General features: G+C 35.5%; 2 protein-coding genes across 3 annotated transcripts in view; one reads left to right on the top strand and one right to left on the bottom strand.

The window, feature by feature from the left end:
• Positions 1-8,394, bottom strand: part of LOC137020051 (splicing factor 3B subunit 5) — a 27,666-nt gene extending 19,272 nt beyond the window's left edge. The window contains exon 1 of the mRNA XM_067385246.1: positions 8,039-8,394. Within this exon, the coding sequence (XP_067241347.1) occupies positions 8,039-8,295 (257 nt within the window). The 5' untranslated portion in view covers positions 8,296-8,394. The remainder of the gene's footprint in view (positions 1-8,038) is intronic.
• A 39,906-nt stretch (positions 8,395-48,300) lies between these two features.
• On the top strand, positions 48,301-71,860 carry rgs17 (regulator of G protein signaling 17). Of its 2 annotated transcripts, XM_067386203.1 has the most exons (7): positions 48,301-48,449; positions 50,492-50,720; positions 55,873-56,003; positions 62,576-62,650; positions 62,988-63,219; positions 65,340-65,376; positions 65,558-71,860. In XM_067386203.1, exons 2-7 carry the CDS (start codon positions 50,718-50,720, stop codon positions 65,626-65,628), a joined length of 549 nt encoding a protein of 182 aa, XP_067242304.1. In that variant the 5' UTR covers positions 48,301-48,449; positions 50,492-50,717; the 3' UTR covers positions 65,629-71,860. The 2 variants fall into 2 exon arrangements, with proteins under 2 accessions (XP_067242304.1, XP_067242303.1); XM_067386202.1 differs by lacking the exon at positions 65,340-65,376.
• The last annotated feature ends 229 nt before the right edge of the window (positions 71,861-72,089 follow it).

Below are 72,089 nucleotides of genomic sequence, written 5' to 3'. Positions count from 1 at the left end.
ACCAAACTAATCTGGGTGAGTCATGCATGAATTGCCTATGCTGATTCAAAACTAATCAAAGGTGACGTTTACATTTAGAATGTCAGACACAGTCTACCTAAGGCACGGTTGCAAGGCTGGCATCCAGTCCTAGCAGCTGGAATCTCAACAACAACCAGTCAACTTGTCCTTATGTTTCCCTGCCAATCAGGTGGATGTCAAGTGCAGTCTTGTTATCTGTCAGGTTCATGAAAGTCTGTGCTGACAAATAGCACTTTTCAAGTCAGTCTGTGTCTCTGAGAGGCTGAAGTGTCTCAAGGAATCTGTTTAGGCTTTGAACAAGATTTATTTTCATTTACTATATTCTCTGTTGCTACGGTCCACCTGCACTTGCTCTTTAGATGGCAAAACCAGTAATGTGAGCATTAAAAAGACAAAACAAAAACCCTGATAAATCATGACAAAAATGTCATCAAATTAGAAGTCGAAATAATAAAACAATATTTCGCTAACCATGCCATTATTATTCATTTCACCATATCAGCCAAAGCAAGCACTGCAGTTTTATCTGACACTGAATAATGTTTTTTCAATAATTCTGCAGAGCAGCTTGGCCTATCTCTTGCATCCCTACAAAGAATTCTCATTTAGTTCATTCACACAACACAACTGTTTCATTCCAACGTCACACATGACTGGTCAACAGAGCTCTATATCCTCCTGTGAACATCCGTTCCACAGCTCTAAGTCTCTGTCTTTTGCGCACCCTGCACTTTGTAGATTATTCCACAGTGACACTAATAGAAACAACTAATAGCCAAACATAAAACATAGGGCCAGTTTTACTAACAGCTTGCGCCAATGCAAATCCTCTGTTGGCTTACAAAGCTAATGTCAGTATTTACTAAAAGACATGCAGTGAAAAATTAGCAATGAAAACGCATAGACAGTTATTTTTTGTGGCTGACTTTATGGCATATGCATTTGTTGGAGTTCCTCTTTCAGGCACAATATACTGGAGGAGAGTATCATACAATGTGATTTACTAGAATCATACATATAAAAGAATCATACAATGTGATTTACTGAGGTTTGCGATAGCCAATTTACTGGCGTTTGCAACATTATTTAACACTCAAAAAAGCATCTTAACCTATTTTTGTGCCTGTGTTGTTAGTAGATCACACACACAACCTGATTATCAGAGGTTTTTTTGTGACCCTACATGAATTTGCGCTGCACTTGGTAGATTGTGTTGGTTGTTATGGAAATTAGCTGCTGCATCTGTGTTCTTTAATTTGCAAACTTTCTACTCCAATCAGCCATTTTTAGGGTCTCACACTAATTTGCTCTGTTTAGTAAATCTGGCCCATAATGTTCAATAAAGGATACCATTTTTCTTCAGATTAATTTTATATCTTACAAACTGTAAACATATATATATTCATCTTTTCAATGTCTTCTGCCACTTTTAGAGGCACATATACAAACAAGCCCAGAGAGGTAAAAAAGAAAAATACTAATATGTGACCCTGGACCACAAAGTTACATGGGTATATTTGGAGCAATAGCTAACAATACATTATATGGGTCAAAATTATAAAAAAAATGTATGCCAAAAATCATTAGGGTATTAATTTAAGATCATGTTCCATGAAGATATTTTGTAAATTTCCTACTATAAATATATCAAAAATGTATTTTTGTGAGTGGCTATGCATTGCTAAGGACTTCATTTGGACAACTTTAAAGGCGAATTTAAACAGCCTATCCTAACAAACCATACATCATTGGAAAGCTTATTTATTCAGCTTTCAGGGGCTGGTTGCATAAACTGCTAAGACTTTTCTTTAAGCCTTTATAACTAAGTTTTTTATTTTTTAGATTGGCCTAATTTGATACCAAAAAGTAAGATTCACTGCCCTTTGACTAACTGCTAGTGAGTCATACTAGATCTTAAGACACTGTCTAAACATAATAGCTATGTTTATGCAACTGGCCCCAGATGATGTATACATCTCAATTAAAAAAAATGTTACCCTTATGACTGGTTTTGTGGTCCAGGGTTACATATATAGTTTTTGTTTTTTATTGCTTTTCTTCTTTGTACATATTTACATACATACAGGGGTGCACATTAGAGGTAAGTTACGCATGCGCGGTAAAAATAAACTATGCGTACCAGAAAACATGGAGGGAAGCGCTTTTAAATAACGTTACCAACATTTTTGAGGACCGGTTCAGAGGGACACGTTTACTTACTGGAGTAGGATTTTTCCTCCATCTCTGGTAAGATAGCAATCATGATGATATGTGTCTTCTTTAATTATTAGGTGGGCAACGGATCGCAGTTAATCAGTGATCCATATGGATAAGGTCCAACGGTTCGGCACGCATGTGATTCGCGATTTACTGCTAAATTTAACCCTCATAGAGTGAAAGTTTGTCATTTGGACGTGTTTTGTCTCAACAATTAACACATTCAAACGATTTTAAAAGCGGAAGAAGAGGCGAAAATCGGGACTCGCGAGCTGTTATCTGTGCGCACAGCCTCACACTCCCGAAACGCACGCATGAAGAGAGTCAGACAGCGCTCGAACACCGAATTAATTCCTCTTTCGCGTTTACTTGCGCTTGAACGGAAACATACACACAAAATTGTGTCAAAATACCTGTCTCGGCAATTATTCTCTCGGTTATGTCATAAGTGAAGTGTTGAGAAAGAAACCGGATGTGTGTCAGTTATTCGGTCCGTGCTTTCCTTCTTAAAGTGACAGCAGCTTTTACTGTCATTACTGTTAGTAAAATAAAAAAATAAATAAAAATAATCATTATCATCATCTACCATGTTCGAAAAAAAAGAAGATAGTGAGGAGAGCAGTCAGGAGGAAAGTGATAAGGACAGCTTTTAGGATGTGTCGTGTAAAGCAAGCAACATCTCCAGTTACTCCCTTGAGAACCAGACCAAAAAAGTTATGTGCACCCCTGTATATATATATATATATGGGGGAAATACAACCTCTCAAACAACATCCTTCCGGACAAGAGCCCTATTTACACAAATTTTATAATGGATCATAAGAACCATTAGGCTTGCACAAGGATCAATAAACATTTGTCGATACCGTACCTTTTGTTAGCTCTGTATACATCATTTAGCCTACCTGCGCATTTGGAAGCTGAGTACAAAATGCTATAAAGTGACAAGGGTGCAAAAAGCCAGCGCTGGATTGAGCTGTCTGAAACCTGAAGACATTAATCAGTCAGTTATCTAGAGCTCAGTATAAACTGAATAAGCCCTCTTTTGGTTGTCTCTGTAGTGCCGAATGTGATATGATTTTTACTTTTATCTTAATAATTGAATGTTCGAGGTTCATTTGGCACAAATCAAGAGGAAAATATGCAGAGATAAGAGAGGGATATCAGCAAGCTTTTGATAAATAAAACAAATGAGAGAAACTGTGGGCAGTATTGATTTTATTTTTATTTATTTTTTTGCCTCATCTCTTGTGTACTTTTCTGTGGAACAGTAGTAAAAACAAGAACAGCTTTTAACCTTTCCGCATGATGTATATGAGAAACCAATCCAAAATTAATTGATATGTACAAATGTTTGCTCTAATTCAAGTATCCTTGTTTTCCATTTATTTCTCATTTGCTTCTAGCTGCAGGACACATGTAAAAATTTAGTTATTGCCAGAGCTGAAATGTTATAAACAATCGCATGAGCTTCTCCATCACAACAAGAAGCATATGTTTTTTGAACTCACAGCATTTACCCTCTCTTAGCACTTAAAACTAATTTTCTGCACAGCTGTGACTGTTTCTCACTTGAAAGAATGCCTGAACAACGGACACTCAACGGGTTCAAACAACGGGAATCCAAATGCAATGCATTAAAAAAGGATACTGGCCATTTACTTCTACGGTCCAATTTCCACATTGTCAAGAAATGGAGATGTGAGTTAAAATGTTAAGCATTTTACAACCGTGGTTTTTATTTCTATCATTTTGACACCAAAAGAAAAACAAACAATGGCTTTGTATCAAGGCAATTCTGTATGAAACTATAAATTATAAATAAGGAAAAAAAATGTTTTCTCAAATGAGTGTTTTAGTATAAGGTGGTTGGTTTTGGTACAAGTGTGACACTACATTTTCAGAGGCAAGACTTGCAGGAAGTGCCTTTGATCTTGACTTTTGATCTTTTTGTATGTAGTACATTCTGGTGTGCTTTAGACAGTGATCTGAAATAGAGATGTTTGAATTCTGCAATAACCACAGACTTATAAACAAAATAGAGTGCACATATTCACTATTTATTTATTTATTATAGTGAATAGGTACACTAAGTATAAAAAAGTTAGATTCTATTTACATTGATGTTTGCACCAAGTATAAATAGCAAGAAGTAGCATCTTAACACTAAGTGAATATAGAAGTAACATGCACTTTTTACTAAAGGTAAAACATCTGAGTACTGGTGGTTGGAGTGGGATATTTATATTGCCCAGTATTTTTTGTATTTCATTTTGTCTAGAAGCACCACTTTTCATTCCAATTTTTTTTTCCAATGACATACCTCACAATAGGGAAGAAAAGACTATTATAACTTCAGTTTCATGCCGACTTTAAAGTCACCATGAAATCAAAATTGACAGTTTTTGTTCTTTTATGGAATATTGCAATATTTATTATACATGAGTAAGGCCTATCTGTGCACATCAATATTTTTAAAAATTCATATGCCCTTGTAATCTGTAATCTAAATATCTTCCCCTCCCTCTTGCAACAAAATCTTCTCTCTTCTCTTCTCTTCTCTTCTCTTCTCTTCTCTTCTCTTCTCTTCTCTTCTCTTCTCTTCTCTGATGATATATTTACAAGCGCGAGGGCAAGACAACCTGTCACTCACATGAGATCACAGCAATACCAAACCACAATGATTCAACGATCCAATCAATTCTAAATGGACAAAATCAAGTCCGCCCTACATTTTTTCTTGTACAAGAAGCCATTTCACTAAGATAATAACATATTCTCACTTTCAGCATGTCACATATTGATGCTTGGCATCACTTTTTAACTCACAGGGTACCTCTTTAGCATCATTTTTTCAATTGTTTTCAATAAGAAACCTTTGCCATCATACACAGTAAAAAACTTTTTTTTTTTTTTTTAACCCAACCGTTTGGTTACACATATTGGGTCACTCTGTTGAGTTATATTCCAAAAAATGTTGGGTCATTTTTAACATCATTGGGTTATTTTTAACCCAATTATATATATTGGGGTATAATTTTGCCGTTATAACATTTATGTTGGGGTGTGATTTTCAATTTAATCAGTCAGCATAATTTTATTTACATTTATTTTACTTTTTTATGTTCACTATTTAGTCATGTTTGAGTACATAACCCAATCCTTACCCCTAAACCTACCCATTTGTGTATTATATAATATAAAACAGGATAAAATAGGCAGATACGACTAAGTCACAATTTGAATCAAAATGTACAAATATTCCAAGTGTTCCAAATGATTGATTTGAGAGAGAAACGGACTCAAAAATGATCACCATCTCCATCCGCCTTCAAGCTTAGATCCTGTGCACACACATTTAAAAATTGCCGTCAGAAAAAGCGTTACGTCAGCTTTGATTGTGAAATGCCATTGGATCTTATGTGTCTCGTGACCGATTGCGTCATGCTAATATTTGAGTGTATTTTCTGAATGAGATATGAGTGTGTGCATTTATTAGTGCTGCCTGTACTATTGGAAATTTCCTACTTCCCACTTCTGACATTGTAATTACGAGCTCGTCGCATTCAAGTGCTTTGGTGTCGAAAATGGAGGACATCGAATTTTAAAGTTAATGGCCTGCCCAACTCAGGAACTTGGGTATCAGAATTATCCTGAGCTTCCCAGTTGTAAATACGACTTGAGAGTGCATTCAAACTCATATACGATAATTCCAATAAGGTCTACTCTGTTCTTCATATAAAGATACTGTATGGCTTTAGAAGACTTGGAATTCAATATGGGTTGTTTGTAATACTTTTATACTGTTTTTTTTTTTTTTGGTCAGATTTTTAAATAAATACCTGTGATTACTTGTATTTGCCTTTTACATGTTTTAGGTTTAGGGTAGGAGTGGAGATACGTGTTCTAAAAATATGAAAATATAAATATTTATAAAATCATTTCCTGTTTTACAAACGCAAAGAATTAAATGCGTCTTGATCTGATGCATAAGGCAAACAACTGAAAGCAATGGAGTACCCTGCATTGAAAATTATGCTAGAGGTGAACCCTGTGCATTAAAAAGTGACGCCAAAGGGTCCTGACCAAGCATCAATATATGACGAGTTTGGAATGACTTCTGTTTCATGCGACTTAATGGGATAGTTCAGCCCAAAACAAAAAAATTCTGTCATCCAAGCCTGTATGACTTACAGGTATATAAATGAATTATATATTACTTTTTTTCTTCCAAGGCAATGAAAGTTAGTTGGATCCAGTGTTGTTTTGGACGTGGGCAAATACAGTTCTTCAAAATATCAAAAGAGATTTAGAACAACATGAAAATGAGTAAATTTCTTCATTTTTTGGTGAACTACCCCATTAAAGCAAAGTGAATTCCCTGCTAGATCTGTTCCTAAGCTCTTTAGATAACTGCGTGAGAGGAAACCTTGTTATGCACCTTTAAATCGACTTATGTCATTACTCCATATTTTTTATTTCTCCCAAGGCTGATTTTATTACCACATGATGGGGCTCGATAAACCAATCCCAGACTGCAATCGGCTCATTAATCACAGAAGTAGATTGCACCTACTGGGCTATAGCTTTCTTTTGCTTCCCACTGTAGGAAGCTGCCTCTAAAACTCTGACTGGTTGCTCATAAACTCCTGGAAAGCACTGAGGCTTCACAAAGCAAAGAAAATCAGGTGACCTTACACAGGGGTCAATACTTTAGCAATTAAAAACAAATTGATCGATTCCTGTATGTCTTTACACTCCATAAGCCTCATATATCTGTTGACTAAATATTATGCTGTTTAAGAAGGATATAAAAGTTGTATCCACTGTATTAAACAAAGCATCTCTGAAAAGGGTAATGTGTACATGATCTGAAATATAGTGCCACCTATTTAATCACAATTCTCTAAGACGAACAAGCCCTCACCCCTTCATTGAAATTCATTCACTATCTGTTTAATTACTTTATTGATTGCATCCTTTCCTTATGCCCTTTACTGTGATCCTAGGTTTATAGGATCAGGTAAGGTGTGTCACAGAAACCGGTTCTGAATCATCTTAGCAGTTGACAGGTGTGAATTGTAGGTGCATATAGGGGAAAACAGCATGGGCATGTGTACAAACACTCCATTGGTGAAGCCAAGTCTGTCTGTCTATCTTTTTTCACATCCATCTCTTATGCCATTCACTTTCTGCTGCATTTCGCTATGGTTTATTCATGAAGCATCCGCCCAGTTTTGTTCAATTTGCTTGCTCTTCAACATTAAAAAAAGATCGTCAAAATGTTTCTTAATACACGTGATAGAAAAGTATGCATACTTCACCATATTGAGTGCCAAATCAATGTGAATGACACGTAATGTGTTGTTCTCCAGTACGCTGACAGGAACGTAACGCGTATGCACTCATGATCTGTTTCATCAGTGGATATGAAATACATAGGCTAGCGCTGAGCTGAGAAGCATTTATATTTTACAAATGAGAACCACGCATATTTTATATAAAACATATAGGCTTATGAACTAGGCTGCAATAGATTCTTTAATCATTTTAAGGCCGTTTTGTGACCGAATGATTGATCATAACATATCAGGGAGTTTCTGCACTGAACGTGCTGTTTACAACTCTAATGGCCGGAAAACACTATCAGCATCTCTTTCAACAGGTCCCCCTTTGAAACTAATAAGTAGCCTAGTTTTAAAAGAAACCATTTTTCCCTTAAATGTGCTATTCAGATGAAGCCAGATGTTTTTATGCATCGGCAACAGGTAAAGCAATTTACCTACATGTCATCACTTACCTTATAATAACATACATGACGAGGACGTTGCCCACGAGTCCCAACACACACACTATAGAATATAAGGCAGTGATGATGATCGCCACTATCACGGGAGTTGAGCTTTTGTCCAGCTCAGCCGTCCTGTCACATCTGGAGCTGTTCATGTTCACGAGACTGGAGCTGTTGCTGAAGTTTCGGCAGAATACGCTGCTGTTCGACATCGCTGGGTTAGAAAGCGCATAGAGAAAGTCCGAAATGTTGCCAGTGGTTTCCATGGCAAATGCTGTACGGGTGGGATTCGCCCAAGTTCTTTAAGCGCGTTTGGTTTAACAGTCACGTTCTTTGATATCGATACCTGTCCGACTTCAAAACGCTCGGAGTCCCAACCGTTCTTCGGAGACAGTGTGCTGCTGCTGCTGCAAGTAGCCTATATCCAGGCTACAAGTCTCTTTTAATTATGACTCTATGATAAATCTATCCCCGCTGTTCTTACATTACCCTCGTGAAATTGTATCGAGCGTCGCTCATACCGCGTATTCGCATTTTATTCAACAAAATGACGTCACATATATATGCACATGACTAGAGGCTTTTCAGCAGTCGCTGACGGCTTTCCAATGATTCCAGCTCCCCACTTTCTCAATTTGCACTCTTCTGCATCTCCAGCTGAGTTTATGGCTTAATGCAATATTTACAGCATGCTAATTTTAGTTTGAATTAGGATTTAACTCTACAAAAGGAAGTGAAAACAAAAGGCTGGGGTCTTAAGAGTAGGCTATATATTGTTTTTTTTTTTTTTTTTGTTGTTGTTTTTTTTTTTTTTTTTTGGGTTACTCAAATGTTAAACGGCGGTTTAACATTTGAGTAACCTCAAAAGTATAAAATAAAAGTTAATCAAACTGCATATTTTCGCCAGAAGATAAACACAAAAACTGAGGTAACCATGGCAACAGTAGAAATTTTGTGTTTTGTTTGTTATCTTCAGCATGGAACATTGACAATACGTAAATATACCTGTATTGTCATTATTTATAACTTCATTATAGATTTATCACTAATATATATATAACAACACTTGACTCTTCACATTAGTGTAGCACATAGATAAACCCGAATTAGCTACTGATTTGGCTTTGTCGTTTTTCAGGGGCAAAAATTAGGCAAATGTTTATTAGCTTTTTTGATGCCAAGATTTGAGGCATTTACTTTCACACGTAAACTGACCATGATAAATATGAATTTACTCTCAGTCAAATATGGATTGTAATACCAACATTTGTAATACATTTCTTTTTTCAGTTAAGGATAAAATGAGTAGCCTAATTAAGGCCGTTTATTATGTTATATTATATAGTCATAATTTAATATTTCATGGATATCAGTAAATAATCAGCTTTCTGATCATTTACAATTGCTTAACAATTACAGAAACTGATACATTTTAAACATTGTAATAAATGTCACATTAGCTGTGCCTCTTTTGGTGTAAAATAAGTTGACTGATGTGTTTCTGTCTCTGTAATGAGTGCTGTCAGTAAGCTCGGTCTGTGATTGCTTGTGTCTTTCATCATTTCTTCTCATGTTCAGATGAGCGGAAGGAGAACAGTTCCTGTCCTATACACATCTAACAGTCATTTTTTCATTTCAAGGGTTCTGCTAAATAAATAATAATCGATAGTAAAAATAATAATTAATAATAATATTTTAATAAGATATAAAAAATTAATAGAATCGATATTTCAAGATCAATCCACCCATCCATCCTTACCAAAATATTATAATGTAGGGCCCTTGGATTTTATATAAAACAATGGTCTGTAGAACTGCCACTTGACTCTGCTTTGAACTTAACATTATAGCCGACTGATGTATTGAGCCTGAGAGACATACCAATTTTACTGATGGTCTCTAATGATTGTAATGATTTGCCACAGGCCACTGAATCTTTTGAATCCAATGAATGGTACAAATGACAAATATAAATTAGTTTCCTTCCATCCAAAGAGAAGAAGGACTTCGAGTACTCCTTCATTTTAATGTTTTATGTTATCATGTAATTCTGTTATTAGTATCGGATGTCAGGTGTTAGCTGCAAAGTCACAACTAATCCAATAGTAATTGATTTTAATTATGCTAATGTAAATGTCTGTGACATCGCTTTCCTTTGAAAATGTTAAATGCAAGAAATTATATTCTGAGGACATGTTCGGTGAGCATTACACAGCATTACTTTAACATCATTTCAAGTATGATCCATCATGCAGAAACTAGTGTGCATAGAGGTGCAAAAGAGATGTGACATAATTTAAAGGAATCCAATTATCTTCTGGCTCCCGGGTTGCTGAAACAGCATATGCACAAATTATGTTTAACAGTAGTGCACACTGTTCACATCAAATCATTTTTGCATGCCTTTGAGGTGTGCCTGTCATTTGGTTTTACTGCCAACAGATCTTTTCATTCATCTCATCCCTAAAAGTTCAAAAAGCCCTATATACTTCAGACTTTTGCATATTGCATTTTGCAAATTGCTAAGTCTAAGGAGATTATACAGAACACTATGTTCTTAGAAATTACTCTTAGCTTTTTCAGTAGATCTATTGTCTGTGACCCATTTGACCCAAGCCCACAATGAATGGTCCTATATCTGTAATTAGAGTTGAACACTTTAAAGTAGCTACTGTAGTTTATAGGAGCTGACCCTGATCCTAACGCAAATGCTCATTTCTCACAGCAGGACTGTCTTTTTTACAGAACACAGGATTTAGTGGCACAACAGCTGCAGTGTTTTTTTTTTTTTTTTTCATCTACTCTTTCTTGGACGAAAAAAACTCTCAGAAATGAAGATGTTGGCTTGATCTGTCTCTGCAAGAAAGCTCTACCAAATAAAATATACTGTAAATGATGATGTTAATGAGTCAAATAATTTACTGTCAATAATTTTCAAGGGTGATGCACTGGCGAAGGTTTATTATTACTTCACTAGAATACGTCTTTTTAAATAATATATTGAACTTGATGATTCCTGATCTTTTAGCCAATAATTCACAAGAAGTGGTGCTCTAAGACATTAAATATGCTCAACTCATTTGAGATCTTTCATGTAGGTTGGATCTGCCAGAGCAATTTGAACCTATTTAAAACTGGCCTAGAAGCTTTGTATTGTTACACTCTAAAAAATGCTGTGTTAAAAACAACCCAAGTTGGGTTGAAAATGGACAAACCCAGTGGTTGGGATAAATGTTTGCCCAACCTGCCGGGTAGTTTAATTTAAACCAACTATTATTTAAAAATTGCTAGCTTAAAATGAACCCAAAATAGTTGGGAAATTAAAAACCAGATTAAAATTAGAGACAACAATAATAGACAAAAGTTGAATGTTTACTAATAAGCTATAATATTGTATTAATATAAATGTAATAGTTTATTAATACACTCTAAAAAATGCTGGGTTAAAAACAACCCAAGTTGGGTTGAAAATGGACAAACCCAGCAATTGGGTTGTTTTAACCCAGCGGTAGGGTTAAATGTTTGCTCAACCTGCTGGGTAGTTTTATTTAACTCAACTATTGTTTAAAAATTACTGTATTGCTTAATTAAAATTAACCCAAAGTATGTTGGAAATGAACATTTATTAATGTTCAATGAATAATTATTAAACAATAAACATTTATTAAATTGCTTATTAATAAATGTATATCAATAAACTATTAAACTATTAAATTTATATTAATAAAATATTAAAGCTTATTAATAAACATTCACCTTTTGTCTATTGTTGCCTCTAATTGCATCTGGGTTTTAATTTCCCAACTGGGTTCATTTTAAGCTAGCCATATAGCAATTTTTAAACAATAGTTGGTTTAAATAAAACTACCCAGCAGGTTGGGCAAACATTTAACCCAACCACTGGGTTTGTCCATTTTCAACCCAACTTGGGTTGTTTTTAACCCAGCAATTTTTAGAGTGTATAAATTTATTAATAAGCAATTTAATAAATGTTCATTTCCAACATACTTTGGGTTAGTTTTAATTAAGCAATACAGTAATTTTTAAACAATAGTTGAGTTAAATAAAACTACCCAGCAGGTTGGGCAAACATTTAACCCTACCGTTGGGTTAAAACAACCCAATTGCTGAGTTTGTCCATTTTCAACCCAACATGGGTTGTTTTTAACCCAGCATTTTTTAGAGTGTACAAATGTTACAGATAGTTACGTGTGTGTGTGTGTGTGTGTGTGTGTGTATATATGCAGTTTTTGCTTTGGCGGAAGTGATGAAAAGAGTAATTTATTGTACCTTGAAGATAAATGTTAAAGTGTGCCCCCTAATAGCACAAGTGGCCCCTTCCTGGCATCCATATATATATATATATATATATATATATATATATATATATATATATATATATATATATATATATATATATATATATATATATATATATATATATATATAATATATAAGAATGTATATATACATATATACATAGAATTCAGTTCACATTTATTTGTATATCACTTTCCACAATACAGATCATTTCAAATCAGATACAGAAAATTCCATGTTTCTACATTTCAATCGAAAGTAATCTGTTCATGTCAGAAATGTATACAATTGTAAGATAATACAAATCATGCAGTTGGCTGACATTATGTATTATTTTACAAGTTGTGATCATAATGATTACAATATTTAGAAAATCCGGCAGTTGTGTATGTTGATTCAGAGTTGGCTTCATCTCTTCACAGGTGTTGGGTCATCTGAAATTGGAAGAAAATGATCAATGGGGTTCTATAGAGACCCCTAGGGTTCTTGACTCAATTTTAAAGAACACTTCATGCTAAAAATGTTCTATACAAGGAGGAATGTCTTAAATTATTGCATAATACTTTCATATTTAAAGAGTTATTTCAGGCTTTTTTCTAGTGATAAAGTAGCTGTTTAATTCATAACATTTAATTGAAATTAAAAATGAATGAAAATCCATAAAATTAAATTATAACACTGGCCGGGAGCTTAAATCCATAAAATAAACGTGTATGAATGCATGAATATCTGTTCCCGCTGATACTTTTCCAACCATTTCAATTTCATTGCTAAATAGACAAATGCTTGATCAGATCTAACAAATCACATGTAACTGGCACCATTTTGCAGATGTGGTGTGCAATGAAGAGTTGCTCTGAACATGAGCAGAAATGTTGTGCTGTCATGAGTGGCAGAGGAGTATCTCTGTTGCCATGGAGATGAGAACATCCAAGGTGCACCCAAGCAAAGCTTAAAATCCTGTCAATTAGAGATAATTTGTTAAAATGTCCATAAAACAAGGAAAAATACATTGCCCAGGCAAGCTTTCAAAGCCATTTCTCTGGCAATGATTTTTTAACTTTGATTATGAAAGACCTTATGAACAACATCATGAGGACCCCCTAAAATGTGTCATTTTTAGCCTTGTGTTAAATTCAACCATGCCAAAAAAACAACAAATCACACATTTTCTTTTAAAAGGCACAAATCTCATTTTATAAATAAATGTCAGCTTATTCAAAAGAAAAAAATTACAGGTCATTTGTTTCATTATTCTGTTGTTTTCTTGTTATGTTTACCATAATGTGATCAGCTTTATTAGTAACTAAATAATGTTCATCCTGTAATCGTATTCATTCAGCTCTCAGAATGAAGGATTAGGGTAAAGGAAATGACTCTTGTATACTTCCTAAATTCAAAGAAATTCCGTGATTGGGCTGATTAAACCCAGAGGTTGGGTTAAATGTTTGCCCAACGTGCTGGGTTTTATTAGCCCCTACCCAACAATTGTTTAAAAATTACTATATGGCTGGCTTAAAATGAACCCAAAATAGGTTTGAAATTAAAAATCAGACACATAATTACTAGAGGCAACAATAATAATCATAAGATTAATAAGCAATGTAATATTTATTGTTGAATTATTATTCATTAAACATTAATAAATGTTCGTTAGTTAAACATATTAATAAATGTTAATTTCCAACATACTTTGGGTTCATTTTTAGCAAGCAATACAGTAATTTTTAAACAATAGTTGAGTTAAATAAAACTACCCAGTGGGTTGGGCAAACATTTAACACACCCGCTGGGTTAAAACAACCCAGTTGCTGGGTTTGTTCATTTTCAACCCAACTTGGGTTGTTTTTAACCCAGCATTTTTTAGAGTGTACCATGCAGAAAGTTGTTGATCAAATAAAGCCATGCTAATTCTACATAGGCTGTGTAAGACAAACTAATTCTACATACCGAACATGCCCACATTAACTCTTTCCTTGCCATTGATGAAATTTTTCCATCATTTATGACAAATTGTCCTTTATGACAAAAAGCATCACAAGTGAACGACTCTAAATACAGGTGTAAACGGGGTCTAAAACGTTACAAAAGATATGCGTAAACTCCAGACTTAAAGGTGCAATATGTAATATTTTTGCAGTAAAATATCCAAAAACCACTAGGCCAGTGTTATATATTTTGTTCACTTGAGTACTTACGATATCCCAAATGTTTCCAACTATTTGTAAATTGTGAGAAAATTGAAATTTTAACCAAGGCTCCGAGACGTGTGAGGAGTCACCTGTCAATTGCGTCATACCCACATTACCCTCAGTTTCCAGTTTTATTTTGTAGAAACCATGGAAACACCAAAGACGCTTTAACATATTATACATTTTAATAGACAAGGGAACAACTGTTTTGATATATTTATAGACAGAAAATGAATTGTTGTTATATAGCTAACATGTTTAGTCTTTTATTTGATTTACCATGCTTTACCATGCCTCAGAGAAAAACACTATTTTGTCAAATAACATATCATAATCAGATGCAGCTTTATTTTTATTAACAGTAAAATTAATTTTCTCCATCATACAATACGTTTTAAAATTAATTGCATGCCATTTATCAACACAAGACATCCAAGACATTTTGTTTTATACATTTTTGCAATATTACTTGAAACTGAAGTCTTTACTAACTGATAAAAGACTATTTATTAGGTGCACTGAAAGGAATAATATTAATATACATCATCTGTGCACGAGGTAGGGCCTTAAAAACATCAGCCAATCGTTTACGCGATCATCGCGTAAACGATTGGCCCTCTGGCTTGTCAATCACTGCCATGATGTTGCAATGCGCGCTCCAGTAACTTTCCACACTCCACAGGCGCCGCATGCGATGTTTTTGTCCAGAGACAGGAGTAACAACTGCAGATTATGAGTTACCTACGGTGAGTCCGACATAATGAATCCACTAACACGACACAGCGAATGCCGGTGGTAAACACTCGTGTTCCAATACTCGTGCACGAGTTTTGGGAGGCGTTCCCTCGAAAGGAGGGGGGGTTGTTCTTACGCATGCACTCATTTCAAAAACTCAGTAACAGTCTTTGGTTTCTCAGTCGACGAAAAGATCATCTTTATCAACTTTAATATATTCTAAAATCGATCTATCTTACTGCAGTGTGTCTCAAACAAGTGCCTCACAGCAGCCACCGAGCGAAGGCACAGAGTAACGTTATAATATTTTCAACACACTCAAATGTATCTAATATAATAAACAGAGCTGTGTTACCTCATACTCATAAACGGAAAAGCGGAAGCGGTGCTGGCGACTGTGTCATAATAAAAGTTCTGCCGCTCGTGAGGCATGTGTTGGCAATCGCTCCAGCGGCCTCATTCAGCTCCCACAGCACTCGGTCCTGCTCTGCTTCATACTATAGTAACGTTAATAATCTCATCCATGAACATGAGTTCTTCCCGACTCCAATCCCTATTTTTTTGCACCGTCCGTTGAGATGGAAACCACATGTCCCAAGATTCCGCTCTAAAACTTGGCATCATCAAGCTACGCCTTTGTTTTGAATAGGCTTCTAGCGACCTCTAGCAGACAAAATTATTACATATTGTACCTTTAATGTGTAAACATTAGGTGAAGTGCCAACGCTATCTCACGACCATTTCGTACGTATTTTACTAGGTGGCTAATGGTACGAATTGGTCGTAAGATATTATGGGAAGTGCCAACTCTGTTTACACAGTAAGTCCGGATTTATCTAAACCACACTGATCGGTAGGTTTAGGGGCGGGGTTAGGGGTAGGTCATTTTTACAAATTCATATGAATTTGGTAACTATATAATACTGTAAGTATGATTTAGCAAAAAAACGTACGAATGAGGTTGTACGAATTTGTACGAATTAGCCACCTCATAAAATACGTACGAATTGCCATGAGATCGGGTTGTAAGTGCACTAGATGGAATTTAAACTTTGTTGGCTGAAGACCCAAGTTTAGTTTGAAGATGAAAAATGCACCAAGCACAATTTCCTTTTACCATTTCTGATTTCTAACACGCACTCACAGAGTTCGACATTGTCTTGAGACACTCAGAGCAGAAACAAAAACTGATGCTCTTGTAACGTGTTCAAACCGCCCACTCTAAGCGGAACTCGAACCGGGGTCTGCTAGCATGGGAGTCGGGCACTCTAACAATGAGGCTAAATACCACAGTCCCTAGCGTCAGTTGCTAGATAGCCTCTTGAGGTCAGGAGAGTGAGATTTTACACACACAGCTCTTACCGACCTACTTCCGTTACACTCACCCCCCCTAAACCTCGCTCCCATCCGGGTCACGGCACCAATGTAACCCCTTCGGTCCTACTCGCCCCACTCTGAGCCAGATTCGAACCGTAGTCTCTGGCATGGGAGTTGGGCACGCTAACAAGGACACTAAATACTGTAGCCCCGAGCATCAGTCGCTAGAGCACCTCTTAAAATCAGAGGAGAGAGGTTTTACATGCACAGCTCTTACCAGCCTACGTCCATATACACTCTGTTTTTTCTGCCATCTCCATGCGCGTTCATATGTAGATGTAAAACACATCTTAATACCAGATGTAAACAGGGGCTGCTGTATGCTTTGATCACCATTCTAAATCCGATCCGGACATAGTCTTTTGTGAAAATCTTTGTCAGATTTTTGTTCAAAAAGTTGCTTATTGAGCTTTAATTTTTTTTTTTTTTTTTGAGGCTCTGTTCCTACTTTTGATATGTTGCATGTTGAGATATTCATACAACAAAATATTCTGGGGGCCATGAAAAAATTATCAAAAATGCTGGCGCTGACTGGCAACATAAAAAAAAAAAAAAAAAAAAAAACGTTGACTGGGAAAAGGTTAATGTGAAACATAAAACTGGACTGTAATTAGTCCCTTTTCCATTATAAGGTAAATTGAGTCTGTTAGTCAATGTAGATTAAAATGAAGTAGGCTATAACACTTTACCTGCATAAATTAATGCCTGTAGCATATTTGCCTCTGGCTCAGAGGGAAACTTTATAACACTGGCCGGGAGCTAATTTGTCTTCTGTGTTATTAGACATTTGGGAATAAATTAAATATTAATGGAATGGATTTTTTTGATGAGAAAAACTATTTTCCTCATATTTCAACAGTGAGACAATTTGAATGACTCTTAAAAGCAGCACTGATGTGCTTTAATCATTATCCCAGGGGTTGTTTCCATGGAGGCCTTTCTTATCAACTCTTCCAGCAAACAAGCTGTTGAACAGGAAGAGGACTGTTGAAGAAGACACTGTAATCATCCACAATAAATCAAAACAATATACAGGCTTTCAGATATGTGGTTTTATAACAATTAAGCTGGGGAAAGATGCCCCCTGGGGCAAGACCATACATGGCACAAAATCTCATCTCAACACATATGAGATTTAGTCAGTCGAAACCGTTTTGATGTTAATTAATCTAATTTTGCGTCTCTGGAAAACAGTGATCTTTGACTGTGACATATTATGTTGAATATCAAAGACTTCTGTGTAAGACTGAATAATCATTTAGAATATTTTTACATTTTGTGCTAGACTCAATTACAACTCAATTAACAAATATTTTAATAAATAGAAATATTTTTAATAACACTTGACGCATTATCATGCAAAACTTGTATCTAAAAATGTTTAAAAGTAAATGCTCATTGGTGGGCATCTTTTCCCTTTGAGCAAATTTGCAATCTTCTGATCCATGATATGTGAAATGAGAGAGAAAACTTATCAAACAGGCATGTTAAATAGACCACAAAGTTTTCAACATGGCCAATTTGAATAAGCGTAGAATAAGCCTTGAAGCATTTACACTGACAATATAATTTAAGCCTCCCAAAGATCATATAGCGTGAATTTAGCTTGTGATTGAAAACTTAATAATCATCCCCTGCAACGTAATTTTTTATGCTCATCTCCTCTATAGGAGCATCTCCTCCTATTTAATACCTTCAAATGGTTCCTAGGAAATTAGAGGGCAAGGGTATTGCATTACCTCCTGAATAATTGAACACGTGCTTACAGAGCATGGTTTTATCCCCCAACCCTAAACATTCATTTTGGATGCATCCATCTGACTTTTTCACCTTCTCATTCTCAGTCTGTTTGAGAAAAGACAGACTTGCATGCCCGAGTTGCATGTTGACTGTGTGTTTACATGTGAGTCACTGCTCATGCTCGTCTTTTTGACATTTTTCTACACAAAAAAATTGTCCAGAATAAATATATTATGAAAGCACTCAAGCATGGAATTTGAATATTTTTTATAACTAAAGTGCAGGTGTAAATTTAGGATTATTAATGATATGCAGCATGTGCACCATGATGCTTTTAGTTTAGTTTAAAAATCCCCAAACAACACAATCACTAAATACAACAATTACAACTGTGACAAGAGATATAGCCATACTCGGGTGCCTGTGGTATCTTAACCTTGTTTCACTATTGTGCCCTCTTCTCAGAGAAAGATTTGAGATTATGCAACAGTGACCAGGCTTGTAAAGGCAAAACAATTAAAGCTGCAAGCAATGATGAAAGGGCCCTCGCACTCGGGCTCACCGCCACCCGATGGCCTTAGGAAAACAGTGAATAGTGGGCGACATGCATGTAAGCGAGTAAATACAGGAGAATTATGGCCAAGTAATTTCAAAGTGCCACACTTCCTGCTGCCAACAGGTGGTGCTTTGACCGTAACCGAATATTGCGATATAGATATGTTCAGGCCAGAAATATTATCAAACATATGAAGTTTGGGGTAGATCACACATTGTAAGCCTGAATTACAACAACTTCCTGTTTCATGGCGTTAATCGCATACATTAGCACTTAGCCAAGTGTTGCATGATTTAACGTGTTTGTAGTACGTTTGGTACTTTGTGGGATATTGAAATGTGTTTCTGGTAGTGAATTACAGTGTAAAGCACGTCATTTCCTGTTACCCACAGGTGGTGCTATGACTATAACTGAATATTGCCATGTAGATGTCTTCAGGACTCTAATAAAACATATGAAGTTTGGGGCAGATCGGACATTGTATGCCTGAGTTACAACAACTTTCATGGCGAAACATTGAACTTTGTCAGGCCGCCACAAAGACACACTTCGCCGAGAAGTCAAGATCTTTGCATTTTAACGTCGCAAAGGTTTTTAGATATTAGACTGACCAAATATGACATTGATATGATTAAAGCTCTAGGAGGAGTTCGTTAAAAAGTACAACTTCTGGAAATGGCAAAAAAAATGGCAAGTTAATTCAAAGTATCTGACTTCCTGTTCGGTTTCAGATTTTGCTCCAAGAGACTTTTTTGTAGGTATTGGGCTGTTAAACGTGTATACCGAATTTCAAAATCTGTGAAATGTAGCTTGAGGGGCACTTCGTTTGGTGACGCTATCGAACCATTTTGCCACGCCTAATTCTGCAACCCTCCAAAAAGCGATTCACTTTGGAGAAGAAGAAGAATGATAAACGGAGCAATTCCAATAGGGTGTATCCTCACACCATCAGTGCTCGGGCCCTAATAATCTAGACATTTCTATCACAACTTTGAGACCCCTGTGGAGACTCAATCTGAATTCCTTCAAGATTCACATAAACAAGAGGCTAACAGGCTTTCACTGTAAGTGTGATTTATCAAAGTCTGTGAAGAGCCACCACTTTGTCAAAGCCAATATCAGATCTCCTGGGATAGGCTGACATTATAGTAGAGAATGTCAAGGAAAAGTAGGAAGTCTGATGTTTTATTTACACTGCAGGATACTGTCTGCTGCTGCATTTATAAATGACTTTTATGGAGATTGTGAGCAAAGGTATTTGTGCTTGTAATTATACATGTCAGTGAAACCTTTTGTGCACATGTTTGAATTAGCAAATGTGACCGTAAAAGGCCCTCCATGGCTCTTATCTTCTTCTTAAATGTCCATCAAATGGCACCCATCAGGTGAAAAGGTTCCACTTGATAGTCACAAGTTGGTCCGTGTCAGGATTTAATTGTTGCCAAAGACATTGATTACCATTGCTGTCGGTACTGCTCAGCGTCCTGAGGACAACTAATTACAAGAGACCATTCATTTCTTTTTGTGCAAAAATAGGTTTGATTAAAATGTTTATATGAAGAAAAAAAAAAAATAAAAAAAAAAACAAGATTCTTAATCTTTGCATTGGTGGTTTGACTTCTTCTGTAGGTTTTATTGTTACAACATCATTATTAGTGAGTCATTCGATTTTGAACCGATTTGCTCAATAACACTGATCTGTTCAGGAACAAAACAAGTGTTTTATCTTTACAAGTGAGTCGTTGAATCATTCACTCAACTGATTTGTTAAAAAAACACATTCATTCAGGAACAAAACGAATGTCTTCTTATATAAATCTCATTTGTTTAAAAGACCTCCGAAAAACAGGCGAATCTCAACATAACACCCACTGCTACGTAACAGTCGGGTTGTACGCCCCCAATATTTGCATATGCCAGCCCATGTTCCCAACATTATGAAAGGCATTAGACAAGGGAAGCCAGTATTAACGTCTGGATCTGTGCAGAGCTGAATCCTCAGACTAGGTAAGCAAGGACAATAGCAAAAAATGGCAGATGGAGCAATAATAACTGACATGATCCATGATAACATGATATTTTTAGTGATATTTGTAAATTGTCTTTCTAAATGTTTCGTTAGCATGTTGCAAATGTACTGTTAAATGTGGTTAAAGTTACCATCGTTTATTACTGTATTCACGGAAACAAGAGCCATCGCTATTTTCATTATTAAACACTTGCAGTCTGTATAATGCATAAACACAACTTCATTCTCTATAAATCTCTCAAATAGTGTAGCATTAGCCGTTAGCCACGGAGCATAGCCTCAAACTCATTCAGAATCAATGTAAACTTCCAAATAAACACTGTACTTACGCGATTAGACATGCTGCATGACGAACACTTTGTAAAGATACATTTTGAGGGTTATATTAGCTGTTTGAACTTTTTTTTTTTAATGTTTTTTAAGGCAAGCGCGAGCTCTTGGGGTGTGGAGCACCAGATTTAAAGGGCCACACACCCTGAATCGGCTCATTTATAATGATGCCCCAAAATAGGCAGTTAAAAAAAAAATGAATTAAAAAAAAGCTATAGGGTATTTTGAGCTGAAACTTCACAGACACATTCAGGGGACACCTTAGACTTATATTACATCTTTTAAAAAAAGTTCTAGGGCACCTTTAATACTTCAAAATATTAACACTAATGTACCTGTTAGTGTTTGTTGATAATAACACTGAATAAAAAATCTCACCTTATGATTTTAAGACATTTTATTTCAAATTAAGTAAATAAAAAAAAAAAAACAGCAACATTACAAAAACAAATATTGAAAAACATGAAATTTACAGCAATATCACGCTACATCAAATATTTCATCTATATTTCAAAAATTATTATTATTGTTTCATATATATATTTCATATGTATTTATTTCATATCTATTCATCTATATTTCATCTATATTCCCCCTCGCCGTTGGAAAAACTCAAAGAATCATGAACGTATATGAAAGTATATGTTTTTTTCCTATTCAAACTAAGCAGTAGTTATCTGCACATTGTAAGCTTGCTGAAATAGTGTCAACTGTGCCTTTCAACAGTACCTTGACATTACATTCAGTCATTCAATGAATACTCTTTTCATTTGGTGAATAAGAAAACCTCAGTGACTCTTGGATGGATTCTTGGTAGTTGATTATTTTATGTGTGCGCTCTTCACATTCTATCTGCTTTATAAAACCATGAATATCTATCAGCAGCACACGGCTCTGGAAGTCATCATGTCATCATGATGTTGTGGATAGTATTGTTCAAGGCAATGCCAAAGCTTTATCCTTTATCCTGTTTGGATAAATACTCTGTGATTGCAGGCCTGTGTTGTGGATGATAATGGCATATAAAGTGATTTATTGATAATGTGGTTATTAGAGTATCTCCTGCAAAAACATATTTTGTTGGGTGTGCTGATCAAACAGTTCTGTTGTCCATTTTATTTTTCTGAGATTATGTATTATTGCAAAACAATAAAACCAAACAAGTTAGGTTACAGACGAGTACCAAAAAAAAAAAAAAAAAAAAAAAAAATATATATATATATATATATTTTCTTTCTTTCTTTTTCCAAGCTTGCAATTAAGCTATACAATATTGCAATTTATTTGAGTTTATTGTTATGTAAGTCTGCAAAGTGCATCCAGCGCTGCTCGCATGACACATTAGTACAACCACAAATTTTATTGAAATTGTTGCTCTTAGGGAGATGTCAAGAGGCCCGGAAAGGGAAAGGATGATGATGATTGGGAGGGGTGGTGATGACAGCTGTTTGGAGTGGAGTGCAGGCTTCCTGATTTCTTACAGCATAAATGCTTCTTCATTTTCCATTGGCTCTATCCCAGATGGATTTGTCTGGACTGAAACTTTGCTGCTTTTTCTCACCCTTCTTTCAAATGTTGTGAGTGAGCTCGGCTGTGTTGGAGAATGGAGAGCCAGTGATTTGTTGCAGCAAAGGTTGTTCTCCGCAGTACACCAATCACACGCATCTCAGACAGCTCCGTTTGTTAGTGCCTTGGCTGAGAGGGAATCGGATGATATACTATGTTCAGTGGTCAAGCACGAATTCAGTTTATGGTTGTTGCGTTCCCAGCTGCGGCTGTTCAGTCTCATGGGGTCTTTGAGTTTAATCTAATTATAGGAACAGTAGTACCTGTTCATGTCTATTTGCTTTGAAGGTGAAACTTCTGTTGTAGCAGTGAGTTCAGAAGTGTGAGATCTAGGATTCAGAATCTGATAGAAATAAACCTAGAATGTTTTGTGATGTAAAGCAAAAGAAAGCCATACTAAATAAATGCATGTTTATTCAATTTTTTCACTCAATTATACCCTAGTGAAAGTTGTCATAATTGGGTAAACATCTATAGTGGTATACAGGAGACTACAGCAAATATACTTTTGTGTTCACATTTTCTCCAGTAGAAAACAAATTCATGATAGCCTTTCCATGACTTTCCAAAATTGTAAAAATATAAACAAATTCATTATAACAGTCAAAAGAGAGAAAGAAGTTACATTTACCATCACTCTCTCAGCCATTGTATTAGAAACACCCGTGCACCAGTTTTGTGTTAACAATCTCTGCAATATTTGATTCTGATTGGTCAATTGCAACATTCTGTGGTCAGATATTTTTGTATAATGATGACTGCTAAAGTCCAGAGTTGAGTCGGAGTTTCAGACTAAGTAACCAATCGGATAAATGATCAAAATGAATTCATGATTAATATGTAAATGTAAAGGCCTGTAAGTTACACACCGGGACGAATATCGCACGCGTTTATCGCCAGCGTTTTTCGAGACGTTTTTTGTGTTCACATCCAAGCGGTTTTCACTGGCGATGCGGAGAGCGAACGTGCGAATTCACTCCCTGACAGTATGTGGCGCTTGAGCTTAACGGTAGTGCAAATAAACATATTTATGATAGAGTGCCCCAGGGATGACGCGTTTTTGTAGGCAAAACCCGGTCTGTGGTTAACAAAGCCTCTAAATACTTTCACGTTTTGATCTATGACATAAAACACACCAGTTATAACCCACTTGTGATTTTTAAACTTTTACTGTGTCTTCAAATCGGCGGTTGCTAACGAATTGCTAAAAGGGACTACTTCCTTTGGCGGGGACTTTAGACGTCATCATGACAAACGGGACATTTGGACAGCATTTCTCATGAAAAAGTGGATAAGTATTCATACACAGCGCAGATCATAATCAGCGAGCATGTTTAATAAAGTTGTTTTCTAAATAAAGTTTGAGGAAGCTTGGTGATGGTGACGACGTTGATCCGCGACCATGGTGTGCTGTAGTCCGTTTATAGCCTACTGTTAGCCTTTTATATCTGACCACTTTATTTAGGCTTCAATCTATAAATGTTGTGTTAACTTGTAAACATTATCTTGATAGACAAAACGTGTAAGTTTCATAACCCTTTGTTAAACACAGAGCTTATTTTCTGCGATTTTCCAAAAGTCTATGGGAAAAATGAATAGGCTTTCAATCGAGGGAACCCGTGCGCCGCTAACTTCCGGGTTAGCCTACAAAAACGCGTCATCCCTGGGGCACTATAAAGTTAAAGAAGATAAAAATGCAGATATTAAATGGCATATATGAGAGATGGTAGTCAGAAACAGTAGTGCAAATAAATTTATGAAATAGATATTCTCAACTATATTTCTTGAATGTAAAAGAAAAAAACAGCAAAAATACAGAAATAATACACATCTATTGGTATGGCTAAGAACTGGCAGAGCACCCATAGCGTGCGTCTCAATCAGCTCCCTAGTTCACTAGTCAGGGCACTGATCAGGGAGCCGGCCACATTCATTTAAATGGTATACTGATGCACGACCTAGGAAGTTAGGGAGCTGTTTGAGACGCAGGGATAGTTGGGTCTTCCTCGTCTACTTACTTTCTCTTCGTCGTCTTGTGTGCTCGGCAAGACTGTTTTGTGCTTGAGCGCCACCAAGTCATGTTTTACTGTAACTTCAGCAGCTCCAGGCACGTGAACAAAAGCACCAATCTCATTGGTCGGCCATTTTTTAACGCAGCGCGTCAAACAAACAAAAAAACGAACCCGAGGCGTTTTTTAAAAAATGACGCTTTTACGGCTCGCGTTTTTCACGTCGGTGTGCACACTCACATTGGTGCCCGTTGTTTAGTCACGAGGCGTTAAACGTCGGCGAAAATCGTGCGCGGTATTCTTCCCGGTGTGAACAGGTCTTAAGAATGTAAATGTGCGTTCTTATAAACTTAATATCCACTGTATATAACGTAATTGTGGCGAGTAGGGCGGGCGAGAGCCGTGAGGGAACGGCGCAAGGCCGGTGACGCAAGTAATAACGAGCATCACCTGCGAGGCGCACCGGCCTTGAGTCTCTCATGGAGGAGCTTCGGGAGCATAAAAGGAGGAGCGACGATAGTGAATGACGAGAGAGGACCAGGCCTGTGCGCCTCACAGGTGATGCTCGTTATCACTTGCGTCACCGGCCTAGCACCGTTCCCTCAAGGCTCTCGCCCGCCATGCTTGTCATGTCACAGTAATTCTGTAAAATTAGTTTGGTATTGGACTGAATTTCCCATCATCCTCTCTGGTACCTAACCACACACACCTGGAACTCTTCTTTCTAGCCTTCATCACCAGCATTATATAATTATATAGAGCACACAAACTCCCTCAATCATGGTCTGACCTTGTTTGACATCCTGAGTACCTTTCTAGCTACTGCTATTACCTCATCCAAGTCAATCTCCAGTCATCATGTCATTCAAATCATCCCTCGTCTCAACGCTGTTCATTCTTGTGTTTTCCAACGATTCTGTAAGATGAAGATACTGCAAATAAACCTACCTGTTTGAGTTTTACCTCAGTTCTGATCATTGTGTCCAAGCCTGAGTGTGACATTTGCTGCACTGATAAAAAAGTTGTGAGCACCTCAAATGCCTGTCTTTTTTTAAATTTTCCTAAAAGTGCTGTCAAAGTACATTTCTGTAACTAATAATATAATATCACACACTCACACCTGTTTCCCATCAGTGACACTTTATAAGCTTCACTCAAACACACGCATGGCCGAGTATTGGTTAGCGTTTATCACGGTTTAGCTGATAGCTACTTTATGGAGCCGTCCATAGTCAATCTAGTCTTGCTGTTGCACGTTTGCGCTATGTTTTGATCTTTGCCTGGTTTCCTGTGTTCTGCCTGCCCTGGACTCTTGTTCGCCTTGGATTACCTCTCTTGTCTTTCCCTGTTTGGATACTGTTTGCTCCATGCCTGGACTTTAGCCTGGATATTTGGATTACCCTCTAGCCTTGCCCATTGAATTACCTTTTCCATTTGTTGACCTTTGCCTGTCCCTGAAATGCTCTTTGTCTTGCCATATCACACTGGTGCCTTTTTGTTTATAAATAAAAGACTTTGCAGATGGATCCACATGCCTCTTATCTCAGTCCCTCCGTAACACTTATACATGATAAAATCTCATTGATTATCAAAATTTAGTTATTCCATTTGTTGCACTTTTTTTTTTTTTTTTTTTTTTTTTGTAAAGAGATCAAACAGTTCTTGTGCATTTTTGCAATATTTTGTTTTCTGATATCCTTGAGCGTTGAAGTAGTTGCTAAGGTTGCTGAAAGGATCTTCACAGTCAACATATTTGCTGAGAAAATCAATTATAGTTGCTTCAATTTAAAGAAAAGAAGATTATTGGTTATCAAACAAACCATTCACTTTCCAAAATAACAGCAGTGCCCATGGCAGAGACTGTTATTAATTTGACCTCAGGAAATGTAACAGACCAAGCTCTAAAAAGTAAGGAAACAGCCATGCATATTGAACACTCTGCTAAAAAGTCATGTACTCAACTAAGGAACTAATTAGTAATTGCAATGTATTATTTGTTTCGTTCACATTTCAACTAGTAGTTTTATAGTCATCATGCATCCCCTTGTAAGAAACCAGACTCAAAGACTGATATAAACAGTCCAAACAGTTGTTTATTGAACAGATGGATGAATGACACAGTTCAGGTAAGTAAATGGCACATAAGCATTAACTGACTGAATGTTGGTGAATAACTTGCATTTCTTTTCATTGCAGGTAGTGAGTGGTGATGATGGTAGAGGAACTAATGGACACTCTTGATAAACACGGTGAGTATACAGGTAATCTTTACAGGTTTCAGGCTCAAAGATGAAGGAGATCATTGGAGAGATGAAGGAAACACAAGATATATGCATATATAGGTCTTATATGTATATAAGGCTTGAGTTTAATTAAGTGAAAGTATTTAGATGCGTTGATTGGACAGAAACTAACTGGAAAGGCAAGTGGCTTAAAGAGGCAGGATTAAACTAAAAGGCTTGTCGCCTTAATTCTAACTGCCTCCAGCGTAATTGAATTTCAGAATGTGCTGGCAATAGGATCTTGTAGTCCAATGCTTGCAGCATGGCCAATTAAGACAAAGGGGATTATACTGTTAGAAAATGCTCCTGCATGGCCACTAATGGATAACCTCAACCATATGCATTACTCTACTGTCTGCTTACTACAACACTTATATTTACCCCAACACACATGAGAAACAGAAATTTGTACATAGTGCTGTACAAATCAAGGTTTTTTTTGTTTTCTCCAAAGGCATTGTATACATCTCTCAGTGTTTCCAGAATCATACAGTGGACAGCACTCTGACTCTCCCACAAGGGGGAGACAGTCTAAATTGTCATAACAGGCCCTAGTCAGCAGAATGGATGCTGGGGGAGCAAATCATTCTGACCCAGAAACAGTTGGAAAGTACAGTTACATTTAATCATTTAGCAGATGCTTTTATCCAAAGTGACGTACAAATGAGGAGAACAATATAGAAGCAATCAAACCAACAATAGGGCAACAATATGTAAGTCCCAGTTAGTCTAGCACAGTAGCGAGTTTTTTTTTTTTTTTTTTTTTTTTTTAAATAAATAGAATAAAATAGTAAGTGTTAGTATTAATGGGTGAAGAGTTGATGAAAAAGATATATCTTTAAATGTTTCTTGAAAATGGCTAAAGACTCAGCAGCTCAGGTTGAGTTAGGCAGGTCTTTCCACCAGCAGGGAACAGTCAAGGTAAAAGTCCGTGAAAGTGATTTTGTGCCTCTTTTGGATGGCACCATAAAATGCCATTCACTTGAAGAATGCAAACAACTGGAGGTATTTTGAAAAGTATCTGCTATGTGGTGATATACTGTAATTATTATGTTGGAGATTAATTCAAACATATACTCTAAAAAATGCTGGGTTAAAAACAACCCATGTTGGGTTGAAAATGGACAAACCCAGCGATTGGGTTGTTTTAACCCAGCAGTTGGGTTAAATGTTTGCCCAAAGTGCTGGGTAGTTTTATTTAACTCGACTATTGTTTAAAAATGACTATATGGCTGACTTAAAATGAACCCAAAATAGGTTGGAAATTAAAAATCAGACACACAATTACTAGATGCAACAATAATAATCAAAAGGTGAACATTTATTGATAAGCAATTTAATAAATGTTTATTGTTTGATTATTATTCAATAAACTTATTAATAAATGTTCATTTATTAAACATTAATAATTTCCAACATAATTTGGGTTCATTTTAAGTGAGCAATACAGTAATTTTGAACAATATTTGGATTAAATAAAACAACCCAGCAGGTTGGGCAAACATTTAACCCAACCGCTGGGTTTGTCCATTTTCAACCCAACTTGGGTTGTTTTTAACCCAGCATTTTTTAGAATGTACATTAAACAGGTTCAGTACAAGTATAATGTCTTAGAAAATACAAATGGGTTTTATTGGGCTCCATTAATTATATGTTCCATTTTCTTCAGGATCTGCAAAGTGAGATCCCATGAGCGTGAGATCCTGTAGAGTGACCCTTGCAAAATCTGATGGTGTCTTCAATTGATAAGCTACCATGTTTGTGTAAGTAGGCTTATAGGGTGTCAGTAAGAAGAGCAAAAGTAAGTTACTCTTAACATGTCTCTTACTTTTTAAAGTTTTTTGGACCATGTCTTGCAAAAGTCTTGCTGAAAACATTCAATATTCAGGCTACCCTAATGATTAATAACCATCAAAGAAAAAAAGTGTTTGATATCAAACACTTTGTGTGACCTAGCTTCAGCACACATAGTAAGCCATGTGTTTAATTAGTCTTCTCTCAGCTCTTCAATTATTTAAGATTGCCAGGGCTTTGATTGCAGGTTAATTAATGGGTTGGCTCCCAGGAGCACAGAGGTGTGAGATGAATCATGTCGCCGGCTCCATGCAGACAGATAGAGGCTCCCTCAGGGTCTCCTGTCCAGCCACTGGAACCCTGATAATGCTCAGGCTTATCTCACCACCTAGAAAGGATATAGTGCATTTGTTACAAGTTCACCCATGTGCAATACTGAGATTGCGTCTTTTCTTTATGCATATAAGAGTCAGGCTTGTTTTTATTTTCGGAGGAAGATGAGGCAAATGACATTTTCTGAGGAATGTTAGCCCAAGGGAAATCTTTTCAAAGATTTCCAGAAATATTTAATCTTAAATTAGACTTTTTGATGTTGTTGGATGATGGAGGATCTCCAATTGGTTTAAATTTCTAGGGGATGAAAGTCATTTCCTGGAAAGAGAAACACTGTGTACTTTGTGAAGTACTATATGATGTAAAAACAGAATTAGCTTGCAAATTAAAACCTAGATCTTTATAATTATTATCATATAAAAAGTGATGTACGCTATTTAAAAAAAAAAAAAAAAAAAATTCAGTTTAAATACGTTTTTGAAAAGGTCCTATTCATAAACACGTACATAATTAGGTTATGTGCTTATTAATGTGAAAAGGTCTGTATGAATGGATTCATGTATACATGTTACACAGAAATTCATTCTGCTCATGCTTCATAAGGCACCAAGTGAATCATATTTCACAGAAGGTCTTTCCTGGAAGACGGGTTTGACGGATTATGTTTTATCTGTTTTGTTAATGGTTTTAGATGTGAGAATGGCACAAAGTCTTCGTTAAAAGCAAAGAGTTGAAGGTAATGACAAAAAAAAAACAAATTACATTACGATACATTAGTTTATCATCAATGAATTCATTTCCTGTTATATTAATCTGGTACATCATTTCATTGAAGTCATCAAGGCAGGCAATTGACTGATGCTGCTTTCCAGTAAAACTGACTTCCAAGAACAAAATTTGACCTTAACATTTTGTACTTGTCTAATAAACTCCAAGAATCTATGTATCATCTGTGATACATCATGAAATACACTGACTCTGTAATAAATGTTGTGTAATTTTGGTTTCATTGGTGTAACAGAACTTTACAATTCGCAGAACTCTTCAACATCATTTTATCAACTAATTAGCACTAGAATCAGCTAATTAGTGTGTTCAGTAGAGATATCTGCTCTCTAGTGAATGTCTGCTGTCAGTTCTTTGACGATTCCCAATTCTCCGGTTTTCCTTGACTGCTCATCTATCTGTGTGTTTTGTCAACAGATTTGACTTAACCCCTGTGGACGGATGTGTTTTTTGTGTTTTAATTAGATATTGTCTAATTAATTGCTGTTTTTTTTTTTTTGTTTTTTTTTTCATGGAATTTCACTCACTTGGAATATGTTAATGGAGAATAAGGCAAATCAAAGGCACATTCTCTTGCCCAGAAGAACATTGCCATGATGATTTATGAAATAAATTGTTTTAGAAATGGAAAAATATGATAACAATGTTTACACATTACCTTAGGAGTGGGGCTCAACACAAAAGTCTTTTTCATAACACATCGTCAACTTAAATTTAAACATATACAGAGACAATAAAGACAAAATGCTATAGCTTTTATGTATTTTGTTCAAAATTTCCATCAGGTCAAAAAGGCAAAAAAAATAAGTTACTGGCTTTTTGCTGATATTGGTGTTCCTCGTGTGATGGTCAAAAATATTTTAATGAAATAAATGTTTTTTTTTATATATATATATATATATATATTTTGTTAGGGGATTTTATGGTACTAAATTATATTTATGCTGTAGTTATAATCCATTTATTTACTTTTTGTGCATAGACCCGAAAATGAAATTTCCAACTTAAACTATAAATCTTGAATGCTTTAAAGCACAGACTTAAGTTTTGTCTCTTTTTAAAAAAGACACTTGACAGACCATTGTTGAAGTGAAAAAAGTAAACTCATAGAAGTTGTAGAAGTTTAGGTTTATTGTTATGAAAAAAAGCACAAAAATACTATTTTCAATTTTATCTCAAGCACTAAATCAAAGCCATAAACCTAAAGTTGTATTTCAAATTGAGGCTGATATCTCAAAAAATTAGCTTTCAGAAAGATTTTGTTTGGGCGCAATACCAAACGTATCCACTAGATGAGGTAATTCACATTCATTTCCAATGCGGTCATCTTTGAGCATGAGCAGGACGTGTGACTATTTTTTTCAGGACCATTTAACCTTTTTTCATGTCCATGATTTGTGTGTGTGTGTGTGTGTGCGTTTTTGTGATTTATGAGGACACAAATTTGTATAATGACATGGGTATTACACTGGTATTATGACATAAACATGAAATATGAGGACATTTCACGAGTCCACATATTTAAAATAGCTTTAAAAACATACTAAACAATGTTTTATTAAAAATGTCAAAATGCAGAATTTTTACAGTTTTGTGTGATGGGTTTAGGGGTAGGGGTAATGTAGGGGGATAGAATGTACAGTTTGTACAGTATAAAAGACATTACGCTATGGAATGTCCTCACTGAAGGCATCTTTACACAGAAAAAGCGGCACAGAAACCAACTCTGAAGCGGCATAATACCACAAAAATGTGCATTTACACAGAACGTTTAATGCTGTTCTGAAGCAGCATAAACGCATTTACACAGGAAATAAAATTGCGGGAAACATAGGCTATACCTTTTAAAATAACTACAATTTTAAAATTAGTTTTAACAAAAACAAATGCTATAAAATTAAATAAATAAAAAGAGCAAATAACATAAAACACGAAATAAATAAAAACACGACATTTTAAATGTAACGGCATTAAATTTAAATTTCCTGCGCGTGCTACACTGTATCGTGCGCTGGACGGTTTGTCACAATGTTAGCTTCTGTGATATTGACAGTGTTTTTCTTTTTCTTAACAAAAATGTTCCTATTGGAAACAAAGCTTAAAAGAAATTATGAATTACTGTATCGGGAACATCGCCGCACGATTAAAAGAGCCCGAAATTTGTTTCAAAGAGCAAGGAAGTCACTCAGGCACAGACACAACAAACGAAAATTGATACTAGCGTTAGCTTTCCAACGGAGACAGCAGATGTCGCCAGACCGTCATGTGTGGGTGAAATGTCGTCCGCAAGATGTTTTTTGGAATGTAACGGTACACAATTACAGTGATACTGACTGGGTTAAGAATTTTAGGATGAGTCGAGATACTTTTATATCCTTGGCTAATGAACTTAAGCCAGCTCTACAAAAGCAGGTTACAAACTGGCGAAAGCCAATCGATTACAGAAGACGACTTGCGGCTGTCATTTGGTGGTTTGCTACACCCTGTAAGTACAGGACTGTGGCTGAATTGTGTAAACTCATTCGTGAAGTTTGCCGTGGAATTCAACGATTAATGCTGAGAAAATACATGAATCTTCCACGTGGCCCTGAACTTGAGCGCACATTATCTGGTTTTGCCAGTCGAGGAATGGCTTTTTGCGTGGGTGTTATTGACGGTACACACGTCCCAATCATATCACCGAGTCACCGAGAGAAAACCCCGCAGGCTATTATAATCGCAAAGGCTGGCATTCAATAATCCTACAAGGCGTAGTAGATCACAAAATGTGGCAAGTACTTATACAGACAGTTTTCTTTCCTTTGGTTAATTATTTAGGTTACTTACTAATCAAATTTTGTTGCATTTTGTTAATTGTTTTTTTTTTAGAGAGCAAATCAAACCTGTGTGTGTGTGTTCACATAGCAAGCGCTAAAATCTTTACCAAGTTTCATACCATTCTGATGAAGTAAAAAAATCTAAAAACAAAAAATGTACATCAAAAATGACAGAAGAACACTAGAGGGAAGACCAAAATGTGGCAGTATTTTTCCTCTTAACTTTGAAAAAGAATAATTTCCTTAATTATTACATCTTGTCATTTTGTTTATTTTTCCTTAATATAACTGACACTCTCCACGCCTCCCCCATGACCAATAACAAAGAAAATGAATCAAATCAAGTAAATGGAAAAGCATTCATCCTTTCAAACATAAATTGCATGGCAGAGCACTGTAATGTTCGATCTACAATAACCCACATTTATGGATATTTCAGGGACATTGAATGTCAGCTAAAACATTTGGACCACCTTCATTCAAACTTTAATCTTTTTCAATATTTTTAGCAAGCAGATGTTTACAGTGACCCCACATTTTCTTTCTTTATCCAGCATTTAAGAAATGTCAAATGTCAATATTTTTCTGGACTAACCACCAACATACAAATACAGATTTGTCAGATTATGAGGCATAAGTGAGTATTTCTGATAATGCAGAGAAATTTAAAGGAAAGCTTGACCTTTATAGGTCTTAAATCTTTATATATATATATATATATATATATATATATATATATATATATATATATATATATATATATATATATATATATATACATTATATATATTTTTTGTTTACTTTATAGCTAAAGATACTTCTTTCCACTTTAATTTATTATGACATGTTATTTGATTTGATTTATGTTTACGTTGTTGTAGGTTTAAAAATGCTTATTCTTTATTTTCCTAATTGCCATTGGAAGATTACAACCCTTAATGCATGGAAATGCACTGTGGACACAATTAAAAAATAAATCTCATGTAAAATCTTTCCTGTGTAATTAAATAATGAATGCATCAGAAGGCTAATTCTTCGAGTACTATACATGTAAACTTATCAAGCCTTTATTCTTTATTCTAATGTGCTGTTTTGCTTTTCAAACAGCTTTGAATGCAATATTTAACCTCTTTCTAAACTCATAAACAGTGACAGTAACACTTCTGTCCTGCACCATATGGCAGCCCATATAATCATTATTTTGTGTGTGTGTGTGTATACTGCAATGTCACACTGTGGAATAACACTGACACACACCAGCTCCCATGCTGATGCATTCAGCTTCCTCCATCTCTTAATTCAAATATGAGATGTAGTAGAGACATAATATGTGGAACTGTAGTAAAAGAGGGAATTTAAGATTCATTTTTTCTTTCTAGTGGGGAGGGGAAGGTTGTGTAGCGGATAATTAGAGCCTAGTAATTGTATTGTGCTCTCAAGCTGGGGGAAAGCTGGGTGTCCATGGCAACTGATGGAAAAATGAGTCATCTGAGATTTTTGTGTGCGCATGTGGGTGTGTGTCTGCCCGTGAGTGTCTACTTGGGAGTTTTTGTGACCACTAAAATGGATGTACATCAGTGATTTTCACATTAATTTCAGGTACACGTGGGATATGACTAAGTGTATTTGTTTGTAGCAAGCAAGCTAAGGACTTTTTATTGGAGCACCTTCACATAAAATACCCCATACATCCATTTCTGATGAATTAGGCATATAATTGAAGGGAGCGTATCATGAAAAATCACATTTCATTGCACTTCCCAAATAAGAGTTTGATGTACTATATGTAAACATGCTTTCAGAACTCAACCATACTTTCAAGTAAACATTTGAAAGTAGAACTGGAAGGACAGTTGCTATTATTAAGAAGCAGGGCCTGTATTGCAGAAACATCCTAACATAAAATCTTATTCTATTCTAACAATTGTAATTTCACTTAGGAAATAGAACATTTTCAAATCTTAAGTCAAGAATTAAGACAGGAAGTTTCTGTAATACAGATATTGCAGAAGTTAACGGTAAGAGTTAGACGTGGGGAAGTTTGTCAAACATGTCTTTCCTTTGGTAGCATCTACAGATCTTTATAACCTTTTGACTGTACAGCGTTCTAACCAAAGAATGATTTTTTGACCCTGTACTGACAGTCTGACCTTATTAATTTGTTCAGCACCTTTCAATCTGAATTGTTTTGTCAGCCTGTCACAAGGTTTTGCATGCAGGATTTGCAAAAAGGTTGTGTCATTCAAAGCTGTTGCAATTACAACTGGAAAACCGCAACCCATAAGTAATCTATTGTGGATGTGGAAAGAGTGTCTACATGCAAGTTTTAGAGGCAAAAGGGGGACTGTTTAATTTTTAATATATTTTGTATTTTAACCTATTTATTCAGCAAAGACACATTAAACTGATCACAGAGAGTAAAGGCTATAAGAGAGTTCTACAGTAGTCAACATTTAAACATGAAAAAGTTAATCAAAGAACTAAGTTGTCCTAAAAAGAAGGTTTTAGGACAACTTTGATGAAAGATTATGATCCACTTCAAATCTTGACTACTATAAATGTTCTTTTGAGCTTTTTTCCCCATCAAATTCTGTAAAAAAAAAAAAAAAAAAAAAAAAGTTTCAAAAACTGTTTTCATCACTGATAAGAAGAAAAGTTTCCAAATCAACATATTTGAATGATTTATGAAGGATCATGGGACACTAAAGACTGGAGTAATGATGCTGAAAATTCAGCTTTGCCATGAATAAAGGTATACTACAATAAGTTCCCATAGTTAAATGCATTAACATTATTTTTTCTACATTTGCTAGATTATTTATTAATGATATTTAACATCAGTTAAACCAGCCGGTGTTCAAAAGGTAAGCTTGTAATAATGTTTCCTAATCCGGATGGTACTGGTAGGTTTCCGTGGTAAATTCGAGTATGCCGTCGGTCGTCTTTGCATCATTATGTCACGTCTGTTTACATAGAGAAGGAGTCTCAGCTATAGCAATGTCGAGGATGCTACAGGCGAATGACAATCATCAGTGACAACTGGAAATTCACCTGTAGTCAAAAGCAAAAGACTTCGGACTGCGGAGTGGCTACAGAAATTGAAATCTAATGCTAATACACACTAAATACACCTAGTCACGCAATGCTGATGTTGTTAATATTAACAATTTGAGAACAAAGTATAACAATAATAATTATTTGCACGGTTTGACATGATCTGAGCTAAGCGATCGTTAGATTCAATCACCACTGGCAGAGCGATTTATTGCTTTTTTCTCAGTTGGTCACACCCGAAGTGACAGACATGTTACTTACTTGTTCAGTTGACATTTTCCAGTGAAAATTCTTATTTTGGTCATACATCCAAGATTTAGAATCTGTGATTCTGAAGTATTTTTTGACAGCAAACAAACTTTAGATTCATCTGTACTTGCCGATACACAACCCACGTAAAGATGATAATTCCGTAAATAACTGCGATTGCTGGAATCAAATGGAGATGGCGACAATTTACTTCAGCTTTAACATAATAATTCATTTTTAGCACATGTACCTCAGGTTCATAATCATCATAAATTACTTAAGTAAAAAAAAAAAAATAATAAAATTGTCTATTTTAAATTTTAATAATATATCACAAGATTACTGTTTTATGGTAAATAAATGCAGTGGTGAGCATGAAATACTTATTTCAAAACATTATTATTATTATTATTATTTTATCATATTAATTGAACCTCAGTCCAGATGGAAAAGTGTTCTCGAACAGCTGAAGGGCTGAGAAGCTTGTACATAGCCAGAATGGACTGTTGAGCCACCAGCAATCATAAAGAGATGTGGACACCGTGATTGAGAATGATACTCCCACAGGGGCATATAAATCACAGATGATGATACTTCAGACACAGCGAGACATGGGGCGCACAATCCATAATTGCCATTTGACTCAAAATGCTTCAGCTGGGAATTGAGACCATCAGTCTCTCTCACTCAAGGTTGTTTGTCAACTAACAACATTGATTGAAAAACATCTGTATAGTTTAGATTCAATGTAGGCTCATGAAGCCATCACTGCCAGACCACTAATTCATATGGAACAAAACATTTTGGCTGAAGTGTGGAAGGCGTCTGAAAAGGTTACTTGCCAAATTCTGAAAAAGAGATGGCCGTGATAATATCATGACAGCATGAAAAGATGTATGGTTCGTGCATCTCATTCAGATGTGACTAAGCAGCACCTGGCAAATAAGTTCACTCAAGCTTGCCTGCCTGGAATTACCTTTCAGATGTTCATTGTATTGTGACATTTATGCTTTGAACAGCTGATCTCATTGAAGACCAGGTGTACAGTCTGAGCTACCCCATCGAGACATAAACACTTTTGAATTTGGCTGGAGACCCAGATAGCAATTTTTCTCTGACCCAACTCCGGTCCACACAACCAGCTTTCGCTTGGCCCACATACAGCAATGAATTATGGTCCTCGGGTGGCCAAGATCTGGATTAAAGACAAGGGACACATAAGGGCTTGTTTTTTTTCTCCATTTTTGTCACCTGTTGGAGTTTGGGTTCCTTGCCGCTGTCGCCTTTAGCTTGCTTAGTTGGGGACACTTGATATTCAACAATGTTTTTGATCTGCCTGTATTGACACTATTGTATGCGAACTGAACCGAGCTGGGCGATGACATCACTGTTTTCTCCAGAGCTGATATAGATAAATTAACTAAATTAATAACTATTGATTTTTTACCAAGGAATGAATCGATACTGAATTTAAGCTGGATAATGACACCACACTCTAAAAAATGCTGGGTTAAAAAAACCCAAGCTAGGTAAAATATGGACAAACCCAGCAGGTTGGGTTAAAGGGCACCTATTATCACCTCTTTCACATGATGTAATATAAGTCTCTGGTATGGTCAAGTTTCAGCTTAAAATACCCCACAAATTTGCCCCTATTTGGGGGTGAGCAAAAACATGCCTTTTACTATATTAATATATTGCAGACTAAAAAGATAAATCCAAAATTGGTTGAAAAAAATGGCTGGGTAAAAACAACCCAATCCCTGGTTTTGTCCATATTTAACCCAGCAGTTTTTAGAGTGCATTTTCTTCTAGAGCTGTTGTGCAGCCAAAATTATTAGGCAGTTATCACCGTAAAGCTGCTTTGACACAATCTGCATTGTAAAAAGCGCTATATAAATAAAGGTGACTTGACTTGATAACTGGAACAAGTCTAAGCCGTTTAAGAACTCATATCTGGCCCTTAACTGGGCCTGAACAAGTTTTAATATTGGTACCAATTCACAGCATTATGTAAACCATATAAACACCAGTATTTAACCAAAAACCCCAAAACTGAGTCACACCTGAGCCTTATCTAGCTCAATATGCAATTGACCCTTTGCTGGGAGTATGATTGACAAGCGATCTAACCAATCATAATGTCGAATCATTTTGTCTGACATTTTGTTCGGTGGACTTGAACTTGAAAAATGGTGTGTACTGACATCTTTCCGCATTTGAAATAACATTCTTTCTCATGTTCATTCATGTTTACTTGATGCTATAAATGAACTAGTAGGAAGAGATGATCGGTTTACGAGCCTACAGCAATCTGTCAAACACATTGAAGAGCCACAAAACATTTTTATTGTTCAAATTTATTAAAATATTGCAGTTTGAAAGCTGGGACTTTGTTTAATATCATAAATAACCTGCTCTGTCTTGTCTGTCGACATGTTGTCAGTAGTCAATGTCTGGTAAAGGACTTCTCTTGATGAGATCAGATAGAAGAGGCCATCTGTGTGAACAGAAGCATTGCTGATACAGCTAAATACAACTGTTTCTTAAGATAACATAAATAAATAGTAAAAGATCCTAAACATGATATTTGTCATGAATTTCTTTGCAGCTTCGAGCAACATGTTTAATTCTGTCCAGAAGTTTTTCAAGCTCATGCATGGTGTTGGTATCACTGATATTAATACATGGTGCTTCTGTTTCTTGTATTACATGTAGCTTGCAATGTAGAAAGATCATTAAAAAAACGCTGGTTTTGCTGTAATGGCAGTCACAAAAAATAGTGAAATATATGGTCATTAAAAAATGAAGTTCTTAAGAGAAATTAGTTTGTAAAATCAGATCATTACACTTATTTGATTTAGCGTCACAGAACCATAAACTCAGTGAGAGACTGGGAAGGATCCCTAAAAACATTTTCGTAAGAAAGACAGTCTGCAAAAAGCGAAAGATTCTGCATATTAAATAAAAAAAATCTCAGAACTTGCAAACCTGAAACTGTAATGTGTTTGGTTTCATGTTTTTGTGTAAAGAATGTTTACTAAAAGCAAAAGTCCTGATGTTGGCAAATCTGTTTCACACATTCAGCACATTTTGCTCCAGTCAATTCGTTACATTCAATAAATTATATTATAATCTAAACTGTAATTTTTTCCCTGATTATGTGAACAAAACAGCACATTAACTTACCATTTGAGTCAGTGGTAATAGTAGTAATGGTTCTTGGTGTCTAACTTGAGGAAATAATATTTAGGTTTTTTATATCCTTTTCTTATCAATGACTGAGTTATAAGTAACTAAATCAAAATCATCAAGAACAAAGACTTCTTTGTGCACTTTATTGGCAGATATGACGGGAAAGAGATATTCATTGTTTTTCTCAGCAACCTGTTACCAGATATATTCAGATATATTCTTAGGGACAACAGATGCTGCTGAACAATATACAAAAAATGCCAAATTTGTCATCATTCACTCCCCATCACGTTGTTCCAAACCTATTCAACTTTCTTCTGTGGAACACAAAAAATAATAATAATAATAATAATTTGTCCACACAATGAAAGTGGGGGTGTTCCAAAAGCAAAGTCAATGTTGTTTTGGACGCCACAGTTTTATTGTATGAACAAAAACAGTTCATATAGTCAAAATATCATATTTTGTTTTTCACAGAAAGAGCAGGTTAGTTGTAACCTGTAATTATAAGGTTTTGAGGCAAAAATCCAGTTGTATAAAGGTTTCATTGATAATCTATATTGCAAAAATAATGGGTTTTGTGTCCTTGATGTCTAAAGTGCATGGCTTAAGTGGCTGATTTATGAGAGCAGCACATCCTTAGATATGCTTCACACCTCAACAAGAATCCTTTGAGAAAGGGTATGCATTCTTACAGACACATGCCGCAATTTCAAAGTATCCAGGATTCTGTGACAGAAAGGTAACAAGTTATCAATTCATATTCTAGATAACCTTTTATTGGCATTTCAGTGTCTCAATGTTGCTTCCTTTAAACCAGGGTTGTAAAACTGTAAATGTAGTTTAATCCTCACAGATTCTGCTGTTCCAAACCAAACATGACTCTGTTTGCGATGATCTTTTCTTCCCTATTGTGATGTAGGCCTATCTGTGTGAAACAGCTTCTCGAAAAATAAAATGAAATATACCACAATTTACAACACAAACCATAGGAGGCTGGTATGTTCAGCTTTATTCCGTGATGTTGTATCCGCTGATTTCAAAACAAGTCGTTATATTGTCATTTTCTGCTCGTCCAACACTTTTCAACAACACAACCTTGTTTCTGCAGTGACTTTCAGCATGTTTTCTATAACGATGTCTGACATTTAGGTTTTACATGACATGAGAAAGTCACGTAAACCATGCGAAATCCCACGATCCAGCAGTCACACTAAACAGATTTCCAGAAATGCTATTTGAATATATTTCAAACCACAATTCAGACTACACAAGCTACATTCAGACTGTCTGTCCAAATTCAATTTTTGTGCATATCTGATTGAGATCCGATCAGATTTAGTTAGTGTGAACGGCCAAAAATCACATGAAAATCACAGAGTAGCCTATTTCTTTTTGTTTTTAATTATTCGTTTTCATTAAAGTGGATATTTCAAGCTTTCTATAGATATTTTTCTCATGTTTGTGAGACAAGCAGCCGCTGAGTTTCGGTTCATTTAGCCTATAAGACCTATAAGACGCGCTCCAGTTCACGTGACAGTGATCGCGCCGGTGCCTCTGTCATGATTATATTTTCTGCTATATTTGCTTCTTATTTATTAAATCCAGGCAATTGGTTGAAGAAACACTGATTAAAATTAAGACAATTTTTTTATAAAATGAAATTCACTTTAAAGAAAGGCTTTCTACAAAAAAAAACTTAATGAAGTGATCAAAATCATGTCTGACCCACTCCATGTCTCCCCATATATTGTGCATCTTATGATGCATCTTACCAAAGTCCCTTTAAGACAAGTCATTTCACTCAGCGGCCATCTTTGAAACGCCTCTCGGGCATCCTGGGCATCATGCAGCTCCTATCTCTTTGAATGAGGAAACATCAAATTCTCCAAAACTGTTCGCCAACCTTACGATTTTGGCTCTTATTTAGAAGGCGGGACTTATTCCGCCATATTGCGCGTTACACTTTCTCCCATTCAAAACAATACGAGTGACACGTCTTGTGTTATTCTATAGTCTTTGATCTTACTCATGCTGTTCAGTTTTCATAATCAAATAAATTAATTTAAAACATAACACAGGACTATTTAAACATAAATATGAAACTACGTTTTCTTAATGGCTACCAACACGTAGTACAGTTTAGAGAAATTTCATGTCGTAAGCAAGAGCGGATCATGAGTCGGATCAAGAATAATTTATTTTTATACTTATATTTAATATTAGGGGATTCCAAATTATTTGACATATTTTAATTATTTTTAAAGTAACGCAATAGTTACTTTCCCTGGTAATTAGTTACTTTTATAATCATGTAGCTCCGTTACTAACTCCGTTACTATTTGTGAGAAATAACTACTAACTGTAACTAATTACTTTTTTTAAAGTAACGTGCCCAACACTGCTCATCAGTTCGTTAGTAGAAACTCCAAGACCAGAAATATATGGTTCAGATAAGGGAGACATTCAAAATGTGTACTGTTGGTGTGCCTCCAGATACAGGGTTGGGAAACACTGCACTATAACATTTTATTTATCATTTACCCAAACTTCTTTCCTGAATGCACATTACTGTTTCACTCTCTCTCTCTAAAACTACACTCTAAAAAATAAAACATCAAAAAAAAAAAAAAAAAGTTAACGTTTTCCACTAGAATTTTTAACTTAAGCCAATTGGGAGAATTACATTAATTCAAAGCAATATTTTGAGTTGATCCAACATAATGTTTTAAGTAAGATGAAAACATTTTTTTGCCACAATAAAACACATTTCTAAGTAACATGAACTTAAAAATTGTCAACATGAATGCAACTATTTAAGTTGATCCAACATGATGTTTTAAGTAAGGTGAAGATGCTTTTTGGACACAATAAAACTGCATTTCTAAGTAACATGATCTTACCAAGCACCGCTTGTCACCATGATGGTGACTCTCCAAAAACCCACATTAACACATTAACTCTTCTAAATTAGCACAACAAAACCCTAATTACTGCTAAATCTCCCTTACCATTAATCTTGTGCAAAAAAAAAAACATTATATAACACTTAATTTTAGCATTTACTCTCCCTTTCAAGTGCCATGGGCAAAGCATGATGGGAAATATAAATCCCAGCCCAGTTAAAAGAAGTGTTCATACAACTCAACAATGAAACACATTTACACGTCATCAGAATGTATTTTACATTAACAGAACATAAAATTAAATACATTTTTGATTAACTGAAAATGTTAAACTATGACAAGTCATGATAGTATATCGAATCAATAGGCATAATTTGTGTGTCATCCAAGCTCAATAAAATAACAATTACAAGTAAAAAGTCTAACAGCATTTCAGAACTTGATTTTTTATTTCACAACAATATATATATTTAAGTAATGACTAAAGTTCCCCTGAATTAGTTTTGAAAGTTATGTTATGTTGTGATGCCCAGAGGATCATTTTATAGCTCTGGAGGGGGGTGGGGGCAACTCAAGGGCAGACTGAAATTAAAATTATGTATTAAACAGGCACTCTGCCATAATGCTACATGTTGTTTCAGCTACAAGCCATGTGCCAAGGACGAAGGACTTTTCATATCCGTTTATGTATTGAACTTAAACCTATTGTAATGAGTCACTCTTTTAGAGAAATTTCTCCAGAACAGTAATTAATATTCTCCACAACAATTTGAACAAAGCCTTTACAGAGGTGATAAATGTCAAAATGATATTTCATCAAAAGCGTAGAAAATTAAAAATGTAAATGCTCCAAACTTAATAAGCATCCAGAGACCTTTTTTTCATCAAAATGTAATCTCAAAAATGTTTTTCACTGATTGAACTGAAATGCCATCTCTCAACAAGTCTTGTTTAACATCCTTCACCACTGTCTGAATTCTATCTGCTTGATCCATCATACAGTGCACAGCATAAATGAGTACACCCCATCTGAAACTTCTGAAAGTCAGCAATTAATTTACTTAGACATGTTACGTTTCTGTAGATATATAATGTTCCAGCAAGTCTGCTTAATCAATTACCAAAGAAGCATGTCAAAATTATTCAGGAAAATAAGATTTTCTTATCAAGGTGATAAAATGTTGTGTAGTAAAAATGAGTACAAACTCCTAAAAGTTACTAAATAAAGCGATTTTTTTTTTCTGGTGTAAGTTTAAGGCAATGTTTGATCAACAGGTAAATATGTTGAACCAAAACATTTAAAGAGAGGTAATTTCTTGAAAAGTGTTATATAGCCCACTGAATCATTCTCAGACTTAATGCTGACAACAATGGAACCACCTGGGAAAAAACTGTCAGGAGACTTATTTCTTAGCACAAAAGAGGACAGTGGTACAAGAGGATTACCAAATCATTGTTTTTAAGTGTGAAAATATAGCAAAAGTAACACAGAAATTCAAAAACAATGGACTTGTGACAAGGCCCCTGAAATAATCAAGCCTTCATTTTAAGCTTTCATTTAGTGATGAGGGTTTTTTTTGCTAGACAAAGAGCAGGAGAAAATACCAAGCGAGTGTCTCAGAGCCAGCAAAAGCTATGAAAAGAGTGACTGTTTATCTCACAGTAAGATGCAGCCTGCAGAAATTACATGCATGTTTGTTGTTCTCACTGGAACTTTCTACTGTAGCCAAAGCACAATAAAGTCAGTTAGCCATTTCCAAAGCCCATATTTACAAAATATAGATTCTGGGAATCAATACTCTGGTCTCATGGGACCAAATCAATCATTTTGGATCTAACAGCATCCAAAATGTTATGGTGTTGCTAGAGGAGGAGTACAGTGAGAAGTGCCTGATTCCCACAGTAAAGTTCAGTGGTAGTAAAGCTCTTATATAGGGATGTATGAGTGCTGAAGGTGTGAGGGAGCTGTGCTTTATCAATGCTGTCATTAATTCCCACACCACTGTGTAATTTAATAAACTTGAACCAGAAGATGTTACCCTTTCCTCATTCCCTGCATTGCTGGGCATTTTTTTCAACATGACAGTGAGAATATGCATTCTCCCCAGGTGAAAACCTTCTGTGGACATGTATTGCACTTAATCTTAACACTCTTGAGCACCTGTGGGGGAATTCTGTAGAGAAGAGTTGAGCAACACTCCCCATTAAAGATCAGGGTATTTAAGGAGCTCATCATCCAGGAGTTAAACAGGACAGATGTGACAATTTGTCATGAACTTGTTCACTCCGTGCCAAGAAGGGTCAGAGCAGTATATTCAAAATTGTGGAGGGCATGCTAAATGCTAGAATATTATACATTTGTTGAATTAAATCTAGGGTGTACTTATTTCTGCAATCCTAGTTTAAACAAAATTGGCTAATTTACTTATTTTATGGCTATTAATGACATATATTTCTCAGTTTTTATTATGTATAGGTTTAATACATTTTACTTTTGCCATCTTTCCATGAATTGTATTAGTGATCATAAAGAAAATACATCTTTTGTATTTGTTCAGAGGGGGTGTACTCATTTATGTTGTACACTGTATATGTCCACAAGGTATTTATATGGATGACTCTATAGGTCCTTTCTAATCATCATACACCTGCTGGTTTATTGTTAGTAGAGCTGTTAAGATAATGAGGTAAAGCCAAAAGGCCTGATCGAACATCCTCAAGGCACTAGTAAGAATTCCACAATATTACAAGATAAAATCTATTGCATATTGAAAGCTGTCTTTTCTTAAATCAACGCAATATATTCACAACAGCAATAAGATGCGTTCATGATGAGGGACTTTTGCGCTTGTGCTTAGGTTTTGAGAAGCTGTTGTAGACAGACATACATGTTTCATGACCATTGAGAGGGGAAAAGCTGATGACCATATGTAGACTGTGTAAATTTTGTGCTGGCCCTCAAACTAAATTATTTATATTTCTATAAAAACTAAACTAAAATAACACTTATTTATATGCTAAGTAACATTTATAGCATGCAACTAATGATCAGATAAAGAACTTCTCATTATTGGCTTGAGCACAGTTAATGCTCGTTGAGAACAATATAAATTTATTTTACGTAGCCACCTAGAGCCTAACCACAAGGTCTACACTTCAGCATAATGGTAACCTCAAAAAAATCGACATAACATAAACTCTTTTAAATGTCAAATATAACTGAACTTCAAACTTTAAAAGGTATTTCCCTTTACTAAAAAACACATTAAACAGCACTTAAGTTCAACATTTACTGTCCCAATCTTTCCCTACGCAAAGCATGCTGGGAACTAGAAATCCACTGCCCAGGTTCAATCAATGCAACATAAATGATTCATGTAGTCCCAACACAAATGGTTTAGGTTGACCTAACATTTTGCAAATTTAATTTCATTTAACATAATACAATTGAGTGCGAATGCCAATTAAGTAAAAAACTAAAGATTTGTGTTGGTTCAGCTTATTTTATTTAAATAAACTGAACAAGCAGCTAGAATCATTTTTTTGAGTGAACTGATGTATCTGTGAATATTGTAAGGTGTGGGGGTCAGTTTGGAGCTCAATCGAATCTCATGTAACCCTGATTCACAAAAACCTCTAGAACTCATTACATGAATTCACATTTGTATTCTTGTCACATTTGTGTTCTCACCAAGAGAGTGTTGTACTTGTACCCACCATTTATACAACCAAGGATATGCTACAAGTCAAGTGGTAAGTCAAATACTAAACCTCAAGTGTTAATAAAAATGCTAATGGTAAACAGTGCCCAATACACTTGCACTGCTACCTACTTACTATGACTCAAGTCAAGTATTAAGATTAATAGAGGGAACATGAGAGATTTTGCTGAATCTTTCAAGGACAAAACCCTGACAGCAAATAATTCAGTACCTCTAAGTATACACTAATAAATCAAAATTTACAGAAACCAAAACCGAGACAAAAGCTAATCCCAAATAACCTGACGTGGAGAAATCCCAGGACTCAATGTATCCAGGCAGCTGTTTTTCTTTAATGTTTAGAAGAGGTATGATCCAGGAGTATTTCGTTATACTGTAGATCAAATCTTTTATTTAAACAAGATCATGATGATACATGTCTCCATGATTGACCACAGAACCAAGCAACATGGAAACATAACATGCTTGCTTTTATCTTTTGTTTACATTTTATTGTACATTTTATTATCTGATGTCATTTATTGACATGACATAAAGTTATTTGCTCTACAATAAAAATTACTGAAAGCAAGGACGTTAGAGAGGGAGAGGGAAAGAGAACAGCTATTAAGACTGGAAATTAACTTCAGCATATTTTCACAGGTGCAAGAAGCAAGTTTTATTAGTTAGGGGACCAGCTAGCTCCAAGGCATAGGTGGGTTTCCTGTAATTTCTTTAAACATACAGCAGAGGGGTGCTTCAATTATATCAAAAGAAAGAAGAAAAAAAAAACAGGTTTATACAATGTGGATATAATAGCCACAAGCTTATTATGTACATGCTGTGGTATTAGAAGTGATGTACCATTATAAATTTCACACATGTTGTTGTTAAACACAGAATATTTAAACAATAAAAAACATCAACGTCGACTTTGATGTCAAAACCAGATCTGAAATTATGCTGTTTAAAATTCTCACGAGGCACTACAAAAGACTTGTAAGATAAAGCATGAAAAGGAAGATGCAGAGTAAATGTCAGCTTTGATAAGATTACAAAAATAATATTGTGAAAACAGCACCACGGATTATCTGTCATTAACAGCAATTCCCAGCAGGTAGTCTAACATAACCACAATCAAGAGTTGTAGTATCTGCACCTCACAGGCATGATAAAGAGGAGCATCCGCTTGATAGAAGTGGTCACTTAAGGCTTATGACCAGAGTGCTGTGGTCTCAGTGCCTCCTAGTGGATATCAAAGTGTTGCAATGATGGTTTGTCTGTTCTTTCTGTCTGTTCTTTGAGAAATGCATTAAAACAGTCTTCTTAAATATTCATGTCTATTAATTCAAGGCATTGGCTTGTGTGTGTGTGTGTGTGTGTGTGTGTGTGTGTGTGTGTGTGCGTGCAGACATAATTTAGAGTGAAGAATTATACAGTCTTCCATAGTTTTCTGATTTGTATGTATCTTGGCATCTCATCTCTACAACTGAATTTGAATAGGCTGAGAGATTTGTCAAGTGTCAGGAAAAAAACAGTATGATACAAATGCATAAACATTTGTTTCTTTTTATTTGTTGCTTACTTTATTTTATTAAACCTTGCAGAATTTAAAAATACATTTCACTAGTATCTTTGTTTTCATTTCAGGTGGTTATTTTCCTCCTTTACATTTTTTTGTTGTTCATTAATAGCCTTGCATGACAGTCAGGCCTATTCAAATCAAAATGGCAGTCATATAACACATAACATTAATTTAAACATCAAAATGCAAACATTTAAACTGTCTAAAAGAGACAGTTAAGCTGAAAAAGATTGAGTTGTATTGTACCATGTTATTTTCTATATTGTAGGCCTGTATTTTTTATTTTAGTTTTATTTATACCCTACTACTAGCAGCTTATTTGTATTTGAATGAATGTTTGGCCTCTGAAACCACAAGAAGCCAACATGAAACCATTATATTCATGGTTATTTGCTAATTTGTAACACATAATTCATTTAATCTGATTTTCAAGCGTGACTATTAGGCTACACACCAAATGCTTAAAGTAGTCACAATTGGAGAATTTCTCCTTTTACAACAAGAGACATTTTTGACAGCGTCTTATAGTGAGGCATATAGCTTTTTTACGTAGACTATGTGTTGTGTATGTATATTTATTAGTGCAGGCAGGCAGTTATTGTGAGATAGCAGAATCTCAGCCTGTCATTGCACCTCTGCCTCTGCACCCTGTCCGCAGCTCGCGCTCCGTGAGCTGACAGCTCCGCCGCGCATGCGCAGGGCGTCTCCACTGGCTCGCTCGGTGCTGAAGTTGGGCGGATGGACGGAAAACACCGCTGATGGAGATAAAACGGCAGCATGCAATCTCAACGCGTGATACCGCCGATATCCGCATAAACTCGTGTAACGACACCCTTTTAGAAGACTGACATCTAGGACAAAAGGGGTAAGGCGACATACGCTCTTTAACGGTCTCGGCGGTACCGCTAGCTCGCCAGCTAACGCGCTAGCCGTTGCCTCCGTGCGCTTAGAAAATCAAAGAGCCGCTGCGAAAATGTAATAAAGTGGCAGCTACACTTAATTTGTATAAAAAGCGCTGCTTTAGCGAACAGTTTGCACATTACTTTCAATTGCACGGCGCGGTTTTGTGATATAAATGGTTTGGGCTTTACCTGCGATGACTTTAGTAAAGATGCTGGCTGTGTCGCAAAACCTAGCGAGATGCCTACCTAGACAGCAATTTTGGACATTATTCGAGCGGTTGGAACGTTCCAAAAGCATTTGTAACGCTTGACAGCGTTTGGGGGCTTTTTATGTGCGTCCAAACGATCGTTGGTGTTTCAACGATAACTATAAATGCTGTCTAGGTAGGATCCTCTGTAGGTTTTGACACACAGCCGCTTTGATTCCACAGACAGCCACTGCAACGGGGAATGAAGGCGAATAGCGGGATGACAGCCGTGTACATCTGTATATCACGGAGTATTGTATTATTTTGTTATCGCACGTTAAACTGTGACTTCTCGTACAAATGTATCTTTTACGTTTATGGTAGCCGACAATTTTCTAACGACTGATCTTAAATAAAACAATACGGAAGGTCTGAGTTTGTTTTTATTTCTCGGACTTGCCAGTAGTTATTTTGCTTGCATTCAGTTATTGATGACTGCCTACGTGATATTAAGAGAGTTTTCTTCCGGAGGAGGGCTGATTGCTCGACCATTCATCAACATACAAGTTCTGAAGTTCCTCCCATTCACTTGTGCTTCTGGTTTTAAAATGCAGCTGGTTGTGTGAAACAATCTGTTTACTATGGGGAACATTTTGGGTGTTAAAAAAAGATGACCTGCAATGAAATGCACAGGTTGCAACTTTTGTACACCTTTGTTGAAAAAAAGCATAGAAAATGAGTCAGTAAATATATACTATATACTTCAGTATAGGGATTACTTTCTTCTATGGCTGATATAGTCAGGTTTAGTGCAATTTGCTGTGGTCGATAATTTAAGATTAATTAGTACTGCTGTGTTTTGCATTGCATAAAATGGTCATTTTATCTAGATAGTTTGAGAGTTTAGGTTTAAGGGTTATTGTTTCAAATAGTAATGGAGGACGTGTACAGTACATTTTAAGATGCACATAATTAAATTAAAGTTAATTTATGGATTTTATATGAACAATATCCCTGAATAATGCAGTCTTTGCTTTCCAAATGCAATGTCTTATATTATATTCCCCACTAATGACCCAAATTTACTCAATAACCAGTTAACTTATCTAGTTTAATGATGTTTAATGAATGAAGGTTAATTAGTACTTTAAAACATTTAAATTAGTGATTTGATTTTCATCAGTACATGCATTAATTCATTAATTCATAAAGTTGCAATGAAATGAAAGTAGCGACATATCTTTTCTGTCATATTGTGACATACTTCTGAGAGTCGGTTATTGATTGGATTTTGAGATGTGGGCATTGCACTCAAAAGTGGAGGTGAATGAACATGAGCTTGCTGGGGCGGCGTTTAAGAGGACTAAATGATTGGAGAAATCCTGCATACCTAACCAGAGACAAATCTGTCATTTTCACCATTTTCACTCAAAAAGAACAAGAAAAAGAAAAAAGAAAGAAACAGAGAGAAAAAAAAGAAACATACATGGATGAATCATTACAGTAAGATCTGTAACATGCATTTAGAAAGTAGACTTTAAGGTTCTTTATAAAAGTGCTTCTTTTGTCAATTAGTATAGTATTATTTTCACATCAAACACTAATTAAATAAGAATTAGATGATGAAAAATCCAGAAGTAATCAGATTAGACTTTGAGTGTAATCTAAAAGATTTACAAATTTGAATAATAGGCTACAATTTGTAATCAGTATGTGAGTTATTACCATTAGTCTTTTGGTTTGGACTCTGGAGTAAACTTATAGCCCAAGATTAAAGCAGTTCTGATGCTTTCTTTCTGGTTTGATCTATTTCTCAGATGTCTTATCCTGGATCATTTAGCCCTTGACTCAAGGAAAGGGTGTGCCTGCAAATACCAGGTGTTTGAAACCTACCTCCACCCACCTCCTGTGTTCTCCATCAGGCATGATAAGAGAAGATACAAGAGGCCACAATTTGTTTTCCAGCACTCTGCCCGTCTCAACTTTTGACATTACCGTCATGATTTTCTTACCTGATCTTCGGATGGATCGCTGCTAATTTGCATGGTAAGTTAGGAATGGTTCTCTCCTGCATTGATGATCTGGAAAATCACAAAACGTGTTTGCTGAGCAGAGATGTGATGCAGCTCAAGGTGAGAAATGTGGGCGAAATTGGCCCCGGTGTGATTATCACATGTATCGGAAGTGTGGTGTGATGTTTCTCGAGCTAGGCTTTGTGGGTAACGGCTCTAGGAGGCTTCTGTTGTGCAGCCAGCCATGGCCTGTGCTATGCATCACTTGCTGCCCTGGAATGTGTATGGGGAAAGTAGGGGAAATTTGTCAGTAGTGGCTGTTCAGGGCAATACAGAAGAAATAAAGTGATACATGTTTGAACGACGTGAGGGTGAGTAAATTATGACATTTTTCATTTTACTATCCCGTTAAAGCCATGGAGATACACACATATAAACTTACATTAAATGAGCATTTTTGGCAAAATATTTACTTGAAATTTACCAGAAATATCTGAAAACAGAATGTGTGAATTATGTAACTGACACAAGGTAGAGATAATGCATCTGTTAATCAGTCAAGACTGGTTGATTTACTAGCCAATAATCTAAAAATAACCAAATATCAGTTACACATTAGTCTGATGCTAGTTTTTAGCTAGTTTGTTTTTTTCTTTTTAGCTTATCACGTAATAAAATTATATCCTATATATAATTACCTATGAAATCAGACTTGAGTCTGTGTGTATAATTGCTTTTTCCTCAATACACAACTTCCTGTTTTACATATTGTGCAGAGTTGTTGGTGAGTGCTCTAGATGTGAACAAAGGGACTCCTCAGTGTGTTTTGCATCAGGATGCATGTTTTCCATTGCCTGGCACTGAATAACTGATAGTAGTTATGTTTTGCATATCTTGTTTATATGGCTCCATTATGGTAAACTCTCAGAGGGTTCACATTACATCCCAGACACACTGAGCTTTCATCACCAGGTAGAAGGGCTGTTTATCACAACACATTTTTTAAGTGAAAGGATGAATTTAGAGGTAAGGTTTCTGTTTTAAGGTCTTTGTTTAACTATAATTTATCTACAACAATTCTATAATATTATTATAGGTAACTATTAAGAGAGGATTTACAGACAAAATACGTATAGCATCTGTAATATCAATAATGTTGAGTTAATTTTGATGCTATGTAATGAGACAGTACACTACTATTAATACTAATAATAGATTGTAAACAGTGTTTACTTTCATATGCAATATGCTTTATATATTTGTTTGAGAGAGCAAATTATGTGTAATATATTTAAAGCTGTTTTCTTACATCAAAACGGTCTGTTCTGTGGTTTTTGTCCTTTACCACAGCAATGCATTTCAATCGGCAGTAATCTTTAAATTATGAACCACACATTGTCAGTCAACCAAATGCCACTTGGTTTAAGTGGTTATGGGATATTTACCAATACCATACAGGGAAATAATAATTTGATACCATCCCAGACCCCCAGCTTGTCTGTTTAGTGGCCAGACTGTTTTTCCCTAAATATTTGGATCAGATATCTAGATGATGTGATATGGTGTTTGTGCTGGCAAAAGATCCCTTTCCAATAAGCCTTTGTGTTAAAATGAACAAATATGATGAGGTCATAGTGTTGGGCATCATGTTTAACAGTGTTTCCAGTGTATTGTCACATTTTTTTAATTTGTGATTCATGCAAACAACTTGTAGAGATGAGGCAAGTCCCATTCATTTGTGATAAAGGCCACAAAACAACTGAAGTATAGCTTACCCTAATGAAAATGAAATCTCTGCCATATTTTTTTCAGCCTTATGTCTGTTTTGACTTTAACTCTGTCTATTCTTCAGACAAACCTATAATAAAGCCCAAAGTATACTTTGGTTGTCTGTGTTCAGCGATGGTACCTGTGACATGCAGCCCAATTTTTGTGTCCGTGTGAACGGTGCGTGTAGAATGGCGTATGTGCGAGTGATTAGAGCACTTGAAGATAAAAGTCCACTCGATTGCATGCACACACTGAACACAACTTTTTACGGCCAAGGAGTATAGACGATTACTTTTTTCCCAAGGAGCCCATGTGCTCTTAAATTGAAAAATTTAGGAGTGCATTAAAAAAACTTTAGAGGCGCTCTCAGGTGCAATATTTATCAAATAATGTGTTTTGTCTTAATAAAAGGATACAAAGAGACATTTACAAGCACTTTTTTTTGCATTTATTAGAATACAAATAGTACACAAGGTTTTCAATTATTTCTCCTTCAAACTGTATTTAATTATGTATTTATAGGTCTACTTTAAAGGGTTAGTTCACCCAAAAATTTAAATTCTGTCATTAATTACTCACCTCATGTCGTTCCACACCCGTAAGACCTTCTTTCATCTTCGGAACACAAATGAAGATATTTTTGATGAAATTCGAGAGGTATATGATTTGTCCATAGACAGTAATTTATCCAGCACTTTCAAGTTCCAGAAAGGTACTAAAGACATCGTTAAAACAGTTGACGTGACTGCAGTTGTTCCACCTCAATTTTAGAATACTTTTTGTGCGCAATATAAGCGCCATCTACTGTCAGGTAGTGAATGATCTTTTTCATTCAGTGCGTCTCCTTCATTCGTTCCGTCATGCTTCCCATCCATGTTATTTAATTAAATCAACGCAGTTTGAAGTTTAATAGTCACATTAGGCTCTAGCGCTGTTTTTCCATCCCCAAATTAAGGACCTCTTAAAATGATAATCAAGACTAGAGATTAATTGCACCGATAACCAATTGCTGGAACAATTGGTTATCAACAAAAATCCATACCGATAGTTTTTCTGTATTGCGTCTGTTGCTAGAGTGGCTGAGTAGGGTCCGCTATCATTTTACAGTACAAGAGCGGCCTCTAGAGGAGAAACAAAAACTATCACTGACACCTCGTGGAGTTTGTTTTGACATGTGAGGTGGCGCGACGCATAGAGCGGGACCCTTCAGATGCAGATTTAAAACGTAGACAATGAAACAGTATCGGTATGTATACAGTACACTACACTACATGTTTTCATATAATTATAAGGTAATTAATTTGTTGACTAGATGCTGCATTAGTGGAGAAAGAACAGCAGCAGGTTTGCCATCAAGGCTGAGAGGACGCTAACATTAGTAGTACCTCAAATGGTCAAAACTGTAATAAAAATACACGCAAATCTGACCCAAATGTTTAATGTTACGATTGTTACCATCTGTTTGCATTAGTTTATATCCAGCTGGTCATTTTTATGTATTCGTTTGCAAGCAAAGTTGCATATTTAAAGCTAGTGACATGAGAAAGCAAATTGATATGTTCATGCAGCCAACAGAAACAAATCAGAAATGCATCCGATTTCTTTCTTTCTTTCTTTTTTTATCGTCACTGTAACACATATTTTGTTATTTTGATTAGATAATCATCAAGTGTTCTAAAATAGAAGCGATTACTGTGTGAGAGCATTCATTCAATATGCATATGTATCTATTAATGCTATGTGTAGATGTTTAAAGATGGCTGTCTTTTTAAGCATGACTTTGGATTTATATGAAATGGTAACACTTTACAATAACTGTAACATTAACTAAGGTTAATAATGCTGTAGAAATATTGTTCATTGTTAGATCATTAATTTATGGAGCTTAAGGCTTCTGAAGACTTGTCATATAGTGTGCAAGTAGTGTTGTTTTTGTATTATATATATATATATATATATATATATATATATATATATATATATATATATATATATATATATATATATATATACTATTATAGTGTTTATTAATATTTTGAATTAGCTTTTTTATATTTTTAATTTAGTTTAATTTTATTCTAAGATTTAGTAATTTTGTTATGTGCTTTTGTCATTTTTATTAGTTTTTTTATATGTACTTCTATTTAGCTTTAGTTTTTTGCCAAGGCAACATTTTTCATTTTATTTATTTTATTTATTTTTTCATTAATAATAGTAAGTTAGACTTTTTTTTTTTTTTTTTTTTTTTTTAATTTATCAGTGATCAGAATCACATATGACAAAATATATTTTTTGAATCACAATGTTCATGTATATGCAGGTAAGGTGCTTCTATAGTGCCAAGACCATATGGTCAAACAGAATAATCAGCCATGTGTTTCAATGACATGTTAATGGTATGTTGATGGATCACGATTAGAGTAGAGCTCACAGAAAAACACTTGCTTATTTTCTCTCCCGATAGAGGGCTTCTTGGAAACGCATGCAGTTAAAATGTTTGTGGTTACAATCTGTGCTCTGATGTTGCTTTTTTACAAGCCAGTGATATTGGGAACCCAACATGGAAGAATTTATTGAAAACCATTTTACAAGTAATAGTGAGCTCCTAACTGTTGAAAAAAACATTTAAACAGTACATTTTGTTCTTTTTCCAGGAAAACGGACCAGAAATATTGATGACTCATTTAGACTCATTTTCAAAGACTTTTTTCCTTGACAATGTATCTTACCTATTTACCTAATTAGCTTTCCCTGTAGAATACATCTTTTAGGGAGGATTCATATGTTTATATTTAGTGTATTTTAAGAAACAGGAAGTGACAGCCATTGCGTTTTTATAAACTGTTTACTTCCTAAAAATAAAACTGTTGCATTTGAACTTGTGTTAGAACATGTGAGATCCCCACACTACTACTGCCTGTTTGTGTTCAGGGGTGGGGGAGTGAACACATCTCTCTCTCTCTCTCTATCTCTCTCTCTCTCTCTCTCTCTCTCTCTCTCTCACTCTCTCTCTCTCTCTCTCTCACCCTCCTACATCTCAAACTAATTTAGCATCTTGCCAGAGGAATGAATGTGTAGTCTGAAGAGGGGATTTCTTTACTTTCTGTCTATCTGTCTGCCTCTTTTGTTCAATCTCTACAGACACACTCTCACATGGATTTGAGCTGAATAAGCATCCAACAGTAGAGTAGGACAGAGCCCAACATGCTCAGATTCTGAGCATCCTTATGATCGCTTCCATTGTAAAAGCTACCATAACCCTACCGTTAATCTCTCTCCTAGAAACTCCAAATAATTATTCATGCCTTTCAAGCTTACTTTAGATTTAGAAGCATCTGTAGTTAACAAGATACTTCAGCTAACACAGTTCCCAAGCCCCCACTGCTTTGTTTCTAATCATATGTGTCTGTCCACAGCCTCAGAGTGTGAGTGGAGTTGAAATGAGGAAAAGGCAGCAGGGACGTATTGAAGGACCCCCACAGGCGCCTGGTCACCCGAGGCCCAACACCTGCTGTCTGTGCTGGTGTGGATGCTGCAAATGCCTCTGGTACACCACATCTTTCATTATGTTTTTCAGTCAGTGAAATGATGTAATTGCATGAAGCTATTTGCTTAGAAATGGGTTTTACATAGAGCTGCACAATTAATCGCTAAAAGATTGTGATCTTGATTCAGACACCCATTCTTTCTTGTTCCTAAATGACAATGATTCGGCTATGTCTATTAAACCTTTGACAAGTACAATCACAGCAGAACATTCAAATCTGTGTTAGCGCTGCCTCTGAGCCAGAGAGAGCAGTTGTCATGTGTAGACCTTATGCGCCAGAGGAACAAATGCACAGCCATCTTTGGAATTTTGTGTTTGAACATTAATTTTTTTCCAGTAGCTCTGTATATTTGTATGACATTGCTGTTGAAGAGTAAATAGCTGGTGAAGTGGATTTACTTATTGCAGAGTTAACGAAAGTTATCATGCGCATTGTACTGTTTGAAGCGGATGTCATAACACATCAGTAGAACAGGAAGGGTTTAAACTGAGAGGTTCATTCATAAATCTGTAAGATCTTACCTTCATAATGTGGAAATACAAACCGGAAGACAGAACACAACGAGCGCAGCTCTGAAAAGGGGTGGGGCACATAAGGTCTAAAGCAGTGGTCACCAACCTTTTTAAGCCTAAGATCCCTGACCTTGACCTTTTTGAAAGACAAGATCTACTTGATAGAAAAAGACAGCCCAGATTGTATTTAGTATTTTTTTCATGGTCAATGTAGATTCTGATTTATTTATTTTTAAAAGCAAATTGTCCGATTCTGATACTGGTTGCAGATATTTATTATTAATATTATTATAATAAACAAAAATACATAGCCATTTCAAATTAGAGGGAACCCCTGCTTTTTAATCACAATCCAAACAAAAATGCTACGCACATTGCACGAGCAGTTGTTTTTTATTTGAATTAGATTTAATTTCAAGATTTAAAGCAAAAACAGAACGGTCTGACTTTATCTTTGTCAAATTATAAATGCTACACACAAAAAAAGCATGAAACAAAAACAGCAGGCTGAATGGGACGCAGCAGGTGGCGCTTATGGAGCAGCAGTGATACAGCGTTTCCTTGGTGACTGCTGTAAACAAAGCTGAAATGCGCTAATAATTAGCTACTTTATTCAGAGGTAAGAGGAAAATAAAATGCCATTGCCATCAAAATCTTCCTGAAGACCGATCTCCTTTTAGAGATGAATACATAATCCCTCACCCCCAATTCAATATTTATATTTTCTTCATATATTTCGAGCATCGTGAACAGTGAGCTGCTCTGCCTGCTAAGTTACAGACTTTTCTCCTCTTCGCGTCTCTGGCCTCTTGTTAACGGCCGTTTACAGACATAATGTGGGCTATTTACCTTTATCTGTCTGACCCAGTAGCTCCAGAAAATAACATAAAAATAAATACAAAAATACAGTACAAAGACTGGAGAAATGTAATGTATTTTTGTACTGATATTTCTGTTATTTTCACGAGCTACTGGAACAGTGATAAAGATCGACCAATCGATTGCGATCGACAGGTTGGCGACCACTGGTCTAAAGGTATAATGCAGCTTCACAAACAGTCTTTTCAACCACACAGCATCAATATATCACTGTTAAAATAATTCAGATTATTACAGAAGCTAAGTGCATTGGATAAATGTTTATAGTTTGGATATAAACATTGATGTCTTTGGTAGCAATCAAAATAGAGTAAATCACCTTTTGAAAGTACTTTGAGTTTTGACGCTTCAAATAAAACTTGTATCAGTTACATTGTTCCACCAATAGATGGCGACAAGTGACTGTTAAAAAATTGATTTGTCGTTGAATCATTCATTCAGGAGATTTGTTCAAAAATGCTGATTCAATCAGTAATGAAACAAGTGAAGCCTTTATGAGTGAGTCATTAAATCATACACTCACCGTTTTTTTAAATTAAATATTTTTAAATAGACTGCAACAATTAATATTTAGTTTATATGTTATTTTATTTAGTTGTCTGTACAGAACCGTGGGAGAATCATGATATCTATTTTGAACAAAATAATTGTGATTATCAGTTTATCTAGAATAGTGAAGCTCTAGTTTTAGAGTATTTTATCACCATCACCTGCCTCAGGTATACTATCATTCAAAGGTTTGGGGTCAGTAAGGTTTTTGAAAAGTCTCTATTGTAAAATATAATCACAATCTATTTGAATGTATTTTAAAATGTAATTTATTCCTGTGATGGCAGAGCTGAATTTTCAGCATCATTACTCCAGTGTTGTGTCACATGATCTTTCAGAAATCATTCTAATATGCTGATTTGATTCTCAAGAAACATTTCTTATTATTATCAATGTTGAAAAAAGTTGTGCTGCTTAATATTTTTGTAGAAACCCTGATTTTTCAGGATTCATCGATGAATGGAAAGTTCAAAAGAACAGCTTTTATTTGAAATAGAAATCTTTTGGAACATTATAATGTCTTTACTGTCACTTGATGCATCCTTAGGCCGTGTGTCCACCAAAGCCTTTTTAGCCAGCTGAAAACGTCAGCGTTTTCTGAAAACACAGCTGCGAGCACTTGAGGGCAACGCAGCATTTTTTTTAGTTAGACGCTTTGGCTGCTATAATATGGAATGTCTGTTTGATTCTGAATATAAAAATGTTGATAAAATGTTAAATATTTGCTCTGGCTCTTGTTTTAAATAATTTTGTTCCATTGTTGTTGTTGTCGTCTGTTGCCGCTGTACAAGCAGGATGTGATGGTTGGTTGGTTGGTTGGGTATTTGTACTGCCCCCATTCACTGTGATTGGACGGCTGGGTAAAAAAGTGACAGTGATAAACGCTGAAGACGCCAAAAAATCTTACTGACCCTGACTTTTAAACAGTAGTGTATTTGCTAAATGTTAGTGGGCTCATTCCTAGAATTCATTGGATAAAATATTAAACTCACAATTTTTAAAGATAGAATTCACATTAATTAACACTATTTCTTTCACTACTTTACCCTACTTAAATATATCCTCAGGTTGATGCCATTGTGTAAGCTATCTCTCAATCCTTGAGCAATAGGGAATTTAGCTCTTTATTTCCATCCTGTTAGGCAGCCTGTTAGTTTTTAACATGTCTTGCTATTGTGAAATAATCAAGCTATAATTTATAACATTTTTAGATTTTAAGAAAAGCATATTTTTGTCTGTATACCATTTTATTTAATTGCTTCCTTAAATTATAACTTATCTTTTTATTTTCTAACATTACAGATTTCAAGAGGTACTGTGTAACAGGAATGACCCAGTGACATTTATTTATTTGTTGTAGGTTAGCATAGCCTTTGTGGAAGAGGCTTTGTCTCAGTGTGTAAGCTAACATGGCGCATTTATTTGATTATTACTGAGTGCACTTTTAAGCATGCTCATACATTTAGCAACATAAGCAACATTAGCTTGTAAAAAAACAAAGAAAGATTGGAAAGGCCATAGCACAGCTTGCAGGGAAACTAAAAATAACATGAATGAATACAAATATTGCATGAAATAAAGCAAACATTGAAGAGGCATCCTATTCTGTAACCTCGGGTTTCCACAGCCATCCCCCCACACACGCTGCCATTATCTGCTCAGTAAACGGCTATTTCTGTCCCACATCACATGCAAAACAGCTGTGTAGTACATGTTATATATTTAGAGTCTTGTCAGCTTGTCGAACCCCATGGCTAACAAACCCAATTATACTTGCTCTACAGAGACTCGGATTGAGAAACTCAGTGGATGTTCACCTGTAATTTGTAGCTTAGTTTCAGTAAATGCTGTTGGTGGACTAGAGGAGAAATTGTATTACTTTAGAATATGGTTAGACTTTTTGGTTAGTCTGTCAGAAGGGGGTGCTTGAGTGTCCTCTCTGAAAAAAAATATATTTTAACAGTATATAGTTATGATGTTGATATGACTATTATTATTAATTTTTTAAATTATAGTTATTTTTATAATGTATTTATTTCTGATTGTTCATTTCAGTATAATTTAACTTTAAATTTATAATTTAAAAAGTATGTTGTCTTTATAGTATCATGCTTACTGTTTTACAAATAAAAGGCCCAGATACTTTATATTTCATCATATTTGGGCCATTAAAAGTTTAAAATCCCCTGGTATTAGTTATAATATGTTTACATTTGTACATCAAACTTTTATTTCAAAAGGAAAATTCAGTTTTACACTGTTTACGCTGTAAAAATATATTGTAATTTTAACAGTAAAGACTGTAAAAATCCCATTAACTGTTAATTGGTTAGCAAAAAGTTATGTTTTGACAGAGTGCAACAGTTGAGTTCCGGAGGCAAAAACTCTCCATAGAGAAATTGATTTTTAAAGGTGCCCTAGAACTTCTTTTTAAAAGATGTGATATAAGTCTAAGGTGTCCCCTGAATGTGTCTGTGAAGTTTCAGCTCAAAATACACCATAGATTTTTTTTTTTAATTCATTTTTTTAACTGCCTATTTTGGGGCATCATTAACTATGCACCGATATATAGGTTGTAGCCCCTTTAATTCTTGTGCTCCCCGGCACCCGGAGCTCGCGCTTGCCTTGAACAGCATAAACACAGTTTACACAGCTAATATAACCCTCAAAATGGATCTTTACAAGATGTTTGTCATGCATACTGCATGCATACATTGGATCATGTGAGTATAGTATTTATTTGGATGTTTACATTTGATTCTGAATGAATTTGAGGCTGTGCTCCGTGGCTAAAGCTAACATTACACACTGTTGGAGAGATTTATAAAGAATGAAGTTGTGTTTATGCATTACACAGACTGCAAATGTTTAAAAATGAAAACAGCGACGGCTCTTGTCTCCGTGAATACAGTAATAAACGATGGTAACTTTAACCACATTTAACAGTACATTAGCAACATGCTAACGAAACATTTAGAACAATTCACAAATATAACTAAAAATATCATGTAATCATGGTTCATGTCAGTTATTATCACTCCATCTGCCATTTTTCGCTGTTGTTCTTGCTTGCTTACCTAGTCTGATGATTCAGCTGTGCACATCCAGACGTCCTGCCCTTGTCTAATGCCTTGAACATGGGCTGGCATATGCAAATATTGGGAGTGTACACCCCGACTGTTACGTAACAGTCGATGTTATGTTGAGATTCGCCTGTTCTTCAGAGGTCTTTTAAACAAATTAGATTTATATAAGAAGGAGGAAACAATGGAGTTTGAAACTCAATGTATGTCTTTTCCATGTACTGAACTCTTGTTATTCAACTATGCCAAGGTAAATTCAATATTTAATTCTAGGGCACCTTTAATGATAACTTATGAACTTTTAAAGACAGCCTTACTGTGAGCTATGAGGTTGTCAGTCAATACTGTTTGCTTCTGTTGTAGCTGTTAGCCCGCATTATTTCAAAATAATGGTGTCTAACAGCAGAATTCGTGGTGGAAAACTCGATACCCATGATGCTGTACAGAAAATTAAGAAAAGATCTTGTTAGCTCCGCCCACTCCTATGAAGCACAGCAAATGATATAATAATCAAGTCAGTGTCTCTACCTACGCTCTCAAAATACTTTAATATTTGAGTATATATGCATATTTTGCAATAATATTAATAAATATATATGTATACTCAACGTTTTTTCTGTCATTAAAGTCATTAAGTACACAGTACTTTGTGTTTTTGTCTGATTTTCAAATACTTTTTTGCTTCAAATCAATGTTTCTAACCCTGTCACTGAATAAATGGGCAGGCACTGTTGAACTTTATGTACGGGGAAAACAGTAATAGATCTAACCTTACATTTCATGTAATTTTTCATGTAATTTCAGTAAAATACTGTTAAATTTAATGTTTTGGAAGTAAAAAAGAACTGATCATCTTGAATTTACAGTGAAAAGCTGTAAACTGACATTCCCAGAATTCCTTGTGTCATTTCACATTTGATGTTTTTTGATATCAGTTATGTACATTTAGGATTTTGTGCTAACTTATGTTGTTAAATTAATATTGCGTTATTTTAGTGTCATGATGGTGTTTTGTATTTGTGTGCATGACAGCTAAGTGCATCTTCTATATATTAATAGTTTATATAAAACTTGGATTCATCACGTGGTTTTCTCTTTACCACCCGTATTATCATGCTGGATGTCAGTATATGTTAAATGTACAAAACATATTTTAGTAACAGCATGGCCTTGCTAAATCAGCAGAAAAGTGTTAACTCTTTATTAACTCTGTAAATTCCAGTTTTTAAATTGTAAAATGTACAGGTTCTTCAAAAATATGTTTACATTTGTAACATATTTTTACAAAATTATTCTGGCAACCACAGCTGCCAGTTTTTTTGTTTGTTTGTTTTTTCTGTTAAAAATGACTTTTTTTTTTTTTTTTTTGTATGATATGTGTATGATTCGCCCCTTTAAAAGCTTGAATGGCTATGCAGTGTAATAGCAGCTGGTAGGCTCCAAAATCTAGTTGTACCATAACTGTATAACCTTGCATGATGATCAACACAACATGTTTCAAATGCCACAGAGACTTTGCTGTGTCTAACACTTCTCTCCTCACCCTAGGAATGAAGACAGAAGGGAACGTTCAGAGAGGCAAACATGTACAAAGATGGATAGCATAGAAGCAACAGAGGAACAGTGAGTTGTTAGAAACATCTATTATTGTATAGGGACAAGATGATTGCTGCTTTTTTATATAAATGCTTGCATCTGTTCATACCTCTAACATCCTGTTAAAATGAGCAACATTCCATTAATTGGAACTGCAATCTTGTTAACTGAATTAAAATGAGGAAAATCATCTAAAAATCTCACAGTTTCTTTATAGTTTGTGTCAAAGTACTTTTTGGGCCAATTCAATTTCTGATCAATCCTTTAATACCATTAACATGCACTTTTTTTTACTGACACCTGAAATAAAGTTATTTTATATGGGTAGTTCCTGCTCTTTTTTTTCATTGTCTCAAATTTGAAGGCGTCCCACACTGGATGAGGTGATTGCCTGGTCACGGAGCTTTGAGATGATGATGCGCTCTCCAGAGGGAAGGGATGTTTTCCGGGAGTTCTTGCGGTCTGAGTACAGTGAAGAAAACCTGATGTTCTGGATCTCCTGTGAGGAACTGAAGAAAGAAACTAACCCATCAGCTATCGAAGAAAAAGCCAGGATCATTTATGAAGACTACGTCTCCATTCTTTCGCCAAAAGAGGTTAGATTATGGGGTGCATAAAAAATACACAATGCTGTCTGTGACTGCAATACATTCATAAATAAAATATGGTGACATAAAATATAAGATATTCATATTAAATTCATAAATCACCTAAAAATGGCCAAAACAAAGGACTTTTTTGTGTAATTTTTGTTTATTGGTATTTAAAGGTTATATATGGGGATGTTTTTTTCTATGTGCAACTTGAGTCTGATGAAGAGCATGTAGCTCGAAACATGACATCTGTTTTGCTGAGCTTATTAAATGTGTTTTTAGCAGTCTTTCTGTGCATTTTTTTCTACATAAAAAAACTAGAATCTGAATAAAAATATCTATAATTTTGCAGTACAATATTTCACACAAAGCTTGCTGAAAATGATTGTCCATTCATATAAAAATAGCCAAAACACATAAAAGTAATTTAAGATACTTCGAAAATTCTCTGAATAGGCGGTGAGGTCTGAATAGGTTTTTTTCTTTGGTTTCTGTCAATTCAATCAAATTGTATTCATGAGTATATATTATTAAGGGTCTATTTTTTTCTTTGTACAACTTGAGTCTGTATCATACCGTAACATCATACCGTAACCATTCACATAAATACCTACCTACCCAAGTTTTCTTTTCAGTATAATATTTTGCACAAAGCTTGAAGATAATGATTGTTCTTATAAAAAAGGTTTTTATTTATTTATTTATCTATCCCATACTTAAATTAAACTGACCTTGTCTCTGAATTAAAGGGTTAGTTCACCCAAAAATGAAATTTCTGTCATTAATTACTTACCCTCATGTCATACCACCCCTGTAAGACCTTTGTTCATCTTCAGAATGCAAATAAATTTTTTGATGAAATCCGAGAAGTTTTTTTATCCTTCATTGAAAGCAACAAAATTACCACATTCGATGTCCAGAAAAGTAGTAAAAACATTGTTAAAATAGTCAATGTGACTACAGTGGTTCAACCTTAAAGGATTAGTTAACTTCTGAATGAAAATTTCCTGATAATTTACTCACCCCATGTCATCCAAGATGTTCATGTCTTTCTTCAGTCGAAAAGAAATTAAGGTTTTTGATGAAAACATTCCAGGATTATTCTTCTCATAGTGGACTTCAATGGCCTCCAGACGGTTGAAGGTCAAAATTACAGTTTTAGTGCAGCTTCAAAGGCTTTAAACGATACCAGACGAGGAATAAGGGTCTTATCTAGCGAAACGATCGGTCATTTTCTTAAAAAAATACAACTGTATATGCTTTATAAACACAAAGGATCACCTTCCATCATTCCACTTTCCGTATTCTTCAAAAAGCTTGTGCTGTATGTCCTACGCCTTCCCTATTCTATTTAATAAAAAAAAAAACGGAACTGGCGCCACGTTTGTTCCGTAAGTTGAATAGAGAAGGTGTAGGACATACAGTGTAAGCTTTTTGAAGAATACGGAAAGCAGAAGCACTTGCAAGGTGATCATTTGTGTTTATAAAGCATATACATTTGTATTTTTTAGAAAATAACTGATCGTTTCACAAGATAAGACCCTTATTCCTCATCTGGTAGATACAGATAACATCTTGGATGACATGAGGCTGAGAAAAATTATCAGGAAAATGTTATTTGAAAGTGAACTAATCCTTTAATGTTACGAAATGACGAGAATACTTTTTGTCTGCAAAAACAAAACAAAATGAACGACTTATTCAGCAATTTTTCCTCTTCTCTGTCAGTCTGTTATGCAGGTGGCGCAGTGCTGTGTTTCCGTGTTTAAGCTGAAATGCCGGCTCATTATTGGCCGGCTCCTGCGTCAGCATCACATGCGTGCCTTGTGCTGCGTACGTGAACAGGCATCGGCCAATATTGAGCTGTCATTCGGACATAGAACCTGGAAGTGCTGCAACGAAAATAGCGTAGCAGATTGACAAATTTGTTGAATAAAGTCGTTATTTTTGTACACAAAAAGTATTCTCGTCGATTCATAACATTAAGTTTGAACCACTGTAGTCACGTTGACTATTTCACTGATGTTTTTATTACTTTTCTGGACATGGAATGTGGTATTTTCATTCCTTTCAATGGAAGATAAATTGGATAATATGAAAATATCTTAATTTGTGTTCCAAAGATGAACGAAAGTCTTACGGGTGTGGAACGACATGAGGGTGAGTAATTAATGACAGAAATTTCATTTTTTGGGTGAACTAACCTTTTAAGAATATTATGAATCACAATATGAAATATATATAGAGTATAGTAAAATATAAAGTAAGTTCAAAGATAAAAACTGTTTTTTAAAAAAGTCTTTGTGTAAAGTTCTGTTTTGTTTTTGTTGTCGGTCGGCAGGTCAGCTTGGATTCACGGGTGAGGGAAGGCATCAACCAAAGCCTGGCAGAACCCAGCAGTACGATGTATGAGGAGGCCCAGCTACAGATCTACACCCTCATGCACAGAGACTCCTTCCCCCGATTTCTCAACTCATCTGTTTACAGGGATCTCCTTAACAGCAAGAGGGCCTGCTTAGACACCTAGGTTTCAGAAAGAACATTTGAGACAAAAAAACCCCAAGGTGCCACTTTCAAAAGGTGTGATGTTTCTTATTTCAAGAGTGAGTAGTTAAGCAATTCTGAGCATCCACTAGTGACCCTGAAGTTGAGTTCTGTTTAAGTGCCAATACGAGCTGCTCAGGCAACTGTGACACAGAAAAACATGTAGGAAAACAGACAGATCCATACTTCCTACTCTCAACTTACTTGTCTTTTTCATTCACCTGTTTTGTCACTTTTAAATCTTCTCTCTCTTCCTGTTTACTCTCTCTTTCTCTCATGTTCTTTCTACCTGATCCTTTCCATCTTTTATGCCTCACATGTCTGAGGACAGCTGAATAATGTTATTTTTTTTAAAGAAAATCAAAAACAAACGGATAAGCGGTAGATGTTAAGCTAGAAAACCTTTGCATGATACAAGGTTATGGAATTTACTCCAGTTTGACATTTAAGCCCCGGACTACAATGTTTTTTGAATTAAAAAAAAAAAGAAGTTTTTTATGCTGTCATGGGGAGAGAACATTGTAAAGCTCTCGTAAGCGAAGGGAAAATTAGCTGTGCCAATTGTTTTGTAAAAAAGAAGCTGGGAAGCGTAATCGCCGTCTTGCCGTCCAAACTCTTTCTTTGCGTGTCGACAGTTCTTTAACTGGGAAACATAAGGGCTAGCTAGTGTTGTGATTGGGCAGCTAAATGAATCATGAAGATTTCTTTTCTCTCTGCAAAAATCACAATGCCTCGACACTGAGTAAGGGCACAAAAAAGCTGCTGATACTGGTGACGACACCGTTTTTTTTGTGTGAGTCCTCCTAGCCCCTCCCAGTCCGTTACTTACAGAGAGAAGCACAGGTACTGTATGTCATGGGCTGTAAGCTTCGCTGGATTGACTGAGAATTGCTTGAAAATCACTCACCAACGTTCTGGAGGTTCTTAAAAGAGCTTCGAATTGTCTTACACATTAAAGAAATGTATTTTATTAAACAAAAGTATAGTGAACACTATGCCTTGTTTTTGAGAGTTACACTAGGTCTATTTAAAATAACTGTGCTCGCCGAGACCCGCTCGATGAGGTGGAGTCGGATCCATCAGGGAAATCGGTCTCCAAATGTTCGTTTTGCGACTTGAAACGTGGAGCGGTCTCGGTCATTTTCACAGCTCGGAAAACTGCAGGTTATCGAAAAACGAAAACAAGTCAGTCTTTTTATAATACTTTTTTCCAGCATGCGTTCCTTCTGTTGTGTCATGTACACATTGCAATACTCAACCCAGATATGATGTGAACCTCTGTGGGAAGCATCGAGTTGAAGACGATACTATAAAGATGATTTTTTTTTTTTTTTTAGGGGTTTAGACGTGTGTCCCTCAAGAATGACAGCTTTTCAGCTCTGTGTTGTTGGATTCAAACTTGAATGTTGCTGTTCAATTTTCTAGACCTTTATGTGCTATTGCAATCGCAGCAGCCAGTGCATGAGAACACGATATTTAAATTACTGGTGTGTTAAACCACTCTCTCACCTTTTAGCGGAGTAATTCAAGAGTGAATTGCATTTAAACCGACGTTTTTTTGGTCACCATACCCAACCTCAAAGTGTCACTTTCCCTGAACTCTTGTGCCAATGAATGAACGAACGTTTGTTAAGTAAATCATGATCAAGTGTGTTGTTGTTGGGTTTTCTTATTGGTGCTCTGAGAGTTAAGTGCCATTCACTCTGCAGGTTTACCACATTAAAATGAAGACCTTTGTCACTTTACCGAGTGCATAGATATCCTTCTTTGAAGTATTCGTGTGTTTGAGCATCAGCCAATGTGAGCAGGTCCTTCATTTATGTTGTTTTACGAACCAAATAGGTGTTACCTAATAGTTTACTTACTGAAGCAGCGAACCATCATGGGAAGCTTGGCTTTCCCACATTTCTAAAATAAAAATGACTGAATTTTCTTGTTTGTTTTAAAAGGAAAAAAAATCATGTCATTAAAGAAATGAGCAATAAATCAAAATTGTCTTGCTCTAAAAAAAAAAAAAGAAAAGAAAGAAAGACCCTGCACGACACATGGACATTTACTGAGCTATTTTTTAGGGGGGAGAAATCAGAGGTTGACATATTGAGTCACACTAAAGTGTTACGATAGGTGTCAATGAAAAGTAACGCGTTTGTATGACTATTTCAATCCGTACATGTCAGTAATCTGGGAAGTCCAACGTCATAGAGATCACTACTGAACAGGGAACAGAGTGAATATATGATTATTTAGGATTTTTATGGGTCACTTTAAAGCTGATTTAAAAAAAAAAAAAAAAAAAAAAAAATGTTTTCACAATAGAACAATCATGATTTAAATTGAGAAATTTTAATCATACCTCTGAAGTGTATCACTCAAAGGTAACCTACAGTATATGTTCTTTCTCAATAATGACAAAAAATGGAAGCAAATAACGCAAGGAAATTAGTATTGTGTACTATATTTTACAGGCGGAATTATTCATTAAAATAATTTTATCAATCTATTAATCAACTGAAAGTTTCCCAGACAAAGATATTCTGTAAATTAGAATAAATTTGACATTTTCACTCATTACAAGAACATGAAATGTCCCTAATTTTGAGAGTACTTACCTGTTTCATTTCAATGCCTCAACTTCATTTTTGCTGCTAACGTTTTATCAGATTTAGAGAGTTTAGGAGTTTTTCACTTGACGGCTGTCACAGTGATGGCTAACAGCTGTTGATAATGATTTTATCAGCGTGGTATGACTTGGAAAAATAATCTTTCTTGCCAAAAGGCTCCTTTTCTAAGCAAATGAAGTGGAGCCTGTGCTATGTTATTATAGGAGCGCCGTCCGCACGGACCGTCTCTCGTTTTCATTGGTTTTCCACTACCTCTCGTTATGCTTAGTTTTTCCTCATCTATTTGTTAATGTTAAATGTTTATTTTGATCTACTTGAAGCCTAATACTGTAACTGAGATGTATGCTGGTATACCGAGGGTTTATGAAGAAGAAGAGTAGCATTTTTTTGTTCGTTTGTTGAATTCTTTTCAACATAATTATGATTACACTCACAAAGAATTCAGGAAACATATTTAAGGGCTAATCCCATATTGCCTATGCAAATATCTTAATTGTCATATTGGAATAATTAGTGACTAAGGGATGTTTTCCTGAAGTTGGGTGGAACACTGGTTTACATTTGCCCTTTTCTGATATTCCTTAGTCTCTTCGGTCACTTAATATACAAATATATAAAATCCTTCTTGATGAAAAAGCTACTCATTTAAGACTGAAATAAATCTGTGTTGTGTCTACTGTGGGTTGACAGTTCACTATTGATGTAAACTGCACACTGAATGTAAGGTACTGTGCATGCTAAAGTTTATTTGTTCAAGTGATGGAAAACTCTGGCCTCTGGAGCCACACAGGGCAGGAGGGAAGTAATTGAATTATTTGTAGATGAAGCAAGTGTCTATTCTTGTTTTTAAGGGTGCTTCAGTCTTTTCTGCAAAGGTTGAAGGGCTACTTTGGGCACTTTAAACAAGCTTTTCAAGAACAAGAATATCTACCTCTTGGTTCTGTTCTCTCCATATGCTTAATATAGAAGACCGGGCCTTGAAAAACAACGTAGCTTGCACACATTTTGATTGTTTTGACTCTGATTAGAGCCACTGGTGAACTGGCAGGCACTGAATTTTAGCTCAAACCCATCGATTGAACTTCTCATCCTTTAGTTCTGTTGCTTTTCTTTCTGTTTAAACAAAAGATGGACACTTTGTGCCCAAGCAAAGATTTATTCATTTATTCCTGTTTCCTGCATGTGCTTGCATTATGTGATAAACAGATTGCTGTAATTATAGAAAAAAAAAAAAAGTGTTAACAGCACTTAGTAATACTTGATCGGTAGCATAACAGCATTACCAGTGTGCTGCACTGCACACCCTTCACAATTCTTCATTGTAAGCACATGAAATATGCTCTTTACATTCATAAGACATTAATGCCACTGATTTGCAGGGTCATGCAGGGTAATGTGAATTTAAATGACCTTGCGGTGACCCTCAATATATTGTATGAATATTGCAACAAGGAGGAAGGCTTCATGTATATCAGCTTTTTTCTTTCATTAATCATTTTTTGACATCACACGGAATTGGAAAGAGGTCAGGTAACATTTATTAAACATTTGATGCCTGACTTTAAAATCATAGTTCATCTATTATTGTGTTTGTATAGCCTCATCATCAGTTGTGTCAGTATGTCATTATACCAGTTCACAATTACATTCCAGTTGTTTTCATGATAAAACAGCCTGACTACAGTTGACTTTGCATTGCTGCAAATTTCGTCACTTTACGCATTTAAACAAAACATGGTATTATTGGTTATTGCTCCCAATATCACAAACAACCTGCCAGTTACAGTTGTCAGATATTTAGATATATAAAGATACCATGCAATTTCAAAATCGTTAGAAGGGATAGAGAAGCCCTGTGTGTGTGTGTTTATGCTATGAAGAAAATTAAGAATTATTAACCGATTGAGGCATCTTTGACAGGCTTTGGAGGGAAACTGACTCACGTATCACAGTTTATCACAGTCACCCTGAAGTGCCTTGAATGTTTAGGCCATGATCTATGATTTAGTTAATATCCGCAGGGAAGATGTTTGTCTTTTAAAGCCTGTCCTCTTCTCTAGGATCGAATGCATGATGCACGCTGTAAGCAAAAGACATTTGCACATGCAGAAAACTATTAAAGCCAAGATTTGGAAATAAGTGTGAACTGAGTATTTGATCATTTTCAGCCTTTCAGCTTCTGTCATTGTCCTCTGCACAAAAAACAAGCAAACAAAAGACCAATCATTTTTTATTTAACCTCTATCATCATCATCATCATCATCATCATCAAGTGTTTGGTGCTTATTATACATCACATAATGAAATCTCAAACCTCTCGATTCATTGTCACAATATTTTTTTTCTTCTTCTCAGATCAGACACAGATCAGACCTTCACTGAAGGCTTTCTTTAGAGCTGTGCCCTGATATGAGACCTCATAAATACTGTCACCCATTTAATATTAAGTGTTTTAAAATGATCTAATATTTAATCATAATTCTGTTGTTTTTAATACCAGAGGACAAACTATAATGCCTTTGTAAATTATAACTGATAGAAGAGGAAAAAAGAATATTTTATATTTGGCATGCTTTTGCTATTCTCAAAATAGTTTAGTTAACACAATACTGTACAAGTATATATAGAAGTACTGCAATCTGCAGACAGTAACACTGAATCTCCTGGAAGAGTTTTAGAAATGGACATATATTGGAAATATTAGCAGTTTCTTTATAATTGATCGCATTTAAATACAGTATTCTGTGCTGAACTCTCAAAACTTGGTGGAATGACTGAAATTTGACTTATAGTAATGAAATTAGTTTATTGTAAAGTGATGCAGTTCAGTTCAAGAACGGCAGTACTTGTTTATTAAGAATTGAGCCCAAGCGGATGGGCATCTTTCAGATCACATGTACTCCTGCATGAACACTATTAAAAGAGAGAACAAATGTATTTGTAGACATCAAATAAAGTGACTTACAATATGGTGCTGCTTCTGTCTGTCTAACACATAATAACATACTGTGCTAAATAGCTGAAGAGCAAAATATGTGGGAAAATGTATGACATTAACATGAAATGTGATTTTTTTTGTATACTCTCTTAGCAGTTTTTCTGTTAATGGCTTGTGCAGTGTTTAGCATATTGTAGCATATTGTTGCAATAGTGGTTTTGCAGTTTAACTCGTAGATCACAGTAATGACACATCAAATAATTGACTTTTTCAACCTCACGCGCATGAGAACTGTACTAAAGTCTTATCGCGTTCTCCTCAGAGGATTCACATGAGCTCTGATGGTTTCTTTTGGAAGATCTCCACATCAGGCTCTTCGCTTAAAGTCATTTTTCTGGTTGCAATGTGTTTAACTATTTTTGTCTTTACTCCCCAGGCAACAATATCATAAGCTCTGGAGTGCATTGAAAATACTGGCATTCTCATATTTTCTGTAACGATTGTGCCAAAATTATTAAAATACTTAGATTTATGAATACAAACTGTCCAGAGACAAATTCCTCAAAAAGTCATGGGTATCATATCTTTTTCTGTGAACTCCATGTTATAATGCTGTTACATAGCCTAAAGTAACAGCAGCCAGACACTAATTAGGTGGTTTTCGAAAATTGTTGCAGCATGTTTCTATAAAAAGATATTCAATGACTTTCAATGAAGAGTTCAAAAATCAACACATTTTCATTGTAATGTTGTCTCATAGCTCCTCACTG

This window comes from Chanodichthys erythropterus, chromosome 5, assembly GCF_024489055.1.
Source record: "Chanodichthys erythropterus isolate Z2021 chromosome 5, ASM2448905v1, whole genome shotgun sequence".
Classification (NCBI taxonomy): Eukaryota; Metazoa; Chordata; class Actinopteri; order Cypriniformes; family Xenocyprididae; genus Chanodichthys; species Chanodichthys erythropterus.
Note: the sequence above shows the minus strand (reverse complement) of the source record. Positions and strands in the feature narration are given on the sequence as shown.

Excerpts from the sequence above, each read along its gene's own strand:
- rgs17 (XM_067386202.1), top strand. Across the intron at positions 56,004-62,575 it reads GGATGCTGCAAATGCCTCTG|GAATGAAGACAGAAGGGAAC; the intron begins GTACACCACATC and ends TCCTCACCCTAG. Across the intron at positions 63,220-65,557 it reads CCATTCTTTCGCCAAAAGAG|GTCAGCTTGGATTCACGGGT; the intron begins GTTAGATTATGG and ends GTCGGTCGGCAG.